Source organism: Cervus canadensis, chromosome 23 (assembly GCF_019320065.1).
Source record: "Cervus canadensis isolate Bull #8, Minnesota chromosome 23, ASM1932006v1, whole genome shotgun sequence".
In the NCBI taxonomy this organism is placed as follows: Eukaryota; Metazoa; Chordata; class Mammalia; order Artiodactyla; family Cervidae; genus Cervus; species Cervus canadensis.
The window spans coordinates 16,016,362-16,087,162 of NC_057408.1; the positions used below are offsets into that span (position 1 = coordinate 16,016,362).

The 70,801-nt window shown below is 48.1% G+C and overlaps 1 protein-coding gene and 1 non-coding gene across 2 annotated transcripts; both read left to right on the forward strand.

Moving 5' to 3' along the window:
* The first annotated feature begins 7,257 nt into the window (after nt 1-7,257).
* On the forward strand, nt 7,258-52,190 carry ZCCHC2 (zinc finger CCHC-type containing 2). The gene is made up of 14 exons (XM_043443945.1): nt 7,258-8,318; nt 22,371-22,482; nt 24,990-25,066; nt 27,304-27,375; nt 29,520-29,632; nt 31,566-31,660; nt 34,211-34,294; nt 35,819-35,876; nt 38,741-38,876; nt 39,956-40,020; nt 40,410-40,504; nt 44,629-44,757; nt 47,748-49,058; nt 50,131-52,190. Exons 1-14 carry the CDS (start codon nt 7,374-7,376, stop codon nt 50,196-50,198), a joined length of 3,360 nt encoding a protein of 1,119 aa, XP_043299880.1. The 5' UTR covers nt 7,258-7,373; the 3' UTR covers nt 50,199-52,190.
* On the forward strand, nt 30,639-30,745 carry LOC122425942. The gene has a single exon (XR_006265084.1). It is a non-coding gene; the product is annotated as a U6 spliceosomal RNA (small nuclear RNA).
* Nucleotides 52,191-70,801: the final 18,611 nt, after the last annotated feature.

Below are 70,801 nucleotides of genomic sequence, written 5' to 3' on the forward strand. Positions count from 1 at the left end.
TGTTCAAGTCACCATATCTAGGCCAGAATCCAAGAAATCGATCATGTTTGTTTGCTTAAAATTGATAAGATTCAGGGGGAGTGACCCCTTTAACTAAGCTTACAAGGCACTGGTAAACCAGAACGTCGCTCTATTTACTTTAATGTGGGGTACTCCCTTCTTGGCACTGAGTTCTGTATCTCCATTCTCCAGGGTATCCTGTTTCCCAGCACTAAATCAATGGGAAACTGAATTGTTAATCAAAATCACCGTGTGAAAATCGCTTATCAGAATTACAGTGAGAGAACCGCTTGGTCTCAGAGACTTTTTGTGAGGATGGGGGAAAGGCCCAAAGAGTCTCAAAGGCCCAAAGATACTCCAGCACAGAGTATCTTTCTATTGATGGAAAAGTCATATCTACTGGGTACGATGGCTACTGATATTGAAAGTTCTGCACCAGCTTTAACAAACACATGTGCTAAGTACTATGTCACTCAGTTGTGTCTGACTCTTTGAGACCCCATGGACTGTAGCCCACCAGGCTCCTCTGTCCATGGGATTCTCCAGGCAAGAAGACTGGGGTGGGCTGCCATTTCCTCCTCCAGGGGGTCTTCCCCACCCAGGGGTCAAACCCGAGTCTCTTACGTCTCCTGCATTGGCAGGCAGGTTCTTTACCACTACCACCACCTGGGAAGCCCATTTCCCCTATTTTGAGATCACGAGCAGTTCTCTTAAGTCACGTTTGACAGAAGGCAGATGATACAACATAATTAACTAATTAAGATTATTTAATCATAATACACTCCACACTGAAAGCCATCCTCCTCGTGCTTCCTCCTGACTCCATGTCGTTCGGTTCCAGTGTGATTGCTTTGCACTCTCCTTCAGGAATATTTGTCTGAGGATGACCTTACTTGCCTTTGGCTGTGCCCCAGGTTTCCTTCAGAACACATTGATAGACTGACTCTGAGGACGCCTCATGACTCTGCAAGCCATTTCGAGTTGATTCTAACCAGCTTCAGTCTCCAATTTTTTGAAAGGTCAACATACTGAGGTAACAAATTCAGAAAACCCATTCTCTGCTAAGCTTCTGTGTTCCTTTTACAAATCTTATTATTCTATTTTAGATATAGTTTTTAAGGGAACTTTAATGTTTTGTCCCATTGACAAAACCAGTTAATTAGGCAACTTTAAGTGTGCTGAACTCCATTCATAAACTTAGCAAATTTTTTTTTGTTTACTCATCCTATGGATGTATACTTGCAATTGCTGTCTTTTTTTTTTCTGAATAAAGTAGGTGAAATTTTACAATGTTCACCTATATACCCTTCACCTAGATTTGTCTATTGTTGATATTTTGTCACATTTGCTTCATTTTTCTATATACAATTTTTTGTAAATTAAGTTGTAGATATCATGACATTTCCACCTTCAGTACTTTGGCATGAACTAATTGAAAATATTTTTCTATACAACTACAATGTCATTATCTCACCCCAGAAAGTTAGCATTGATACAGTAACCATATCTAATAAGAAGTTCATATTCAAATTTATCTAATTATTCCCAAAATGTCTTTTAGAGTTTTTTAAACCCATGATCCAATCATAGATCATGAATTGCATTTGGTTGCTAAGTCTATCTAGTTTTCTTTAGGATACAGCAGTACCCTGCCTGTGTTTGCTTTCATGACATTGATATTTTGGGTGATTCAGGCCAGTGTCTTCTATGAACAGTTAGTGTTAGTCATTCAGTCAAGTCAGACTCTGCAACCCCATGGACTGAAGCCCGCCAGGCTCCCTGTCCATAGAATTCTCCAGCTAAGAATACTACAGTGGGTAGCCATTCCCTTCTCCAGGGGGTCTTCCTGACCTAGGGCTCGAACCCCAGTCTTCTGCACTGGAGGCAGGTTCTTTACCCTCTGAGCCACCAGTGAAGCCTAGAGGTGTCCCCCAGTCCAGATTTTGTCTCATTTCCCCATGTTCGATTCAGTGTAGACACTTGGGGAAGAATACTGCAAATAGTGTGTACTTCCAATGACATCCATGACATGAGGAGCCATGTTAGACTGTCTCATTATTGGTGATGCTAATTGTGACCACAAGGTTAAGGTGGCATCCATCAGATTTATCAGTGGAAAAGTACCATTCCCCCCTTTTAATTAAGCAAGGTGTTATTTTGAGGACCTGTGAATGTTTTGCTTCCTAACAACTTTGCACCTAGTGGTGCAAATGCCTGGATCAATGATTGATTTTGGTGGTTGCAAAACAATACTGTCCATCTAGGGCTTCCCTGGTGGCTCAATGGTAAAGAACCCATCTGCCAATGCAGGAGACATGAATTCAATCCCTGAATCAGGAAGATCCCCTGGAGAATGAAAAGGCAACCCACTCCAGTATTCTTGCCTGGGAAATCCCTTGGACAGAGGAGCTTGGTGGGCTCACCAATAATACGATGTCACCCTATAAGAAGTCATAAATGCAGCAAATTCTATTCCAGAGAAAACTGCTGGAGCAGAGCTTATTTTTCTATCTAGCAAGTCAACCTTCCAAGAAATCAGTTCTACCTTTCCACAGGTCCCTAGAAGGCAGTGTTTGGTTTTTTCTTTTTTGGTGGGGCTCGGGGAGGGACTTCTCTCATAGCTCAGGTGGTAAAGAATCCGCCTGCAATGCAGGAGACCCCAGTTCGATTCCTGGGCTGTGACGATCCGGTGGAAAAAGGATAGGCTACCCACTCCAGTATGCTTAGGCTTCCCTTGTGGCTCAGCTGGTAAAGAATCCACCTGTAATGTGAGAGACCTGGGTTTGATCCCTGGGTTGGGAAGATCCCCTGGAGAAGGGAAAGGCTACCCACTCCAGTATTCTGGCCTGGAGAATCCCATGGACTATAGTCCATGGGGTCAGAAAGAGTCAGACACGACTGAGTGACTCTCACTTGACTTTACTGGGGGCAGGACAGCCCTTGCCTTTTTGAGCAATTGGGCAAGGGTCTGTTTGCCAAGTTACCAAAGAACCACACGAGTGCCCCAGGTCATCCAGTTCCTTAATCTCTAACACAAATCAGCAGGCTGAAGAGTTTCCAAACCAAGCCACTTTAGAATCAAATTTATTTCTGGACAGGCCCCAAAGATGGTTGGATTTCAGGGTTTCTTCAAAAGTTTTGATGTACAAGTGGGAGAACTTAGGCCACCCCAGTCGATCTAAGGTCCTAAGAAGCTGACAAGTGGAACGGTAACTCCAGGGAGACTCCAAATTCTACCCAATGCTGGTCTTCCAGAAAAGGTGTCACACACCCTGTGTTGGGCATGGACTTCCAGCTGTCATAGCATCAACGCTGAGGATTTCTTTTTATCTCAAATCTGTCATATTGGGTATTTTTTATAAACCTTACCAAAAACTTATCCTTTTAAATATGCACTCATTTTTCCCCTTAAGTCAAGTGTCAATGATTTACCTGTGTCGCTTGCAAGACCTATAGACCAGTTTAACTGTCATCTCTAAAGACAACTTAATATTTAATCTCTTAAAATAAATGCATGATGTAACAAAAGGAAAACATGTGGCCTAACTAAATAAAAATTGTTTTTGAGGTGCCTTAAAGCCATGACAACTTATGTGATCAAAACAACAGATTGTGAGTATAGTGACATGGGACTCATGTTGGGTGGCTTCCCCAGCATCCATGCTTCCCTTCTTTCCAACAGCCCTGGGCTTCTTTTGGGCAATCTGCATGGTTCTGAAAAAGCTGCCTCCACTTCTCTGGCTCCAGGACTGATCAGGAACAGACATGTAACCTAAGCCAGTTCAGTTAGAAGAACTCTCAGGACTAGCCTGGTGATGTTGGGACGCAGATGTTTTCTCTTCCCTGCTAGAGGTGAAAGGGGTTCAGGTGACCCCAGGAGCTGTGAGTGGTTACTTTTGGTTCCTGGAGCATTATCCATTCATTGTTTACTCAACAAACATTTAGTAACCACTACTGTGTGCCAGATGTGACAGAAAACTGAATAAGACATGGTCTTATTAACTGATGTTAAGGTATTTATACTGTAGGGGAGGAAACAGGAAGGTATAAAGGGCTGGGGGCAAAGAAGCCAGAATTCACAGAAACAGAGAACAGATTCTTGGTATGGATCAAGTTCGCTGTTGCAGGACACCATCTGAGGTAGAAGTGGCTGTACCTAGGCATTCTTTATGTGGGGTTGATGTCATTGTCAGTCTGTCTTGAACCATCCAGTTAACTGTGGTTTTAGTGAAATTTCTTGCAGTAACCCAATTGCAAAAGCATTGCAAAATTTCCTCAATCTTCAACCACTGGCTGGTGTCTTAATCCAAAGTATAACCTTAACTAGAAACCAGTTTTCTGGGTACATATAAATATTTGGACAATAATGTCAGTAACATCATCTTTCATTGTTAATGAGGCAAATAAATCAGAGCATTTTTTTTCTTTTTTTTTTTTTGGCCGAGCAGTGGCATGTGGGATCCTAGTTCCCCAAACAGGGATTGAACCCATGCCTGCTGCAGCAGACGCTCAGTGTCTTAACCACTGGACTGCCACAGGGGTCCCAAAACAAAGTATATTGAATATTCATTAAATATCATCTAGGGACAAGACGCAATAGCACTTTGTGTCCTTAAAGATGTCTTTTACAGGATATATTCCTCTGAAAGATCTGGATACATACACATAACCACTATTACCATAGTAATATTATTTGGCCCATCTAAATGATTATATATTTAAATATGTATATAATTATATATAAAACGCTAGAGAATCTAGAGCAAGCGTTCCCAATAGTCAGGCCCTGGTGGGAGGAATACCTACCCAGGATGTCATATCAGAATTATCTGGATAGTTTTTTTTTTCCAATAAATACACCTACACCTCATCCTGGGATTTCCATCTGGGCTCCTCTCTGTTGTAATACATCACTATTTTTTTAATAAACTACTTCATTATTTTTTAAAACTTTATTTTTGGCTGCTCTGAGTCTTCGTTGCTGTGCCTGAGCTTTCTCTCCTTGCACTCGCAGGGGTTACTCTGTAGTTACCGTAGGTGGGCTTCTCGTTGTGGGGGAGGGGTGCCTCTCTCGCTACGGAGCTTTGGCCAAGTGCATGGGCTCAGTAGTTTCGGCTGGACGGCTTAACTGCCGTCCAGATTCAGACCAAGGGTTGAATCTGTGTCCCCTGCATTGACAGGTGGATTCTTAACCACTGGACCCCCAGGGAAGTCCCTAGTACCTCACTCTTCACTGAAGATGTATTCTCACCATAGGGTGGGAAAAAACACTGAGGCCTGGTCTAACCAGAGGCAGTGTGCAGAGAGAGAGCTCTGAAACAATGTACAGGGGCCTAAGTAGCGAACTGTCCAGCCAATGGATGATAACCAACATCATTTAATCACTGTGCATGTCACCGCATTTTCTAACATGGGCCAAAGATAGAACAAAAGTAATCATTACCGAATATAAATCTGAACTCAGACCCAAATTTATGGATCAAGTATTGGGAGTTCATACCAAATGGCTTCTTGTTGCCAAGGAAAATGTAAAGACCATATACCTGGATCACATGTAAAAATCATCTCCAAGGATCTAGACAGGTGACTCACTATGGACCTGTGAATATCTAGCAAGGTTATTATTGGTTGCCTAAAGCATGTCACCCTAAGCTTCACAAATAAGACAGAAAATTCCATGACATCTGAAGTTGACAGCAAAGGGGCAAGGATTGTGAATGTTCCTGCAGTTTTCTCCTGATCATGATTTTAGATCACACCTAAAGAACACAAGGAAATAGCAAAGTTCAGAAAGAATGGCTTTTATATATTTGACATAGTCTCAAGTGTGTTGAAAACAACTGTCTCCCCATTTTATCGCTGAAGCTGATTCAGGCTTCAGTTCAACCTTTTATTGAATTATAAATTAGCTTCTTAGGGCATAAAATTGTAAAGTAAAGAGGGCTCAGCATATGCTCTACCAACAGATGTTCAAATATTTTCAGGAAGAGTTTCGGGAAAAGTGATTCTTTTTTTTACATCCTGCCACTACACAGCTGTAGTAGGACTTCCTAATTTAAAACCTGAAGGGGTTTTTTTGTTTTTTTTGTTTTTTTTTAGTCCCACCTTTTAAAAATTAACCCTCAAAAGATCCAGCTGGGTGTTAAAATTATAGACTTTTTTTTTTTTTTTAAAGCAACAAACAGCGAGAGAGGTCTTCCAACCTTAAAAACGTAACAAAAACTTTTTTAAAAAAGTCAGTTCCTCAAGTCACAGAGAATTCGCAGGGGCACAGGAATTCAAAATGCTAGCGTCAGGCACAGAAACGTCATGTAGCTAATAGGACAGGCCCCCGAAGATGGTGGCTCCGCGGGGCTTTGGTAATTGTCGCGGCAATAATTCCCGAGGACCGTTACAGACCGTTGAGCCCGGGGCCGTGGGGCTGCCCGGGTCGGGAGGGCCCTGCGCCCGGGTGCTCGCCCGGGACTCAGGCGCCCGCCCGCGGCGCAGACCAGACACTGGGTGGCGGAGCCGGCGCGGCAGGGCCCGCGCGCTGACCTCCGAAACCCGCGGAGGTCGGGCCGGCGCGCCCCCTCCGGCGGGAGATCGGCTCCGGGACGCGTCCCGAGAGGCCGCGACGGGAGCCCGGCGGCGCCAGGGACGGCGGCCCGCCCGCGGCGGTGGCGCGGGGTCGGGAGTCAGAAGCCGCGCCGGAGCCCGGAGAAGGTGCGACCCCCGACGGCCCCTGCGCCGTGGGCCGCACGCGCCTCTCGCATGCCTGGCCGACCCGCGCGGTCGCTCCATCGCCGGCCCCGAGCCCGGGTCTACGCCAGACGCCGGGACCGCGCGGGAGCCGCCGGCAGGGAAGGCGGCCGCAGGGCCGTTGGGCGTGGCCTCCCGGAGGGGGCGTGCCCCGGGGGCGGGGAGACTCACGCAACCAGCCGTTCCGGCTGCTGATTGGCTAAGGCGTCTGCGCGGAGCCCGCAAGCGTCTCCGCCCGCCCGGCCGCTCCTCCTCTTGTCGCCGCCGCCCGGTCAGCACCGGCTCGCGAAGGGACCGCTCAGGCGCCGCCGGCCCGGCCCAACGCGGACGACCAGAGAGAGGGAGGCGGACGGAGGACACGCTCGTTAGCTCGCTCCCGACCGCGCCCGGGTTCCCAGAGGCGTCGCAGAGCCCGCGGGGAGGAGCCGCCGCGGGCACGCCCCGCCCCCGGCCCGGGAAGACACCGCCCGCGGCCCCCCGCGCCGGCCGAGACCCGCCCCCGGCCCGGCCCGGCCCCGGCGGCATGGAGGGGCCCTGCTCCTGACGGCCGCCCGCCGCCGCCGCGGCCCCCGTCCCGCCCCCGGCCCCGCCCTCCCGCCCCCGCTCGCATGTCCGCGCCGCCGTAGCCGAGGATGCTGAGGATGAAGCTGCCGCTGAAGCCGACGCACTCCGCGGAGCCGCCGCCCGAGGCTGAGGAGCCTGAGGCAGACGCGCGGCCGGGCGCGAAGGCGCCTCCGCGCCGCCGCCGCGACTGCCGCCCCCCGCCGCCGCTGCCGCCGCCTTCGGGCGCGCCGCGGGGACCCCCGCCGCCACCGCCGCCGCCGTCCCGGGGGCTCGGGCCGCCTGTTGCTGGCGGGGCGGCGGCGGGGGCGGGCATGCCGGGCGGCGGCGCGGGGCCCGCGGCGGCGGCGCTGCGCGAGCAGGAGCGGGTGTACGAGTGGTTCGGGATGGTGCTGGGCTCGGCGCAGCGCCTAGAGTTCATGTGCGGGCTGCTGGACCTGTGCAACCCGCTGGAGCTGCGCTTCCTCGGCTCGTGCCTGGAGGACCTGGCGCGCAAGGACTACCACTACCTGCGCGACTCGGAGGCCAAGGCTAACGGCCTCTCGGACCCGGGCCCGCTGGCCGACTTCCGAGAGCCCGCCGTGCGCTCGCGCCTCATAGTCTACCTGGCGCTGCTGGGCTCGGAGAACCGCGAGGCCGCCGGCCGCCTGCACCGCCTCCTGCCCCAGGTGGACGCGGTGCTCCGGAGCCTGCGCGCGGCCCGGGGCGAGGGCTCGCGGGGCGGCGCGGAGGACGAGCGCGGCGAGGAGGACGGCGGCGGCGAGGAGGACGACGCCGAGAAGGACGGCTCCGGCCCGGAAGGCGGCGGCGCCGCGCCCCGGCCGGGCGGCGGGCTGGGGCTCAGGGCCCAGGAGGAACTGCTGCTGCTCTTTACCATGGCCTCGCTGCACCCGGCCTTCTCCTTCCACCAGCGCGTCACCCTGAGGGAGCACCTGGAGAGGCTCCGCGCCGCGCTCCCCGGGGGCCCCGAGGACGTAGAGGCGGCGCCGGGCCACTTGGCTGGCGCCCGGGCCCAGGTAAGGCGCGCCGGCCTCTCCGCGCGCGCGCAGCGGTCCCCGCGGCCTCCGCTCCCCGACGACCCCCGGCCGGGCCGACCCCTACCCCGGTCCCGGGACTGATGTGCGTTCGGCCGGGCCGCTCAGTCCCACTCCACACACACACACACACACACACACACACACACACACACACACACACACGAGCACCCGCCATAACAGAATGCTCTGGAAGTCTCGTCCCGCTGCGGTTGCCCCGGAAGCCCGGAGCTCAGCCCGGCCCTCGGACGCGGGCTCTCGGGACCTTTCGGCCCCGACACCTCCGTCGGGGCTGCGGAGCCCGGGCCGGCCGCCGCCCCGCCGCCTGGCGCTCCGCCCGCGCGTCCCGAGGCCCAGCTCGCCCCCCGGGGGAGGCGGCCCCAGACGCGCTCCCGGCGCGCTCCGCGGTGGCCTGAGGTAAAGCGGGTCGTTGGTTCTTTTGGCTCCTGCTCAGAGAACTTGATGTTCTCAGAAAAAAAGTCAGAGGTGTGAAATGACTCAAATCAGTTAGGTCGTCGGGCAGGTTGGGTAGGGAAACGTCCCCTCGGGCGGTTCTGGTGCCCTTTGCCCCCGGCCAGTCCGGCTTCTAACGGGTTTGAGTCGTGTCTACACGTTTGGGTCCGGCGATGTTTGTGGGGCCTTTACTGAAGGCATAAATGGTTTCTAAAAAGTTACTGAACGCCAAAATGTAGTAGATGAGATTAAAGGCAAGTCCCTTGTCACAAACATGAAAGAAAATTTTATAAAGCCACGAAAGCAATTTAATAATCTGGGCCCAATATAAAGCCCTTGAGTGTGACAGTTTAGTGGAGCAAGTTGCTTTTATTTAGAGTAAAGACTGTACAGTAAGTTTATTTTCGTGGTTCACGATTATTTAAAAAGTATTTATTTGGATGCCATGTTTTTCAGCTTTAGGAGATCTCCAGGATGATATATTGGAAAGTGAGATTTTTTTCACTCCTTACTTGAAAGTTCTTTCAGCTTATATATCTGCTGTCATTCAGACTAAAACTGGGCATTATATCTCGCCAATGGCGGTGTGGACTCAATACCCATAGAATCAAAGGAACCTAGGAGGTGGAAAGGATTTAGTGATAATCTAGGCTGAGCCCCTCCTTTTAAAAAGGAGGCGTCAGTGAAGTGACTAACCCACTTTAGGACATACTTTATCAAACTGGGACGTATTAATGCTAGTATCCAGAATTTTGGCGAGCATGAAATATTCCAGTGTCTCATACAACTGTGTATACTGCACTCTTCAGCCTACTAATTCCAAAAAAAATCCTATGTGCCCATTATTAAGTCTAAAGAAGCAAGCCTGAACTTTGAAGCAGTACTTACATATCTTACCCCCAAAATTCCTGTATATATTGTAAAGATAACTTTAGCGTGTAGATATAAGGAAAATGTCTCATAGTGGAGCAGTTTATATTATTGCATTCTTATTCCAACAAGGGTAACCGACTTCTGGTTTTAACTGCAGTGTTTTTTCTCCCTTTAAATTTTGCTTATAATGCGAGTGTTGTAAGGGGACGAGACAAGGACAGAGATGCGTTCAGAGCGCAGCAGTAAAATTTTTATGTCGACCGCGGCGTGTGGCCTTTCAGTGAGTGCCGGGAAGAGTGGACAGTGAGGCTGGGCATGCTGCCACGAGTTGGAGCGCATCGTTACTTCTCAGACGGTGCCTGTGTCGTGGCCGTCCGCGGGAGCGGGGTAGATCACAGGGCACACGCCTTCAGGTGACACTGAACGCCATTTGTGGATGTCGGTGGCCTGGCGAGCGTTTCCTCTCCCGTGGTTGAGGGTTGCTGTGACAGATCACCCCGTCTTACTTGGCTGTTGCTGCCCCGCACTTATCAGCGCGACTCGGAGCCCCTCAGCCGTGGCCGCCTCTGGCCCTGAGGACGTGCCCGCGGGTGTTCTGCTGCTAGGCCGCCCCGAGAGGCGGCTCGAGGGGGTCTCTGCACTTCAGCCCTTCCGCTCGCGGTCTTGGCCGCGGTTGCCTGAGGAGGGAGGGCCTACCCCGGAGTCCGCAGGGAGGCGCCGGGGCTCGCGACCGAGAGCAGCGCGCGCACGCGCCGCCGAGGACCGGCGGACGGCGGGGAGGGGAGGGGGGTGTCCGGGGGCCCCGCCCCTCCCCCGCCCTGCAAGATGGCGGCCGCGCGCCTCCCACGTGACCGGCGCTGGCCCCGCCCCCGGAGGTGCGCTGCGCCGCCTTGCGGGGGCACGGGGTTTCTCTTTGGCGTCGGCTGGGCGAGGTGGGGACCGGGTCGGCCAAGAGCCCTGGGGAGGGTTTGCTCTGGGACAGGCGGAGGCGGGTTTCGTGGCAGCCGCCTTTTGTCCGGAAGTAACCTTTTAGGCCTATCCTTGTAACTTTTTAATTGCCCAGGAATAATTCTATTTCTCTACTGTCTAAAATGTCATCCATACTATCAATAAATGGATGAAGTAGAACTAATTTTCTTTTTTCTCTTAGAGTAAGAGCATACTAGCCCAGAATAGTGTTCCTGGCTCTTCCAGGATTTGTATCCAATTCATAATATGCTGCAGTTTCTTGTTAAATTTTTAAAACTAATGACATTTACTGGTAGAACTTGTATTTCAGTGCGAATTTTAATTCTAGTCGTATGCTTTAAAGCTGACCCAGGCTCAGCAACTGTTTGTTTAGTGGCATAAGGTCGTTACGATGTCAGTAAAAGTGACAAGTCCACAAACACTACTAGAGTGTAGGTCATTTTAGAAAAATGGAGATTTAACAAGCATACTTTTATTTTTAAAAGAAACATTTCTAGAGTTTTCCTACATGATTTGGATGTTTTCAGAGTAAATGTTACATAGGATTACAACTTAAATGTTGGCCTTGCTTTTAGAAGACTTGTGGGTGAAGTTCATGTTCAAAATGTTGGCCTTGCTTTTAAGAGACTTGTGGGTTAAGTTCATGCTCGTCACAGCTGCAGTGAATTGCCAGCCACTGGCATAAAATTCAACAACTGGCCCAGTTTGCAGTAGTGAAAATTACTCACTAACGATGTTCTAGGAAATTTGTGTGATTGATGCGGGTCAGGTGTTAATGAAATGAGGTACTGCATGTGTAGCAAGCTGAAAAAAACTGGTATTAAAATGGGCCCAATATTTATTATTAGGAACACAAGGTATAAATGGTATGTTAGCAATAGCAACAAAAAAGAATGTTTTTAAATTAGGTACTTAATGATCAAGTTTTTGTTTTTTTGGCTGTGCTGGGTTTTCGTTGCTGCGCAGGCTTTCTGTAGTCGCAGTGAGCAGGGGCCGCCCTAGTGGTGCGTGGGCTTCTCATTGCGGTGGCTCTTTTGTGGCAGAGCGCGCGCTCTGGGCTCAAGGGCTCAGCGGTTGTGCACACCGGCTTAGTTGCTCCCTGCCCGTAGGATCTTCCCGGACCACGGATGGAACCCATGTCCCCTGCATTGGCAGTCAGATCCTTCCAGGGAAGTCCGTGATCAAGTATTTTTAAAAGGTACTAGTCTTGTTACTGTTTCATTGAAAAGATGAAAGACAGGCAAGGTTCCTATCTCTGCATACTTATTACAGACCCTCTGTTTATGAAAATGGATCCTCTAGTTCTGGAGGTTTAGCCCCCAGTTAGTGACACAAAGATGAAAAGAGTTAAAATTACTATGGTAATAGTCGTTAGTGCTTAATGTTGTTGGTATGGCCATGTTTCTCTGGAGATTGTTTTCAGTATCCTCAAAAGTTAGTTGTTTGGCAAATAGTGATAATGTTTGAATTAAAGATAGAAACTGAACATTTATGTTAGTAGTATTATAGCAGATAGCATTTAGTGTTATTTAAGCTCACACACCAAAAAAAAAAAGTGACCATGTGTCCTTTACTTTAAAAAAAAAATCGTTGAAGATACTTAAAAGGAAAACTTGGCAAAATTGTTTTTTTGTTATACTTTTATATATATGCTTTTTTATATATAACAAGTATACTTTGTTATACTTGTTATACTTGGCAAAATTGTTATACTTTTTCATAGTATAGGCTAATTAGATACATTGTACTTGACAAAACAAGTACCTCAACTAATTTTAATAATACAGATAACATGTTGATAGTGTTAGGACCTAAAAAAGAAAACTCTTTTGGGAAGAGTTTTAGCATAAGTGCTCCTATCCTGGATGACGTGGATGTGTCTGGCAATCAGAATCCTAGTGAGAGCCTTGAACTGAAATGAGACTGGGGAGGTTAGTGTGCAGATGTCAGTTGTTGCTGTATTAGGCCCTAAAAAGATGCCTTCCAAAAATGACATTTGAAAAGAACAACTCCACTGCTTACAGTAATAAAACCTTTATTTAATTTGTTGTCCACTGCTGGGAGCTTTTACAGTGACTCGGGTCCCTGGAGCAGTGGGCACTGTCTGAGAAGGCTTTTTTCACTCTTATCGGAGGGATAATAATAGTACTTACGTTAGATTGCAAGGGTTAAATGAGTGAGTACTTGTGGAATGATGTACATGATTTTCAATAAGTGTTAGCAGTTATTAATGAAAGTTAAACCTCCTTGGGAAGGTGCTGAAGAGACCCGACTGTGGCACCTGCAAACTGAGAGCAGGGAGTAGAGCTAGTCGTGACTTTTACAGGAGATTTTAGGTTGGTTTGGCTGCATCGAGGAATCAAAACAGTTCAGTTAATAAATGCCTTCTGGGAGAGGCTTTTAGAAGATCTCAGTTAAGCAGTAATTATTTTCACAGCAAATGGCAGCTATTGGGTATCCTCCCCCAGTTACTTAATTTTTCTCTGCAGTGGTTTTCTGAGGCAAGGAGAATCGGGAAACTTTCACTCATACTGTAAGTTAATATACCATTAACTTCTCTCCAAATTAGCTAATGTAATATACATATATTTTTTAAAATTTATCTTTTGTGGGGATTTTTTTGTGGGATGGGGCAAGAATTGTGGTGTTCACTTCAGTCACTCAGTCGTGTCCAACTCTTGGGCGACCCCATGGACAGCAGCACACTAGGCTTCCCTGTCCATCACCAACTTCCAGAGCTTGCGCAAACTCACGTCCATCAATTTGGTGATGCTGTCCAACCATCTCATCCTCTGTCGTCCTCTTCTCTTCCTGCCTTCAATCTTTCCCAGCATCAAGGTCTTTTCCAGTGAGTCGGTTCTTTGCATCAGGTGGCCAAAGTATTAGAGTTTCAGCTTCAGCATCAGTCCTTCCAATGAATATTCAGGACTAATTTCCTTTAGGATGAACTGGTTGAATCTCCTTGCAGTCCAAGGGACTCTCAAGAGTCTTCTCCAACACCACAGTTCAAAAGCATCAATTCTTTGTCACTCAGGACTGAGCGGTTAACTCTTCGAAGATATTTTGCAGTTCTGTTAAGTTGTATAATTTTTTCATTTATTTCAGAGTACAGACTGGAATCCATAAATAATTTAACTTTTTTATACTTTTTTAAAGAACCTATACATTGGCTGATTTTTAAACCTAATGTTTTTGATCTTCCTGAGTAATAGCGTAATTTTTTCTTTTTTTTTTTAAAGAAAAGCAAATAAAGCCTGCACTACCCTCAAAGCAGACTGAGCTTCGCTTTTATCAACTCTCCCTCCCATTGTGGAGGACCATGCCATCACAGGGCTCCTGTCCCTCACAGAGAGTGCTCTGTTGCACAGGCTGCCTTCGTCCGGGCTGGTGAACGGTCACTCCAGAAGGGCAGTGCCTCGTCGGGTGTTTGTTTCAGGTGCTACAGCTGCTGGGCGCTCAGCAGTCCTCGTTGTGTTCTTCCTGTGCTCCAGAGAACACTTGGTTTAATGCCCTTTGAAATGTCTCAGTTCATTAGGCATGTTTAATGCTCATTCAAGAAATAATTTGAGATCACTTTGGCAAGTTGTTTGGTCTTTCCAAGTTTCAGACTGCTTTGAATAGAAGAGGGATCCCCTCACCGTTTATTGCAAAGAACTGCTGTGAAGGTGAACATGGCAACGTACATGGAAACAGATGATAAACACACGTGAGATGGGTCAGCTCGTCTGTGGGTGGTTCCAGGGGTGATTGTGAAGTTTGGTTGTAGTGGATGAACAGAAATACAGAAGCTTGAAGAGAAAACAGGGGTTGGGTTGCATAGGGTCTTGAAGGTCAGATGAAAGAAACTGGTTTGCAGTGAGAGCAGGTGAGAGTTTGTATGTCTTCCTGAAACGTTAATTGCCCTTTACATTCATATGTGTGATAAGAATGCATCACTGATTTGTTAAAAAATAAAAATAAAAAACAGACATCTTCCAAACTCATCCAGTTTTCTCAGTGATTCCATTACATTTCTGGTCACTCTGATTGGCTTGGTAACCTTAATCCCTTTCCTTCGTAAGCTGAATCTACCCTTTTCTCCTTCTTGTTGACAGCATTCTCTTTGAGGACTTGATCTCCACTTCCCTTTCAGCCTCCCCACCTCTTACCTGCTGGATACCACTGCCAGACCCATCTTCCTAAAGCAGTGTTTCATCATACCACGTGACCAGTGGAGCCTGGTCTCCAGTAGGTCTTGGGACTCACACACCATCTCCCGCTTCTCCTGCTCACTGTGGTTTTGTTCAAGGCTGACTCATGCTGTCACCTCTTGCGTGGTGGTGTTTCGAATTGTCCCTGTGGTAATCTTGTAAGTCTTTGCTGCCTCTGCCTTCCAGTAGCCTGTATATTCTCTGTTACAATTTTGGTACTTATCCTGTGATTTTTTTTTTCTGTGTTTTTTTTTTTTTTAATCCCTTTTTTTTATTATTATTATTATTTTTTTTTTCCAGTGGGTTTTGTCATACATTGATATGAATCAGCCATGGATTTACATGTATTCCCAATCCCGATCCCCCCTCCCACCTCCCTCTCCACCCGATTCCTCTGGGTCTTCCCAGTGCACCAGGCCGGAGCACTTGTCTCATGCATCCCACCTGGGCTGGTGATCTGTTTCACCATAGATAGTATACATGCTGTTCTTTTGAAATATCCCACCCTCACATTCTCCCATTTTTCTGTGTTTTAAAAAAAAAAAAAATTTACTTTGAATTATTTTTAACTTAAGATCCAGGAGGGAAGGTCAATCTTACAAGTTGCACAAAGGCTCATGTATCACATTTCATTTTTTTTTGGTCAGCATTGCATATATCATAAGTGCTTAGTCAAAATTTCCTATCCTTAGAATATTGCAAATAGTGCTCTGAAAAATACCATTATGACTGATTACTGTAAGACAGAGTGCATCAGGCGGTGATTTTTTTCCTTTGTTTGATAAATTATCAGTTACTTTGTTATTTGCAGCCATGCAGTATATGTGCACAGTATAGATAGGCACAGTTGTTTTGGAAATAATACAAGGAATTGTTTGTTTAGATAGCATGGAACAGTATAGATTTGAACTGAAGCTTCAATGAGTGAATGCTGAATAGTTGTGCTTATTAATTATTCTTTCAAAATCAGGCCATGCGTACTTTACTCCTTAAGTTAACTAATAAGCTTTTGTGTATGGGGGTGGTGCACGTTGGTGCAAACCTATGGGTGATGTTTTGATAGGATGAGAAAAGTCACAAATGACAGGTTGTCTTCTTCTTTGGGTTGTTGTAGTTATTGCTGTCTGGTGTTGCTCTCCAGTCTGTGGTTCGCTTTCGGGTAGGGAGCCTGATGGGAAACTGAAGTGTGGCACTTTGCTTATGGGGCTTCCAGGGTGGTACTCTGGTCAGGAATCCGCCTGTCCGTGCCGGAGACACGGGAGACAGGTTCCATCCCTGGTCGGGCATGGCAGCCCACTCCAGTGTTCTTGCCTGGAGAATCCCATGCACAGAGGAGCCTGGCAGGCTGCAGTCAGTGGAGTCACAGAGTCAGACATGACAGAGCACACACGTGATCTTGCTTATGATCTGAAAGTTAAGAACTTTTGGTCACTCAGGTGAACAATTTTATAACCTAAGATGTATGGAGCTTTTATGTTTCTTGTTAGGAATGTTTAAATTGGGATAGTTAGAAACATAATGTTTCCTTGGTATAATTGATTTTTGTTTTGGGTATCAAATGATTTTAAGTTGTCCAGTGGTCCTGGGAGGAACACCGTGGTCGTGTGTGAGCCAAAGTGCTGTCGTGTTTGGAGAAGACGTCCTCAGGGAAGAGGCCATCTGCTGATGGGTCGGGGGGGTGGTTTGGAGAAGGTGCCTTTTGTACTTGGTGGAGGTAAACACAAGGCCTGATTCAGTGTTTCCTGACACTAATCATCATTGAGCTTTCTGTCACTTTTCTGTCAAGGATCCTTCCTCAGCTTTATGAGCGTTTTGGTGGAGAACACTTCTCCCCTGGGGATGAAGGCTGTGGTTCAGTTAGGAGTCCCTGCAGTGCTGTTGGCTGTCGGGGTCCTGAGCCCAGGCTCACCTCCCAGCAAGACCTGCTGGTGTCCCCTGTGGGGAGGGGATGTGAAGGAAGGGGCAGTTGACATACACGGGCTGGAAGGCGGGGCACAGCCTTACTCGACCCTTTGGGTCTCATGCTCACGGATGTGTGTTCCTCAACTCACCCAGAAACGTTCTGACAAAGTGGGGATCTAAATGTCTGGGAGCTGCCAGCCCAGGGATGGAGCAGTTCCGGATTCAACCTCCTTGTTGTTCAGACTCTTAGGTTGTGTCCGACTCTGCAACCCCACGGACTGTAGCCCTCCAGGCACCTCTGTCCATGGGATTTCCCAGGCAAGAACACGGGAGTGGGTTGCCATTTCCTCCTCCAGGGGGTCTTCCCCACCCAGGGGTCAAACTTGCATCTCCTATCTTGGCAGGCGGGTTCTTTACCACTGTGCCCAGAAACACACAGGGTGCTTCATGAGGGAAACCTCAGGCTGTTTCTGGGTAAACTGCTGCCTTGCTTCTTTCCTTCTCCGCTCCCTGCCTCCCTGGTCAGATTCCACATCAGCGTTCTTTCTGCTAGTTCTTCCCTGAAGAACTGCAAGTTCAGTTCTCTAAAAAAGACAATGGCATCGACAGTTTTAATGTTTGGTGTTTGTTTTTTGTAATAAATTCAGAGTTCCCCCAAACACACACAAACTTGCAGTGAATCAAGTTTCCCCCTCCATCCTATTCGACCACCCACCTCCAGCCACGCCTACTGTGGTCACACAAGTGGCGTCCTCAGCTCACCCGGGTCGTAGTGGGAAGAACTGGGGGTCGGGTCTGGGCTGTGGGCTGCGGTGGCCGGCTGTGGACACGAGGTCAGTGCGTAGCTTAGCCCCTGCCCCACTCTCAGCAGCTAGGTCGCGTTTACCCACACTTTTAACAGTGAATCTGCCACACTTGTCTTGCTGAGTCATCTTTTTCACACGTTTCTAGTTAAACAGTGAGTTACATAGGAAGTGAGTCCAGGGTCATAGCAGAAATCATGGCATACTGTTTCTGAGCTGCTGGCTCACTGGTCTCCCTCCTTTCTGCCCTGCTGGGTCGGTTTTGTTCTTTGCGGCATAACTTTAATACATTTGGCGTCCACGTTTCTCTTCCACTAGAACTTACCCTTCATCAGATGCGCTAGGTTGATTCAGGGCGCTCCTTTGGGTTGGGTTACACTGTTTTCACTGAGGAAAGATGAGACAGATGTCTGCCTTTCCCCCACATCCTCTCAATTGAAGAGACAGACAGTAAGTAGTTCTTAACTTTGCCTCAGCTTCTTCCCTCTTCTACCAAAATAGATGAAATTTGACATCTCAGTAGTGTTTCTAATAGTGAATCATTTTCTGACATTCAAAAAAAGACTTTCTATGAATCTTGCTTAGATGATAGCATATACTTGAGGTACAACCCTGGTTATTTAAAGAGAATTTACCATGTAGAACTGTATCAGATTACCTCCAAACTTAGTGACTTAAAGCAACAACCATTTTTTTCTTAGTTTCATGTCTCATAATTCTGTGGGCCAGGAATTCAGACAGGGAGCTGACAGCAAGAGCGACTTGTGTCTGCTGCAGACTGTCCGGACACACAGCTGGCGGCTGCCGGCCTCCCCTGCCTCGCCTCTCTCTGTGTGTCTCTGGGGAACCACCGCTCCTGGAGGCCTGGGGTCCCGGAGCAAGTGTTCCCAGAGGCCCAGCGGCAAGGCTTCTACGACCCATCTCAGCCACTCCAGAACAGCTCTCCACCCCATCCTCCTGGTTAGGCCTGTCTCTGAAGGCGGTCCAGATCCACGGGCTGGGGACTTATACTCACGTTTCAGCAGGAGGAGTAGGCACAGTATTTTGGGCTATGTTTACCACAAAAACTTCATAGGGTTTTGTTGTCATATACTGAGGTTAAATTCTCAGTCTGATTTGATGAGTGTAAAAATTTGACATTCGTAAGTTTAATATAAAAAAAAAATCTGCTTTTTTTTTTTTTTTTGCCTTTTTTCTTAGAATGTCTTGGTATTTTAAGATGTGCAGTCTGCATCAAAGGACAAGAGAAAATGTATAGAACATTGGTAGATGTGCTGGAATAAAGTCTATCAGGTTAGACCTTTGTTAAAGTAACCTGAGACCTGCGTGATCTTTGCTCTAATGATGTTGTTCTCAGAGAAGGGTCTTCTTGGAACTGCCCAGTCAACTTGACTGTTTCACAGACTTTCCTCACATTTAAGAGATCTCTAGTAATTGTAGTGGATCTGCATGTGTAAAAGTGAAGTCTGAGCAGTCTTTTAGAATAAGCAAGATATGTTACATGACACGTGGATTTGAGTTAACCAGGAGCACGCCACAGGTCAGAAGCAGCTTTCTGAACTCAGATGAGCTACCTCAGTAGGAAGGAGAGGGCACACACACAGCAGGGCTGTTTTTGTTCCTGCACATATTTTTGTCAGCTTAGGGTTTTTAAAATCTGTCATCTTCCCAGCAGAGAAAAATTCTCCCATTTTCCACTTGGTCCTGACCCTTTTCCTAAAATGCTGATTCTTGCGTGTCATCTGCGTTGCATTTGCATGGGAATCTGAACCCAGTAGAGCGCGCGGGCACTGTCCCTCCCTGCAGGATCCCGGTAGGCCGGTGGCTCTTAGGGTTTATGGTGCCTCTGCCTGCACACAGGAAAGCGAGGAGACGGGGGACCAACAGCGGCTCCTGCTGGGGTCTCTGTAGGCCTGAGAAAGAGATTCAATTTTGGTTAAATTAATAAAATTTAAAATTTTCTAGTTTTTAAAACCTAGTCTAAATGACTGTATAGCAGTGATATTTGCTGGGACTCAGTGTTGGGAGGAGGGGCAGAAAGTTTAATTAGTAGATATTTCATGAGTCAATGAACTTTGGTCCTTGGATAGGAATTCACATTCCATTTTTCTGCCTACGTTATTAAACTAGGAGGCTTTTGACTTAGTTGTCAAATTGTGTTCTTCAAAGTAACTTTAGACTTTAAAAATGATTCCATACAGCTATTTCAGTACAAAATTTATGGAGGCAATGTGATAGAACTATTCTTAATTTTTTTTATTCTGGTGAAATATATATGAGTCCTAAGTCGCTTCAGTCATGTCCAACTCTATGCAATCCTTTGGACTGTAGTCTGCCAGGCTTCTCTGTCCATGGATTCTCTGGGCAAGGATACTGGAGTGGTTGCCATGACCTCCCCAGGGGATCTTCCCCACCCAGGGTTCAAACCTAAGTCTCCTGCATCAGTAGGCAGGTTCTTTACCACTACATATAACAAAGTGTGCTGTTTTCACGTTTTTTGAGTGTACGGTTCAGTGGCATTCACATTGTTGTGCAACCACCACCACCATCTGTCTCTGGAACATTTCTTTTATCCCAAACTGAGACTGTATCCATTAAGCTGCTACTCCATCCCCAACTCTCTGAAGCCCCTGGTTAGAACCACCGTCCTGTCTCCACGAATTTGACTACTCTGCTGCTGCTGCTGCTAAGTCACTTCAGTCGTGTCCGACTCTGTGTGACCGCATAGACGGCAGCCCACCAGGCTCCGCCATCCCTGGGATTCTCCAGGCAAGAACACTGGAGTGGGTTGCCATTTGACTACTCTAGGGTACTGCATATAAGTGGAATCACACAGAATCTGCCCTTTTGTGCCTGGCTTATTTCACTTAGCATAATGCCCTCAAGATTCACCCATGTGTCAATTTTATGCCTTCCTAAGGCTGAGTAATACTCAGTTGTACGTATATCTTATTTTGTTTGTTCATCCATGGACTTTTGAATAGTCCACCTTTCAGCTGCAGTGAACACTGGAGTACTGATTACCTGCTTGGGTGTCTGCTTTCAGTTCTTCCGGGTATATGGCTAGGAGTGGAATTGCTGGATCATACGAAGATTTTGTTTTTCTTTTTTTTTTTAGTAACTTTTACGGTAGCTGCACTGTATACATTCCTACCAGCAAGGCACAAGGGCTCCAATTTCCCCCCGTATTCACCATTACTTGTTGTCTGTTTTTTGGATAGTAGCCTTTCTGATGGGTATGAAGTGGTATCTCATTGTAGTTGTGCTTTGCACTTCCCTAATGAAAACTGTTTTTTCTTATATAGTTTTGCATTCATTTATTTTTCATTTATTTTTAATGGTGTTATTTTTTATTTATGAGCCACATATGAACAATATGGAATATACTCTTAAGAAATGGTTGACCTGTTCAGCTAACCTTCCAGTTAACACAAGTATTTAAGAGGATTACAGTGCTTTATTTATATTGATTTTTGAAGTATTTATAGCAGATTTAGGCCAATGTGGTTGTATTACTTTGTAGTAAATGATTATATGGTTTGGGTTAGGAAATACATGATTCTGTTATTGTTAGAAGAATTCTTATGTCTGCGTTTTTGTTTTTTTTTCAATAATATTGAAAGTTGGTGAGTGCCATTCAAAAGTTGGGTGCTGACTTAAGAGGTTGATGTTCTCCTTCTTAAGTGTTTCTCTGTAGACAGTCTTTATTTCCTTGGGTTTTTAGAAGACAACACACCATGAGGCTAAAGCTTAGCTCCCAAGGCGATCTGTTATGATGCCCTATTCTAGGAATAGAGCCGTCAACCAACGGCGCACACTCACTGACAGGCCGGGAGGCGTGGTCAGACTACAGAGCAGAATATTTTAAATTAGAATTCTCGGAAAGTTTAAGGTCTTCTGTTTACTTCATTTTTTTATATAATTAAAAAATTAATGTATATTCTTTATTGCAGATTTGTAATATTATAATTAGCTCCTGTAACAGATAATTTTGGTCTGAATAGTGTTTTGAGATTCTGAACATGAAGGGGAGGATAAGGCATGAATTCTGATATAGATCTGTTATAAAGCTATTTTAATTTTTGGCTTACCCAGTGGGTTATAGTAACAATATATTGGGTTGGTCAAAAGGTTCGTTCATATTTTTCTATAACATCTTAACAGAAAAATTGAACTTTCTGGCCAACCCAATCCATGACGGTGTTTGAATTCTGAGAGCCATGTGTAAGATTGGCAAGCTCTTCATGACTCCAAGTAGCATTTCTAGGGATAAAACTTAGTCTAGTTCACTAATGGTAGAGCACCTAGTTGATATTAGATGGTTTAGTATTAACAGTAAACTCATTGTCCACACACATTCTTGTTTAGATTTGTGGACTGATGATAGCCTTAAAAATTTTTTTTCCTAACAAAGCATCTTGTTGGACTATCACTAAGACCAAGTAGTGAATAAAAAATTGCATAAAAACATAAAAAATACAGATGCCCTTACATCTGGGGACTGCCATAAAGGGTACCATCCTTTTATATGTGATCATGGTTCACTGGGTACGGGATTGACATCATTGGCGATTCTGAATAGTAGTATGCTCTGTGTGCCCCCCAAACTGGGACAACTAAATAATTTATAGAATATTGCCATTAAATGAAGATAAATATTGCCATCTCTTTTCCAAGTCTGGCACTGTGCCTTTCTGCTCTTAATGTGTAATCACCTATTTTATCTCTAAAATTGCTGTTGAAATTACTGCTGTTAAAAGTATCACTTTAATCTAGCTTATTTTTGTGGCATTCATTGTTCTTAGTCTCAGATGCAGACTAACCTGTGACCCCCCTCTCTCTAGAATGACTCGTCTCATGGTGATTATGTGCCAAGTCCCGAGGCCGGTTTAATAGAACAAGCCCCAATACCTCACGATGGACTTACTGTGGCACCTCACAGAACCCAGCGAGAAGGTATGTTGTATTTTTCCTAAACTTTAAACCATCTGTATGCAAGAAGATTGCAGAGTGCTTACTGACACTGGCTAACTCGCCCCCTTGCCCCTTTGTGGAGTACAGAGCTCTGTGGGTCCTGGGTGTGGCTCAGATACTGGTCCTCTGGCTTCCTTGAGTCTGCGTCTGGGCTCCGACTCCGCAGCCCCTGGCCCGCCCCAGCCCACGCTTATTGGTTCCGCCTTGTGGGCCCTTGTCTTAAATCTGGCTACATGCTTCTGGGGGGCAAAGACTTTAACCTCCCCCCAAAGTATCAGTACAGTGCTTTAGCTGTAGAATGTGCTCGAGGCCTACCGGAAAAGTTAATTTTACTGAAGTGCGCTGTCAGAGAGAAGAGATGGCTCACAGGCACATGCTTCCTGCTGCGATGCAGTTTTCAGGGCGTCTGGGTGACAGAGTGAAAAGACGTGGCCCCTGGCGAGAAGCGGGTGCCCACGTTCTCTTCCCTTACGTCTGGGGCCCGCTAACCTGCTGAGGGACAGTTTGGGAAGGGTGAGAGATGTGGTGGGCATCACACCCAGTTACAACAGCTTTGAATTGATGTCATTCTGTTTGCTTTTAGTTCCGATAATAATCCTTTTCATGTAATGCATTTTTCTTCACAGAGTAAAAACAGGTGTGAATGTTTTAAGGTTTAGAAAACATGTACATGACTGCTGCTTCTGTTCAGGATTACTGAATCCTGAACCATAATCTGGGATCCTGCCTGGTCTGCTTCAGCCGGGCTCAGTGAGCCTGCAGTCACCTGAAGCAGAGTTTGGGTTTACAGTGAAGATCCGTTGTGGTGTTTTTTTTTTTTAAGATAAAATAAAAAGACTACATCAAAATGATAATAACTAACTGTAAGGTGGTACTTATAGATGGTTTTTCCTATATCTTTAACTTTTAAACAAATGTCCACAGTCGTTGCTCTGCAGTTCTTTAATTTGAGAGTTGCAGGGCCTCCCATTATCAGCCATTCCTCACCCCGTGCCCTTTGCCTTCCTCATCTTGATTCTGATAGATCACAGCAGGTAGAAGTGAAATCAAGGCAAAGCCATAGCCACGTTCCTGTGCCCACACTGCCCTGTGGTCCCCTCTCTCAGCCTGTTTTCAGAAGTGGAGCTGCTTCATATTTCGGAACATTGATTAGTTCAGATCGTTTTTATTTAATAGCACCATCCTTCACATAATTGAATAGAGCAGCTTTTGGAAACAGCAGCGCCCCCCCACCCCCCCCACCCCCTGGCCTTGGACACGCGCAGCAGTTCTGAGCCACTGCAGGCTTCTCACCCCACCCGGCTTCTGTGGTGGGTTTGTCTCCATCCTCAACATTCTCATCCACCACGGGAAACTGGCCCAGAAGCAGGCCACCAAACACTAGACATTTGGAAAGTTAACACAGAATTCTGGTAATGGTGTCTCCTGGTGTCTGTTTACCAGCAGATTTCTGTAGTCTTATGATTCCTGCTTTCTCAGTGCCCACCTTCTGTGATCTATAGCAATCTTACTTCTTCCTGCACACTTCTGTTCCTTTGTATATTCTACTTCACCTGCTTTAACTTCTTCCTTTAAGGCAAAGTGAGTCCTTCCCTTTTCTTTCCCATCTCCTGTCCCCTGTGACTCCAGCTGTGACCTTGTGTTGAGTCACTTTCCTAACTTCTTCCCTGTGACCTTTATCATCTTCATTACGATTTCTTCTACTTATACCCTGAACAACAAAACTTTTTTTTCCTTAAGTCCTTATAGTATGCTTAGTAGACTGGCTCTTTTCACTTTGTAAAGAGATGTACTTGCTAAGGTGGTAACTTCTACTGAAGGATGTATGAAATGAGGACTTTTGAGATTTGCACTTTGGCTTACTTCATGAGTGAGCTGATCATCTTATCTAGTTAAGCCACCAGTGTAATTTATGACCACTATTGTATAATAAATTGTGAGATGTTTTACTACAGTGAACCATCATAATTCATTACAATGTTAAGTTTGTGTTACCATTGCATGATAATTAAGGGTCACACTTGAGGGAAACAGTTTTTAAATTTTGAATTGGAAAGAAGTCTTTATCACTTTCCTATTACTTTTGAAGAGTTCCCCACCCCATTTAAAAATTTTTTCTAGTTTATACCTAATCTGCCTAAATAACCAAAAGACTTTAAAGTGCTGTATTTGTGGTAATTTGAATTAACAGTTTTGAAAACTCCTCTAGACAAGCAATCTTCACTGCAGGCACCTCTTATTATTTATCTTTGGTGCTTAGCAGAGTGCTTGAAACAACTTTAGGCACTCAGCATACTTGTAGATGTAGAAAGAAATGACTTGGTGGAGCAGCACATTGCTGTGCTTCTGGGTTTTTGGTTTTATCCCATGACTGAGGCTAGCAGTAAAGATGGAGATAAATAGCTTAACCGTGTGGCTGTGTCAGGTTGAATAACTGAAATGTGTGTCTAGTCTCTGTAGAACAAGTCAGCATGTTTTCTTTCTTTCAGCTGTACACATTGAGAAGATAATGTTGAAAGGAGTCCAGAGAAAAAGGGCTGACAAATATTGGGAGTACACCTTCAAAGTAAGCTACTCTCACCCAAAAAAGATACCTCACACTGTGTTCAATGATCTTTTGGAAGGAATGAAAATCGATCTTTGGAAAAACTAAACGGCAGGTTTGCTAACTTGAGAACAGCGGTACACGTCTGTTTGTCTGAATTAAGGGAATGTGCTGTCTTCAGTATATGCTGCATGGTGTGCCCAGTTTTTAAAAATGTGTCACATGAAGATTACTCTGACAGTTTTATTAAAAAGAAATAAGAGCCTTAGATTTAAGGCCTAAAAACATCTTCAGAAAGTGAAAGTGAAGAGTGAGCAGTATTTTGAATGTCAGGATGACAGGCGTCATCTTCTGTGGCGGTCTCTCCTTTGGCGTCTCTCCTCCTCTTCCTCTGAGGCTGCTGTTTCCGGGCCCTCGTGGCCTGGGGTGGTCTCTAGTTGCTCTGCTGTCCTCCTGTCGGCCCCACAGGATCTGACTGAGCGCAGAGCCCAGCGCTGTCGGTCCCCGTGGCTCCTCTTTGCCTGTGGCCTGTGCTGTGGACCCTCGTCCATGTCTGCCTCCTCCCTGCCAGCTGCACCGGCCAGCCCTGCTCTTCAGGCTGGGCCACCCGCGCTGGAGCTGCAGCGGGGAGGCCGTCTCTGTGCGCCTGCCCCTCACTTCCTTCTGGAGGAGCTGCCCGCCAGACGTCAGCGGTCCTGCCTCATGAAGTCGCTTCTGATCCTCCAGCAGAAGGTCTTCTCCTTCATCCCAGATGTACCGCCATCATCCCTTTCCCAGGTTCTTGTGCTTGGGTTACATGGTATTTCTTTCCAGAAGGCTGTCATCTCCGAGAGAGCAGGAATCATCATCCTCTGCATCTCACCGTGTCTGACTTGCCTAGTTTTGTTGAATAGGTTTTGGGACTGGCTTCTGCCTTCTGTAGAAGTATCCTCAATTTTCAAATTTTAAGTCCTCATCTCCACATCTCATCTACATTTTGTAACATTTGACGCCCGCCATTCTGCGCTCTTCACTCAGCTAGTCCAGCTCTCCTTTCGTTGCTGGAGCTCTTAGCTCGTTCCTTCCTTAAGGCCTTCATGTTCTCTGGCTCTGAACCATCTCTCTGCCCACAGACTTGGGTCCAAGATTGAGGCCCCCCCGCCCAGGTCACTCTTGGCACCTATCTCATGTGCAGCTCGCAGCCCCTGCTCCGTGCCCAGTGCGTCTGTGGAGCCCTGGTCACTGACGGAACTCTCTCTGCTCATGGGCTCTGGTCTGACTCCTGCCCTGGGCTCTGACCTCAGCCCACAGAGACTTTGCTGTCTTGTCCCCTCCGTATCCTCTCATAAGAAGAGTGTCTGACACAAGTAGCTGCTCTACGACCATTTGAATAATTAGAAGTCATTTAAAAGTTGTGCCCTGTTTATAAGGATATTTGTTTGAGGGTTGCTGGGTAAAATTTTGAGTGTATTGTTAAGTATTTGGTTAATTGTGGCGTGAGTAGTTGCTAAGGCTAATGTGTTACATAGTTCAAGTATTTATACTCAGCTCAGATAATTGTAAAGTAGAAATTATTAGTGGGCCACCATTGAGTCCACTGAATTAAAAGTATCCAAGAAGTAGGTGGGTGATCGATTTTAGTTCTGGCTCTTCTGCTTGCTTAGAGTTTGAGTCTGTCAGTTAGCCTTTTTGAGTTTTAGTTTCTCCATCTGCAAATGGAAGTAGTCATACCTGCCTCATCCACCTTAATGGGACTTTAAAGCATTAAGATAAACATAATGAAATCTTTCCCTAAACTATAAATTCCCATAAAAGTACAATACAGTACTACCAAAGAGGGGCAGTGAACCTGGTATTTCTCTTAAGAATGTGTATTTAATAAGTTTCAGGAGATAAAATTTTTCTTTTTCTTGGGCTTAGATCTGTACTGTCCAAGTGTCATTTTAGAGTCCTACAACTTCTCCAAAAGGAATGTAAGACATTCCCATTCTGAAAAATTACTAAAATGTAGTCACATTTATAGAAGACAGCTTGTTTTGAAAACCATGCAATTTGAAAGGAGTTACTAAAATTTTTAAGTAACATGTCAATATACAGTTAATTTTAACAATTTTGAAGAAATGATGATAATAGATTAACTTTATATTTCTAATTTGTTGATCTTGATAAAGTTTAAGTAAGGTGATCTGTTTTACACATGGCTTTTTTCCAGTCAGTTCTTGCCTGAGAAATAACTGTATAGTATGTGTTGTTGTTGTTGTTTTTTCTTTTTAATTCAGGTAAATTGGTCTGATCTTTCAGTCACAACAGTAACAAAAACCCACCAAGAACTACAGGAATTTCTACTGAAGGTAAAAATACAGATTTTATTGTGAAAATGATTTTGATTTAATAACACAGAACCCAAAGCCTTCAGCATCACAGTAAACACCAGGAGCATTAAGGCTGCGTGAGGCGGGGGCTACAGCCTTCATGAGCATGGGCTGTGTGTGTGTGTGTGTGTGTGTGTAGAGGGGCTACAGCCCCTCATGAGCATGGGCTGTGTGTGTGTGTGTAGAGGGGCTATAGCCCTTCATGAGCATGGGCTGTGTGTGTGTGTGTAGAGGGGCTACAGCCCTTCATGAGCATGGGCTGTGTGTGTGTGTGTGTGTGTGTAGAGGGGCTACAGCCCCTCATGAGCATGGGCTGTGTGTGTGTGTGTAGAGGGGCTATAGCCCTTCATGAGCATGGGCTGTGTGTGTGTGTGTAGAGCTTACAGCCTTCATGAGCATGGGCTGTGTGTATGTAGAGGGGCTACAGCCCTTCATGAGCTTGGGCTGTGTGTGTGTAGAGGGGCTACAGCCTTCATGAGCATGGGCTGTATGTGTGTAGCGGGGCTTACAGCCTTCATGAGCATGGGCTGTGTGTATGTAGAGGGGCTACAGCCCTTCATGAGCTTGGGCTGTGTGTGTGTAGAGGGGCTACAGCCTTCATGAGCATGGGCTGTATGTGTGTAGCGGGGCTTACAGCCTTCATGAGCATGGGCTATATGTGTGTAGAGGGGCTACAGCCCTTCATGAGCAGGGCTGTGGGAGTGTTGCATTACTCTAAGTGTGGACGTTCTTAGGTTGTATTGCTAATATAAGGAATTGAAGGCTTTCCACATTAAAAAAAAAGGGAACCTTATTATTCCTAGCTTTTTGCTGAGATGTATGTTGTTGGTGGCTGTGTGCCCAGCACCCAGCAAGGTCTCTCCTCTGGGTTCCCTCAGCTTTGACTGTTCTTTTTCTTGATAGATTTCATTTTTTAGTCATAGAACTTCTCTAAAAGTTAGATTTTTTTTTAAGTATATATATATATATATATATAAAATTATTAGTCCCAAATAGATAACTTATCCTTCAGAATCTCAGTAATTAATGATGCCCTATTTAGCCAACATTTGAATATAGTGTTTTTTCTGTAAGACCAGTGCCTTACCAAGTTATATGAAATAAGTGGCAACATAGTGTACTTCTAGGAATGAATTTCCTATTATAAAATATCCTTTCAAGTTTACCATATGTCTTTTTTTTCCCTGTTTACCTTCCTTTTAAAATCATCTGCAAAATGTAAGAGTAAAAACGGTCCCCTTTGCAACCTGGGCTCCCTAACACACTCCAACTTTTGCGGAGGCTGATGGGAGGCACTTAGAGTTTGCTGAAATGTGCAAGAGTGAGGTCGGCCCTTCCAGTCCCTTTTCCGTTTCAGTGGCCCTGGGGTCTACGCCCTGGCCCCCTCCCCTGCTGCTCGCGGGCAGCAGTGTCCGGCACCCATGTTGTTCCTCCTCCCCAGAAAGGCAGCTGCACGGAGGCCAGCTGTAGGTCTCTTCCTCAGTGCTGCTCCACAGCCAGACACAGTCGGAGTTTGAACTGTGCCTTGACTGCATGAATGAACGAATTTGTGAGAAGAGTTACAAAAACTAAATTGTCGTGAAGTTTTGTAGATGATTATCCATCAGGCCTCAATGTTTTTAAAGAAGAGCTTCTAGCACGCTGAGCTGGGGCTCCAGAGGTGGGGACTGTTTGTGTAAAACAGATGGTTTTGCCCCGTCGTTCCCACCCAGCTCTTCACTGGGAGTGTAGCTTTGGCAGTCTGACGGGTGAAACAGGAGGCACAGAAGTGGTAACTACCAAGACAGGTCACACTTTGCAGAATGCTATTTGAGCTCTGGGAAATGCTCCATTTAACTGAAGCGCCTCCCTGTGGGTGTCCGGCGCCTGGTGACCTGCAGCAGGGTGAGCGCTGCGGGGGGGCACCCCCTCCCGCCATGGGGCGCCCCTGGGGACCCCGCCACCCCGCTGAGCACGGCGGCTGCTCCAGGCTGTGGCCCTGTGTTGGGAAGGTTTAGAAGAGGAACGGCTTTGGGGTGATTTCTGAGCAGGATGCACTTACCTTCCTTTTATGCCCCTGGTTTGTGACCTGTTTGCCAGTGAGTGAGAGACGTGACGCTGGCCGTGCGGTTTTTCTTTCCTAGCTTCCCAAGGAGTTGTCCTCGGAGACTTTTGACAAGACCATCCTCCGAGCCCTGAATCAGGGCTCGCTGAAGAGGGAGGAGCGGCGGCACCCCGACCTGGAGCCCGTGCTGAGGTGAGGTCTGCGCGCGCGCTCCGGGGGTGAGGTCTGCACGGCTCAGCGTGCCTCAGGCAGCTCGTGGCCAGCCAGGGCTGAGGGCAGGGGCGACGTCTTTGCAGAAGTTATGTTACAGAAGTGACTTTTTCTTATACTTGCCTTTAAAAACACCCTTGACTGTTCCGTGTGGCAGGCTGTGGTCTCGGCACCGTGAGTCAGACTCGGGACCGATTCCCGGTCTGTGGTGTTAGCTTAGTGTCACTGTCACTCCTGCCGTTAAGAGATGCAGCAGTTGTAAAGGAGGGGGAAGACGAAAGAGGGAGGAAGTGAGTGTGTAAGTGAGGGAGGAAAGTGTGTAAAGAGGGAGGAAATGAGTGTGTGAGTGAGGCAGTGATGGACCAGCACAGGACTTGGTGTCCGCGTCCCCTCCCGCCTGCACTGGGGATTGAGAAGACGAAGGTGTGGTTATGGAAACGTGCCTTTGGGGTTGGATGACGGCAGTCATGTCAAAATGCAATCTTGTTTTTCTTACTTAATTGCATGAGTAGTTGATGGCCACTTTGTGTCCTGTTTGGGTGTAATTGCTCTCTCGGGGCCCTGCAGCAGTGAATCTGAGGAGCCTGTATGCTGATTACAAGCCTCTGTCTTGTACTGGATATCACTGTACTTCTGACCAATTAGTTGGTTTGTAAACATAACTGTATAAACAGAAGCTGTTGGATTTTAATCCCCATTCTTCGGTAGTGTGTTCAGACCTGGAAATTTAGGTGAGCTCCATACTTTGCATCTGTTTCTCTTCCATCTCTCCATTTCCCCCCTTGTCTTCCTGTTGCATGTTTACCTCCACGTTATGAGTTCCAAGAAGTTTTGTCTAATGCACAAGGAAGCTTCGGTCCATAAGGGTCATCTCTTGATATAATTGATGATTTTAGAACTAATTGGAATGGTAGGTCTGAAACCTTGGGGAGACATTAAGAACTAAATTTTTGAATGAGCACTTAAAAGTATTCAAAAGCAATGAAAAGTGCTCGCTTCGGCGGCACATATACTAAAATTGGAACGATACAGAGAAGATTAGCATGGCCCCTGCGCAAGGATGACACGCAAATTCGTGAAGCGTTCCATATTTTTTTTATAAAAAAATTAAAAAAAAAAAGCAATGAAAAGAGAGATTTGTATGTTGAGCGGGGTGACAGTTTAATGTGTGTGTACTATTTGAGTATCATAACCTTGAAGAATGTTGATATTTCCTAAGAGGAAATTGGAACTGAAAGGCCACATGCCTTGTTTAGAGTGACTCAGCTTGTAAGTGATTGAGCTGGTGTTCACATCCCAAGTAAACTTTCCATCAGACTGTGCTGTAACTCTGCCCCTTTTGTAGGGAAGACCTCCACTTGGAATCCCCTAATGACATTAATACAACAGGAGGAAAGCTGTTTTTAAAGATAACAGCTTAGACTCATGGTGTGATGCATACCAGGGTGACTCATCAGCCACACATGCCTTAGTCTGCAGTAGTCCTTGTAGCTAACCTGGCAGCGTCTTGAGTTTCCAGAACTGCATCGAAACTTCCCAGTCTCTGTATTTTTAGGGAGTGGGACGGTTCCTTCATGGTGCAGCCAAATGGTGAAAAGTAACACCTGTGAAGAAGGGTAAAGAACCTGCAGTTGTTTTTCTGAGCAGAAAGGTGATTGTTAATAACACGTGTTGGGTCAGAATTGAAACCTTATCACTAGATTATATAAAATTGAAAATAAGCCTATTTATTAGATTCTTGTAAATAAGTCTTTTATTCATTTTCTCCTGTGGGAAATACATTAGCAAACAAATATTCTCTTCTTTAGGAAAAGTTTTTTGCACCTGAATTAAACTGCCACGTGGTTTTACCATCTCACCTATCTTGTGGGTTTATTGCATGAAATTAACCAATCTCTTTTCTTTTTACATGCAGGCAGCTATTTTCAACTTCATCACAAGCTTTTCTACAGAGTCAGAAAGTACACAGCTTTTTTCAGTCCTTATCATCTGACCCTCTACACAGCCTCAGTAAGTGTCTCCACTCCTCCGTCGAAATCTGACATTTTTCTGGCCTGGATTTCTTGCTTTACCATGCCGTCTTGTATATGGGATTGTCGTTTTACTTAAGGTCAAGTAGCATACAAATTAGAAACATTGGTAGTTTTTAGTCAATTTTCACTGCAGTTTTAAGGAAAGTAACTTATAAAAGCTAATGTCACAAAACAGTAATGACCTGTATTTGAAAAACATCTGTAAAGGAGTGGAGATATACATAACTGATTCACTTTGCTGTACAGCGGAAACTAATCGCTAAACCAGCTGTGCTGTAATGAAAATTTTAAAAGAAAAAAATGCTAATATCACAAAACAGGGGCCAAGCATCTCAAACTCGTGGGCCTTCTGGATCCTCAGGCCCCTTGACAGACCTGACTCACAGGTTGCAGAGACACTCTAGTGCAGCCTGGATGATGGATAGCCTCTGATCTCTGCCCCATTCCCATAAGGACCTCCCCAGCCTCCAGGCCGGAAGCTCTGGCCTTATCCTCTTCACATTTCCCCTTTATGTCCAGTCATTTAAAGGCCAAGCCACAGCAGACAGGACATCTTCCTTCTTGCCCTTTTCACCAGCCCCACTGCCAGGCCTTATTTTCACACATAGACTGTACCAAGCCTCACTTCTCTCCAGTTCTAGTTTCTCACTCCATTGTAACCTGCCCCAGGATTATCTTGGGGATCAGTTTGTTAATCCTCTTGTTGTTGTTCAGTCATTAAGTTGTGTCCAACTCTGTGACACCATGGACTGCAGCACGCTAGGCTCCCCTGTTTTTCACTCTTTTCTGGAGTTTGCTCAAATTCATGTCTGTTGAGTCAGTGACGCTGTCTAACCATCTCATCCTCTGTCGCCCCCTTCTCCTCCTGCCTTCAATCTTTCCCAGCATCAGGGTCTTTTCCATGAGTCAGCTCTTCGAATCAGGTGGCCAGAGTATTGGAGCTTCCGTCCACCATTAAACATCTGCTGTGAGGCTCAGGCCCTCTCGTGAGCATCCTTGAGCCTCCTCTCCCCGGTTTAAAGGCTTGGCAGCCACTCAGTACACCTAACCATTTCCTATTCCAGGGTCTTGCTCTTTTGCACCCTTTTGTCACAGTCTGTTAAGATCACACCTGTTTTTTAGGACACAACTGAAATAACCACCTCACAAGGATATTTCCTAGCTTTCCTGTATGTTCCTGTGGTTTGGTTTTGCCCTCATGTTTCAGCATTGATCACAGTCTGCTTTGCATTTAGTTTTGTACACATCTATCTCAGCTGCCTTTTCTAACAAACACTTTGCCAGTAACATCAAAACAGTCAGTGCTTTCTTCCTGAACCAAGTGTGATTTTTTAAATGAACATCTATAAATAGCATCTGTTTAATTCTAAAGAAGCATTGAGGCCTGAAGTTAAACTTTTAATTCAGATTTTAGCCAGGCTGCCTAGGAAAATGTGCTCAAGTAAGTAGTACACACATAAATAAGAGAAAACTCATCTGGAGAGTTTGGCAGTTTGTAAATTACATAAGCAATGCTAAAGAGGCTGGTGGATTTTTAAGATCTCAAATTGTGTGAAATCAAAATACTGTATTAAAGGACCTGTTTTGAAATTGTGGAAAATCTCAAGTTATTTCACCAAAGAACATATTGTTGGCAAAGTTCATTTTGCACCCACTCCTAAGAAAGGGCTTCTCTAGTAGCTCAGACGGCAAAGCATTCGCCTGGAATGCAGGAGACCCAGGTTAGATCCCTGGGTTGGGAAGGTCCCCTGGAGAAGGAAATGACAACCACTCTAGGATTCTTGCCTGGAGAATTTCATGGACAGAGGAGCCTGGCGGGCTACAGTCCATGGGGTTGTACAGAGTCAGACATAACTAAGCGACTAACACACACACTTTTAAGAAATGACAGTTCCACACTCCTCCCACCTCCCTGCAATAGCAATATTCCACATTCTGACATCCGAGAAAACAGATGTTAGACACCCGAATGACTTAACACGTTAACCCCTGCAAGCCCACTGGTCTGTCTGGAACGGCGAAGCGACCCGCCTCGCACAGTGTGTCCCGAGGGCCCGGGCTGACCCGCGAGCGCCGACCACACGTCTGGAGGAAGAGCAGCAGCGGGAGGTGCCGAGCGTCGCCGCAGCAGCCTGATGTCACCACACTGCACTGTCGGTCATAAAAGGAGCACGAAACGGGGGGTTCTGAGACGGAGCCTCACGCAGCACAGATGTTCAGAAGCCCTAATCCAGCCCATCTCCTCACATTGCACCGGCGCACACGGGCAGGCAGATGTGAGCCCAGTTGCCCCAGTCCTGTGGCTTCTGTGGGGAGAGCTGGCTGCGTGGTTCAGGGTCCCCACTCCCGGCCCAAGGGTCTGTGCCGTGTCCCCTTGCTTGGTTGTTGCTTCCCTGACTACCGGAAATGTTCTCTTTACCATTAACTCTCAACTCTCATCTTCTGTGGGAGAAAAGTAATCATTGCACTTGCTTATCTCACTATAATAATTTCCTTAAAAGTTAATGACATTTAATACTTCCTGCAGATAACTTACAATCCTCTCTGAAGACCTCTAAGATATTAGAACACTTGAAAGAAGACAGCTCGGAAGCATCAAGTCAAGAAGAAGGTAAACATTGATTCGCTGGGATAAGTCATTCTGCCCAGTATTGTTGCAGGGGTAGGTAAACAGCCAGCCAGCACAGATCAAGGAACTGAGAGACAGACATGTGGGGACTTGGCGTGTGACAGGTGGCGTTTCAGAGAGGGGGGAAAGTGTGTATGATAAGTGGTACTGGCTGGCTTTCCAGTCGGGAAAAATTATATAATTAGATCCCTACTTCTGTCGTGCACAGAACATTTCAAGTGAATAGCACATTATATGTAGCATATATAAACTTAATGTAAAATATAAAACTTGAGTTTTTAAAGGTTAGTACTCTGGGACAAGAAGGCTTTCCAGACAAGACAGAGCAGCATGACCATAGGGGAGATCTTTCTGTTCTGAATTAAAGCTTAACATGTGACAGAAAGCCACACAGACATTTGCAGGGTATTTACAGGTAAATACTGCAACCAGACCATACAGTCTTCTAAAAAATCATGGAGAAAGTCAGTCCGGTCAACAACATAGGGAAAGATAAAAATAGGCAATTCACAGAAGAACCTTGAATGGTTCACTCCCCTGAGTAGTCCAGAAAATGCAAAGGAAAACAATGAGAAATGATTTCATACCCATCAGATTGGCAAACCGTTTTCAAGTTTGGGAATTATCAAGGATATGAAGTAAGGGGAATTCTCACCCACCGTCAATGGGAATTTAAATTGGTGCAAGTATTTTGGACAGAAATTCGATGCTGTCATGCAGTTGGAGGTGGTTGATGCCGCTCCCCAGCATTTCTGCTTCTGTGAACATTGTCACCCATGGGCTCAGGGGGCAGGACTCGGGGGCCGTCCCCGGGGGCCGTCCCGGCAGCCTGTGGAGGAACAGCAAAGCCCTGAATGTTATCCGAGCGTTTCAAATGTTAATAAAGTCATGAATAGATTGAGGCATGTTCACGCTAGGTGGCAGTTAAAATAAAGGATATTTATAGTATATTCAAACATGTAGCACCACTCTGTTTGTGAATGCACACATGGGTAGTTAAAAACATACACCAGATTATTTCAGCTAACCTCTGTAGGGGCAGGGACTGGAATGCAATGGAGGGAGGCATTTAATTGTTCCCAGGATGTTTCCTTTCTTAATAAAAAGAGGAAAATACAGAGATATACAGGAGGTGGGTACATGGGTGTTGGTTTTATTAATATGTATTTTTTTTTATATTTGAGACACTTCATTTGTTTTAGTGGCTAAAAAAAAAAGGCCTGAAATTCAATGTGTGGTTTTTCAGTTTAATGCTCATAGTCAACTTTTGTAGTTTCGGACAAATTTGATCTCCTATTAGGTGGAATGTGTTTGAGAGGATATTTAAGAAAGTTCAGTCACTGACTGTCTTGGGAAATTGTTTCTTTGAGGAATTTTCCGTGAGCTTGGAAGCGCTCTAAGTGGTCTGTCAACACTGTTATGGTCGTAAATCAGCTGTGGCCTCCTTTTGGATTTTGCAGAAGGGTGTGGTGCAATAAATTGTTTTTTTTTTTTCCTCCACTCTAGATGTGTTACAGCACACCGTAATCCACAAGAAACATGCTGGCAAAAGTCCCCTTGTGAAGTAGGTATCGCTCTCCTAAAACCTGAAGGACTTTGTGTTTTTGAATCAACGTCATGTTTACTTACCGATAGTTAGTTGCCATTCTGCCCTTTGCCTGTTTGCTCCTTACTTGTATCAGCTCTGGCTCTGCTTGCGTCCGGGTACTTGTATCAGCTCTAGCCCTCCTTGCGTTCGGTGCTTTTAGTCCTGCTCCTCTGCTGTGTTAGCCGCCACAGTTGTGCGCACTCGGGTTTTGGGTCCTTGCCACGGTTGCCTGGAGGTTTCGTTCTCCGTCCGCAGCTCAGGAAGGTCTGACCCCAGTTGTGCTTGGACCACTTCCACGTGAGGACCTTGCATCGCTGTCGCTTCACTTACCTCCTCCCAGCTTACAAACTATACCTGTCATGTACCTTAATTCTCTTTTAAACCTCATGAAGCCTTTTTTTCATTCATCATTTAAATACTACCATTCCATTCTTCTTCATTCCTTCCAGTATGTCTGAGCATCCTTCTAACTGAAGAACATTTGAGAAATTCCTGTCGTCATTGTCTGCCAGTGATGAGTTCACTTTGTTTTTCTCAAGAAGAAATGTCCGTCTCTCCTTCCTTTTTGAAAGACATTTCGCAGATAGGACATTGGACTGCAGGCGGGCAGTTACTTCCTGTCAGCACTCCAAGCGCCTGGATCACTGTCTCCAGGCCTGTGCCTTGGGTCCTTCACTTCATCTCCTCTTAGCCCGGTTTGATTTCTGCCATAAAGCACCTAAAATCGTCTGTGTGACTTCTGATCCCCTCCCACTGCCGCGGTCTCCCTAGACTCCCGCCCCGGGGCCATGCGGGTGCTCTGGGCCTGCTTGGCCCTGGAACCGGCCGGCTCAGAGCGGGAAGTTCGTTCACCCAGGGCTCCGCCCTCACTAGTGGGGGGCTCCAGCTCCTGCCCCTGGGGAGATAGCTATGGGGGTCCCAGGGGGCTTGAGCCTCTGCAGCTCGTGGCGGCCCCAGTGACAGCCCCTCAGGCTGGCTTCTCCCCTCCCGTCTGACTTGCCCCACTCCTTGCTCCTGCCTCCCAGATGCCCTGCCGTGTCACCCAGCTTCTGCTTCTAGGGGGAGCTCAAGACCGCAGGTATCTGTCGTCTCCACCTTGTTACTTTCCGAAAGTTAGGGTGCTTTTCCAAACCCGGACTGTGTGTGTGAATTTTCCCATTGTCTGGTTTTCAGCAGCTCCCTGTGATAAGTTTGCAGCTTTCTTTGAATGAGTTCCCTCTCTTGAAGCTGACGCTTGATGGTTTCGTTTGAGAGGAGCCCAGCCTCTCTCTCCCCATGCGCTGCTTCTGCCTGTGTTCTTGTTCCCCCTTCTGTGGCCCTGGGTGCTCACAGGTTGGACTGTTCACCACATCCCCTGTGCGCTATCAGACTTCTTTTGTTGCCACATTTTTTCCCTGTCCACGCTCCAGTCTGTTTTCTCATGACCAGATTTCCTCTTCACTAATTCTCTTCATCTGTTTCCATCCATTGAATTCCTAATTTATCTTAGTTCAGTTCAGTCGCTCAGTCGTGTCCGACTCTTTGTGACCCCATGAATTGCAGCACAGCAGGCCTCCCTGTCCATCACAAACTCCTAGAGTCTACTCAAAACTCATGCCTGTCGAGTCGGTGATGCCGTCCAGCCATCTCATCCTCTGTCGTCCCCTTCTCCTCCTGCCCCCAAACCCTCCCAGCATCACAGTCTTTTCCAACGAGTCAACTCTTCGCATCAGGTGGCCAAAGTATTAAGAGTTTCAGCTTCAGCATCAGTCCTTCCAATGAACACGCAGGACTGATCTCCTTTAGGATGGACTGGTTGGATCTCCTTGCAGTCCAAGGGACTCTCAAGAGTCTTCACCAACACCATAGTTCAAAAGCATCAATTTTTTGGCACTCAGCTTTCTTCACAGTTCAACTTTCACATCCATACATGACCACTGGAAAAACCATAGCCTTGACCAGATGGACCTTTGTTGGCAAAGTAATGTGTCTGCTTTTTAATATGCTATCTAGGTTGGTCATAACTTTCCTTCCAAGGAGTAAGTGTCTTTTTTAATTTCATGGCTGCAGTCACCACCTGCAGTGATTTTGGAGCCCAAAACCATAAAGTCTGACACTGTTTCCACTGTCTCCCCATCTATTTCCCATGAGGTGATGGGACCAGATGCCATGATCTTAGTTTTCTGAATGTTGAGCTTTAAGCCAGCTTTTTCACTCTCCTCTTTCACTTTCATCAAGAGGCTTTTTAGTTCCTCTTCACTCTCTGCCATAAGGGTGGTGTCATTTGCATATCTGAGGTTATTGATATTTCTCCCGGCAATCTTGATTCCTAACCCTAATTTATTTTACAGTTCTAGAATTTAAATTTGACTCCTTTTTCTGTTTTCCAGTATTCTTCCAAAATTCTGTCATCCTGTAGCTCCTGACCCGTGTTGAGCACTGTTAGTTTAGAGTCCTTGTCCAGTAATTCTCTGGATTCTCTTTGAGTCTGTTTCTGTGGCCTCTTCCTCTTGATTTCCAGTCACATTATGCTGTCCCTTCCCTTGCCTTAGATACACACAGTCCATAGCGATTTTCTCAAGATTGGGGTTAGTACCCCAGCTGTGAGCCACGTGGAATGAGTCCAGAGATAGACTGTGCCTTTGTCAAGCTCCTCAGAGACAGGAATTAATTAATAAATAGGTAAGAATGCTATGTACTGACTTACTTTCATAGTTTACTTTTTTCCTTAGAACTATTGCAAGGCATTCTATAAAAAACTAATGTACTGAAGAAGGGGTTGCCATCGCTTCTTCACTGTATGCTGAGTAGGTGGGATTTTTGAGGACGGAGCTTCATACATGAACTCTTTCTTTTGCTAGCACTGTCGGTGCGGGTTGTTCTCCGGGAGACCGGCTCCCCGTGCAGTATGCTGAGCAGAATGGAGTCGTGGACTGGAGGAAGCCAGCCTGTGCCACTGTTCAGCGCCAGGAGCAGTGTGTGGCCTTAGCTGACCAGGTACGGCGGTGGTCTCGTCCTCTTCCATGCCGATCAGGCGGTGCTGCTGCATGCACATCAAGTTTGTAAGCACTGTGAGGTCTGCTAGTGTATCTGGTAAGAAGAAATGAAGGAACGTTTGATTGCAAGACTTTGAAGTTAATTGATATACATGACCTAAGCTCCTCTGGGACCTGAAGAAGTGTATTTATATCAGTTTTATTACTCAGAAATACTAACAGATTTTATTGTGATGATGCCGGAAATGATTCAATAGGGATACACCGTTATGCCATGTTTCTTTATTTGAAAGAATTATTTACATTTTGGTCACTGTCTCACTGTGGAGATGTGAATTTTGAAAAGGCCCTTCCCTCGTGAGTTGCTGGGCCGGTTTCCCAGCACTCCCAAACGTGATCAGGAAGTACTCGCTTTTCAGGCGCTGGTGCAGTCAGAGCACCGACTGCTCCCCAGTGTGTCTAGGCGCCACGGCACCGCGAATACAGGGGCGATGCTTACTGGGAGCACTCTGGAGAGAACCACCTTCTCTAGAAAATGGATCTGTGTTCCTGGCGAATACTCGGGTCCAGATGTGAACCTTTATTGGGATTGTGATGTGTTTTATGAACTAAAGCACTAAAACATACTTTGAGAAATTGTGTCATTAAAGTCATACTTACTAATGGCCGATTTTCAGGTCCACTTGATTATAGTTTTTCTGCATCTACTTCAGTGCCTGCACCTTTTCTTCTTAGAGTTGACACAGTCGTGTGTTTACCGACCTGAACTTGATGAGAAGAAGAGTAAACCCGTAGCAAATGCCAGTTACTTGGTTCTGGTTTTTTAGTGACAAAAAGAAAACACATCCATTTTATTAATAAAAGCAAAATACAGAGTAGGTATTTTTCTCATGATTAAGTATTTGTCAGAAAATATGCAAATGTTAGTGGATCAAGTAGGTGACTTGAAAAAAGATTGAAAACAAAAATGTGTTAGAATATACAACTGGGATTGTGTCATTTTAATGTCTCAGAATAAGAGGGTACCTCCTTGAGTATGGCCGTGCTTTGGTCTAGTTACTGTTTTATTCTTTTCCGTAGCATTCAACTGAAAAGCGAAGTTTATCTTCAATAAGTAAGAAGAAAGGAAAGCCACAAATAGAAAAGTAGGTTTAATTTAATATTTCCAGTAATAGAAATTGGTCAGAGAAGACAACATTTGATAATAGACCTGTTTAGTTGATGTAGTATAAATAGTATCTTTCCCTTAGTTTTCTTTTTATTTTTACTCTGGACTTCTTTTTTTTAGTTCTAGATAGTCGACACGTGCACATAATAAAAATAAGGCTGTTGTCGTGTATCATGTTCAGTTTGGAGGGGCAGAGTCTCCAGGCCTGCCCACTGAAGAGGGGGATCTTGCATTCACATTATACCTTACTAAACATTCTTTTTTAATTATTAAAAAAAATTGAGGGGAATTTTATTAGTATTGTACTTAATGTGTTCTCTAGGGACTGTTAAAAAAGTGTTGGTAACATGTATACTTTTGGCTTAGGGAGAAAATTAAGAAAACTGACAATAGATTGAATAGTAGAATAAATGGTATTCGAATCTCTGCTCTTCCGCACACCCACGGTGGTTCTGTGAAAGGTAAGGGAGTTTTTCTTTCAATTACACGTCACCTAAACATATTTAGCAGGGTACCTATTAGAGTGGGTGTTGAGCTGTTGTGTCAAAGCCTCACACACATTTTCCCTGCATTGATGTGAGTAGTAATTTCTGAATTAACTCCATGAATACTTCAGACTTATTTAATGCAGGAAATTCGGTCTGGCCTCGGAGGTGAAAGGACCTCTGCCACAGCTACACTCTGCCCCCTTTTCCTCCCCCTGGCGGCAGCGGTCTCATCACGGGTTTCCTCTTCAGCCACTCCCTGCTCCAGAGCAGAGGCTGCAGGACCTGAGGGGTCTATCCAGCCTCGCAGAAGCCTGTACTCTTTGTGTAAAGTCATCTTAAAATCTTATTGACTCTTTCAAACTTTAATGACTATCCTTTGTGGAGCTTTATGGGAATCACAAACTGAAATCAAGATTGCCGGGAGAAATATCAGCAACCTCAGATAGATAGATATGCAGATGACACCACTCTTACGGCAGAAAGTGAAGAGGGACTAAAGAGCATCTAGATGAAAGTGAAAGAGGAGTGAAAAAGCTGGCTTGAAACTCAGCATTCAAAAACATGGGATCATGGCATCCTGTCCCATCACTTCATGGCAAACAGAAGGGGAAAAGTGGAGTCGGTGACAGGTTTTCTTTTCTTGGGCTCCAGAGTCACTGCAGACAGTGACTGCAGCCATGAAATTAAAAGACTCTTGCTCCTTGGAAGAAAAGCTGTGACAAACCTAGACAGCATATTAAAAACCAGAGACATCGCTTTACCAACAAAGGTCCGTCTGGTCAAGGCTGTGGTTTTTCCAGTGGTCGTGTGTGGGTGTGAGAGCTGGACCATAAGAAGGACCTTGAGAAGACTGAGCACTGCAGTATTGATGCTTTCAAACCGTGGTGTTAGAGAGGACTCTTGAGAGTCCCTGGGACTGCAGGGAGAGCAGAGAAACCTGGGGGGCCAACTCATTGGAGTAACTTTTCGTGTTCTAACACTGCAGTGTCTGAGATTCCCGTGGTGATGGCAGCTGAAAGAAGGGGGCGCTGCTGAAACCAGGGGGACAGGCGTTCTCGGTGGATGACTAGAAACAGCTCCTGCCGGGACTCCCCGTCTGTTTCCTCCTGGTTTGTTCTCTGCACTGCCTTCTAAACCACATGCTAAATCAGGTCATCTCGAGTCCAGACTCCTGGTCGCATATGCTGTGGGAACTGCATCCACAAAGTTGGTAACAGTTTCTTCCGCTTCAGCTTCGTATTGTCAGAGATGCTCGTGGACTTTGATCTCAGATGGTGTAGGTTTGCATCTTTACCACCCCCCAAGTTTCTTAAATTTGTACAAGAAGAATAATATCCACCTCACCAGATTGTAAGACTTACATGTGACAACATATGAAAAGCATTTGGCTTGCATCAAGTACCAAGGTGGTCAGTCATGTAATTCTTGCCTCTTCTAATAAGTTAGAAGAAAACATATGCTGTCTAGGTTAAGAACTTTTGGTAATCGATCAGACTCTTAATTCCTTTCTTTATTTTCAAATATTATGAAAGTACAACCTCAGGATTTTTAATTCAAGATTAACCTTACTCTGTCTTGTTCTCTCTATATGCCGCTGCTACATATGTGTATATATATATTTATGTATAGAGTAAAACTATAAATAAAAAATACTTTGTACAGCTATTGTCAGGTGTAGCTGAGATGTTTGCTGACCGCAGGTTAAAGGTAAAACCCTCTGTTTATTAATCCATTTGAAATACTGAGCAATTACCTTTAAGATTTTTTAACAGAACAAACACATTTAGTAAATGTAGATTTACTATTACTATTTAATATTTAATTACTATTTAATATTGAAGCTGAAAATATTGGGTCCTTTGGTTCATGGATTGTCCAGATTTTTAAATAACTCAGCTTGAGATAAGTGTTTGTAACTTAAAATTTAACTTCTATTTTGGGTCAAATACATTTATGTAGTTCAAAATTCTGAAGGTACAAAAGGGAACAAAATAAATCCCCCCCTGCCCACCTGTATGTTGTCTTCTCCCCGAAGCAGTCGGTGCCGTTCATCATCTGTGTTTTCACAATATTTGCTTTTAAAATTTCAAGCTTTAAATCTCTCTACTAAAGAGAAGTATGCCTTACCTCACTTACAGTATTAAGAACTTTATCCAATTGCATCACCCATATTTCTTCCACCCCGTTTTTCTGTTGGCTGATCGTGGCACCGAAAATTTGGGGTTGACCTCTCAACTTATTTTAGATTGTAATGATTTAAAGACCTTCATCTTTCTTTAATAACTCATTGTGGGTCTGTCATCTGATGTATCTAAATGGTTCTTAAGTCTGTCTAGCTTCCTTTTGTCCATAAATACTAATAACTAGATTTTTATTATTAGAATAGTGGCTTGTGTAAATTTTTTCCTCTTTGTCGTCTTAATAACATGGCACCCCGTCCCATCCTTTCATGGCAAATAGAAGGGGAAAAAGTGGAATCAGGGAAAACAATAAGTCAAAAAGTTTATCAGTTCAGTTCTGTCGCTCAGTTGTGTTTGACTCTTCGCAACCCCACAGACTGCAGCACGCCAGGCCTCCCTGTCCATCACCAGCTCCCAGAGTTTGCTCAAACTCATGTCCATCAAGTCGGTGATGCCATCCAACCATCTCATCCTGTCGTCCCCTTCTCCTCCCGCCTTCAACCTTTCCCAGCATCAGAGTCTTTTCTAATGAATCGGTCCTTTGCATCAGGTGGCCAAAGTATTAAGAGCTTCAGCTTCAGCATCAGTCCTTCCGAAGAGCATTCAGGACTGATTTCCTTTAGGATTGACTGGTTTGATCTCCTTTCAGTCCAAGAGACTCTCAAGAGTCTTCTCCAACACCACAGTTCAAAAGCATCAATTCTTCGGCACTCAGCTTGCTTTATAGTCCAACTCTCACATCCATACATGAATATCGGAAAAACCACAGCTTTGACTAGATGGACCTTTTTTGACAAAATAATGTCTCTGCTTTTTAATATGCTCTGTAGGTTGGTCATAGTTTTTCTTCCAAGGAGCAAGCATCTTTTAATTTCATGGCTGCAGTCACCATCTGCAGTGATTTTGGAGCCCAAGAAAATAATCTGTCACAGTTTCCATTGTTGCCATGAAGTGATGGACTGGATGCCATGATCTTAGTTTTTTGAATATTGAATTTTATATCTCTGTTTGTGGAATAGCCTTTGGCGTAGTTAATCATCCTCACCTTCTTCACCTTCTGAGTCCAGAGGATCACATTTCTTTTTTATTATAAAAATTCCAAAGATGCCACACAATTCTAAAGCACCTGGATTGTCAAAAATAGGAAATTATGTTCACTATAGATTTAGATTTATATATTTATTTCTTTGAAAATTGCAAATTAATCTATGAGTTAAGTGATTAAAATATTTACTAGCTGTATAATGTAAAGAAAATAATGCAATAAATTATTTCATACTGAGAAATAGATGCCTCACTTTTTTTTTTTTTTTTTAAACATTCAGAAGCTTACCCTGTGAAGTGTCAAAGGCTTCACAGCATGTTAGTGAGCTCACTCCACCCAAGTGGTTTGTTGGTGGAGGTGTTTTTGTTTTTTTTTTTCCAGTCCATCATTTATTTCTGCTTAGAACTCAGGGGCTACTCACTCTACTTCATGAGAAGCAATTTAATCTTTTCAAATATTCAGGCATGGAAATTTTAACTGAAAGGCATTTTTGGCAGTCAGTTGTATTCTTGAGTTTTGTTTTGTTTTTTTTTTTAAGAAAGAATTTTATAGTGTACTCAGAGGAGTTTTTGTTTGACTTAAGAAGTGGGTCAATGTGGTAATATTAGGCAGACCCTAAAAAGAACGTTAATTCTGATTTTTAAAGTCAATAAGATTGACTATTTTCTCTGCCTTTTTTTAAAGAATGTATTTGTCAATTATTTTCAGTTAAAATTGTGTTTCAGTAATGAATCTTTACCTAGGTCAATGGCCAGTTTTTATTAATTATAGAAAAACTGAAAAAAAATTTACAGCTGTAATTGCTGATGGTTCAGTTCAGAAATTTATTTAGCTGAACTATTCCATTTTTTAAAAAATCATGTACTTTTCAGATGTGAGTTTGGACATTGGATCTGGACATGACACATGTGGAGAGACGTCTTCAGAGAGTTACAGCTCTCCTTCTAGCCCCCGACATGATGGAAGAGAGAGTTTTGAAAGTGAAGAAGAAAAAGACAGAGGTTTGCTCTTTGGAAGGGTGTGGGGGAGGCAGAGGGAAATGTGTACTCTTAAAATATGTCAAACATAACTATGGTACTGAGAATGTCATTATTGACTTTAAATTTAATTGGTATAACAGGTGTCTTAAAGACCACTGACTTAGCAGTTTCTACTCATGTTGATTTTTTAAACCTGTTTCACTGCAAATGATATTAAAAGAGAAAGAGTCATAACAAAGGAGAGAGTCTGTGCAGAAAGATTGAAAACTGCATATTGTTAGATGCACATATATTTATTTTTATGTCCTCCTGATTGACCATTTTTATCATTATAAATATCCTTCTTTGTCTCTAATGACAGATTTTGTCTCAAAGTCTGTTTTATCTGATGATAATACTATAGCCACTTTAGCTCTCTTTTGGGTGTTTGCAGGTTACCTCTTTTTCCATCCTTTCATTTTAAATGTGTTTGTGTCTTTGATTCTAAAGTATGTTTCTTAAAGACACCTTATAGTTGGATTATGGGTTTTTTTAAGCCATTCTGCCCATCTCTGCCATTTGGCTGGCTTGTTTATGTATTTAAATTTACTGTAATTAATGATAAGGTAGGATTTATATCTGCCATTTTGTTTTCTGTAAGTACCGTATCTTCAAATCCTCCTTAAATGAAAACTCAGAGTCAGCCAGAAGTAAGAACTGAGAGCCACCTTAGGTCCTTACTGGACAGGCCTACAGCCCTGCATATGAGCATGGCCTTCTAGATTCCCAGGGATATATCTAAGCTTTTCAGAGCTTCCTGTGGACATCTCATTCTTTATAGAGTTTTTTGGTCAGACTCTTGTTAGTCCCAGCTGGTAATGCTGCCTCAGGCAGCCATGTTGTTAAACAGTTGCCGCTGATGGTGACTGTTGTTAAACAGTTGCCGCTGATGGTGACTGTTGTTAAACAGTTGCCCATGGGTGAGCAGCTGTTAAGATGGCAGACTCAAGCTGTCAGTCACTCAGTCGTGTCTGACTCTCTGCCTCTCGTGGACTGTAGCCCACCGGGATCCTCTGTCCATAGGATTTCCCAGGCAAGAGTGCTGGAGTGGGTTGCCATTTCCTTCTCCAGGGCATCTTCCTGACCCAGGGATTGGACTTGGGTCTCCTACACTGCAAGTGGCTTTGTTGGTGGTGGTGGTGGTGGTCATAATGGGGTTTTGTTAATAAGACATTACACTTTTCAAAGTCAGCTCAGACTTTGAAATATCTGAATCACTAGATGAGTCCTTCTAATGAATGCTCAGAAAACCATTTGAGATCAGTTAAAATCATTGGGCTATTTGCTATGACTTAAGATGATTTAAACAAAGCCCAGTTCATTTAGAAATTTAACTGATGATCTGAAAAATGTTAACAGCTTCTTTTGAACTTAAATATTATTTTTAAGTCTTACTTGTGTGAAGGTACAGATATAGATATAATGCCTTAAGTAAGTTACTGATTGAATCCTTTTTGTTTTGCAGAGTTTAACAAGGAACTCCTCAGTTATTAAGGGGAGTTTATATTAGAACCATTTATTCATATGTTGAATCTCTTCTAATAAAAATTATTTTTGAGTCAATAGTATTGTTGTTTACATTCTGTGTCACGAAATAGGTTGTATTTAACCTTTCTCCAGGAAGCATAGTATGATTTGTTTTTAGAATTGTTTCTAGAAGTTTTAGCCTCTTAGCTGAATATAGCTAGTTACTACCTTAATAAATATAAGCATTTTAAGTACATAAGGCAATTCTGCTTATATTTGTGAGCAAAAAGATGTTAAATAAGGCACTGCATTTAATTGGATGGTCCCCATACATAGTACTGCAGTTTCTGGGTTTATGATAAACAGTGTGAATTAAATCTTGTATTTTGCCCCCTTCACACCAAAAATTAAGAAACGCAGGGGAAGTCTATATTGAATTTATTTCTGTTTACAAGCATAAGAATGATACAGTAATAAAGAGAAATGTGATATAGTTTTGTATCTGCCACTTGGCTGTTTTGTTTTAGGAAAAAACAGCAGTGGTCTCGTATTTTTCTTGCCTCTTGTGTTCTAGCATTTGTTTTATGACTGTAATGGTCGCTTTACATTTTCTTTCTCCCACTGAAGTATTTAAAAGGAGGACTTTTCCACTCTAGGAAGACTGTCTTCCCTTCTCTATCTCTAGATGTTTAAATTAAATAATTTTGATTGAACTCCTTTAAATTATATAATTTATGAGAGACAAATGTGAAGACCTCAGGTTTGGCAGGCAGTACAACATATAAAACATATAAATCAAATGAATTGCCTAAAATTGATTAAAGGTAAAAGATCCCTGATACCTTATTAATAAGTCTGTGTTTATACTGTGCTTCAGTCAGGCTCCATTAACCTTTTATTTCTTACAAACAAATGTCCAAGGATTTTTTTAAGATTTAATTTTTTTAGAGCGGTTTTGGATTTACAGTGAAATTCAGAGAAAGACGCAGAAATTTCCTGTGTGGTCCCTCTTCTCACACGGTATCAACATCAGTCACTAGAATGGCACATTTGTTTACCAGGGATGCACCGACTTTGACCCAAAACTGACTTTGACACATGATGCGTCTAAGGGTGCACTCCTGGTGGTGTACCTTCAGTGGCCCTGGGCAGATGTGTAACGATAGGGATTCGCCGTTAGTACATCATAGTGTTTTCACTGCCCTGAAGACCTGTGCTCTGCCTCATCTCTCCCCCCCCGCCCCCCGCCCCACCCCTGGCAGCCATCAATCTTTTTATTGTCTCCTTAGTGTCTTGCCTTTTCCAGAATCTCCCTGTTTTTCAAATTAAAGTCCATAGAAAGCCAAAAATTAAAAGAATGTCAGCTCAGTAGTCAGGAAGCTGAGGGGGTACATTTATTGGTTTTAAAAGTCAGGGTATATTTTTAGGTATACTTCAATTTTATTTCTAGCAGGATGGACGGGAGATGATGCTTGTGTTAACATCTGTTTACATGTTTCTCTCAGACACAGACAGCAATTCCGAGGACTCTGGAAACCCCTCGACGACCAGGTTTACAAGTTATGGTTCTGTCGGTCAGACGGTCACGGTCAAGCCACCTGTTCAGATCGCTTCCTTAGGAAACGACAGCGCAAACCTTTTGGAAGATCCCTTAAGTTCAGCCAAGTATCAGCACATTTCTTTCATGCCAACTCTACACTGTGTCATGCACAATGGTGCCCAGAAGTCGGAGGTCGTGCTGCCTCCGCCCAAGTCTGCAGATGGCAAGACGATCGGGATGCTGGTCCCCGGGCCCGTGGCGCTCTCCGCCCTCCGGGAGCCCGCGGACCCCACACCTGTGGGCGCTCTCGGGCCGGCGGCGTCTGCCGGGGACTCGGAGAAGCCACTGGAGTTGCTGGCGGCCCCGCTGCCGCTGCCCTCCGGCTTCCTCCCACACGGCGGCGGCCCCGCGCTGCACCTCACCATCCAGAGGCTAAAGCTGCCGCCGGGCCCCCCTGAGAGCTGCGCCCTGAACCTGGCGCCGCCGCCCACCGCGGGCCTGGGCACGGGCTCCGCGAGCGCCGCCTTCGGCCCCGGCCCCGGGCCCTTCCCGGGCTCACCCGTCGGTGCCACGGACCCCGTCCCGAAGGCCGCCTCGCCAGCGGCGGGACTGTCTCCAATGGTGCCTCAGCTGGAGGGCGGCGCGGCGTCTGCGGCCCCGCCTGCCGGCGTGAAGGTGGTGGTCCCCGCGGCTGCGTCTGCCGCCTTCCCCGGGCCGGCCGCCACGAGCGCGCCGTCGGGCGCCCCGAGCCCCGCGCCCGCGCCCAGCGCGAGCCCCGCGCCCAGCACGGCGCAGGGCGACGGCGCCGCCTTCCTGGGCGCGGGCGCGCTGCTGGCTCCGGCCGGCGCCTGCGGCTCGTGCGGCCGGCGCTGCGGCTGTGGGGCCGGGCCGCCGCTCGGCGGCTACTACTACCCGGGGCCGGCGCCCGGGCCGCTGTACCGCGTCTCGCCCTTCTTCAGCCTGCCCTCCCTCTGCAACGGCAGCTACCTCAGCCAGGCGCCCCAGGGCGGCGGCGGCCAGCTCCCCTTCTTCCTGCCTCAGGCCCCGTACGCCAGCGGGCTGGTGCCCGACCCGGTGCTGGGCGGCCAGGCCGGCTACGGCGTGCAGCCGGTGGCGGGCTTCGGCCGGTTCTACCACGTGTACCCGCACAGCGTGGTGGCCGGCTCGGGCGGCGCGGCGCCCAAGAAGAGCGGGAGCGCGTCATGCTACAACTGTGGCGTGAGCGGACATTATGCGCAGGAGTGCAAGCAGTCGTCCATGGAGGCCAGCCCACAAGGTAATCACGAAAGCGCCCAGAGGACTTGTTTCTGAGGGGGCCGGGCGTGCGGCTCCGTGGGAGCAGCAGAAGCCGCAGTGTGTGTGTCCGCAGGCTGCGCTCCCAGCGACAGCTGAGAGGTGCAGGCGGCCAGACAGTGTAGACACAGGCCCCGCAGCGCAGGGCGGGTCAGAGGAGTCCAGTTGCCAGGGAAGGAGGAAACCGGAAAGGCACTTTTTAAGGGTATAATGGGAATTTGCAGAATCTCTTTGCTAGCAGCACTGTTTTAAAAGCAACAATCCCGTTTCATAGAGTAAGCAAAAGTTTTAAATACTGAAAATTAGGAAGTGGTAGTCACCTGACGGGAGAGCGATCCTTCCTTGTTTGGGTCTATCTGTGCACAGGCAGATGACCTCAGGCGTGCTCCCTTCTTTCCCAGCCGACCTTAGTTTCCAATGCTGTCACATTTTAAGGAACAGAACATTTAAGCACTGCGCTTTCTTGGTGGCTCAGAGGGTAAAGAATCTGCCTGCAGTGCAGGAGATCTGGGTTTGATCTCTGGGTCAGGAGGATCCTCTGGAGAAGGAAATGGCAACCCACTCCAGTGTTCTTGCCTGGAGAACCCCATGGACAGAGGAGCCTGTCAGGGTTCATTCCATAGTTTGGCAGAGTCAGACACGACTGAGCGACTAACACTTTCACTTGGGAGTAAGAAAATTAGAACTTTCTTTTGTTACCACCATAATAAATAAGTACAAGTAGGATACCAAATTCAGTGGAGGCCTCAAACTGTTATGTTTCAGCTCACAGGAAGCTTTTGTCACTTTGCCAGATCTCAACACAGGAAAAGAGTCTTGAATTGGGAGTGTCTGCTTGGAGTTTTTAAGGGAAAGTTGAGTTTGATAGCTTTAGGTTGAACTTAAAGCACAAACTTCATATTGCTCTTTTAAAAGTCATTTAAGGACTGTTCTAGGTCACGGCAGTGCAGAAGGCGCTGCCTGGACAGAGGAGCAGGCCCGTGTGATGTCTTGTAGTGTGTGATGCCTTACTTACCTTGTGCGCAGTGACTTAGCAGTTCTCTTTCCCCTTTTAGGCACTTACAGACTGAGATACGCACCTCCCCTCCCCCCTTCTAATGATACGTTGGATTCTGCAGACTGAAACAAGTAAAGCTTGCCTACTTAATACACTGAAGTGTGGGGAGTCATGGTTGGGGTGTGGTGGGAAAGGAAAGGTATTTTGTTTGTGTTTCTTTGTCTATACATTTCCTAGATTTCTATGCAGTTGAGATTTCTCATTTCTCTTGTACGGATGTCCAAACCAAAACAAGAATTCATTGCTTTTGAGCCTCTGGTCTCCTGGTTCAACAACAGGCTTATCTGTTTGATATGTGTAATTTAAACCTTCAAACTATCAAAAGGAAAATCTTGACGTGTGCTTTTTTTTTTTACACTGAATACTTGCTGTGTGCAATGTTTACTGAATCTTTGAAACTGTGTATTTGACCTTTTTTCATAACACTGGTGACGGTCATATGGTTTTGGGGAAAAAAAAACAAAAAACTTTGCTTCTTCCCCAGCTTACCTCACTTTGGCCCTAATCTCCGCATTTTCATCCCACCTCCGCTCGTGACAGTGGCTGCCGGAGCGGCTGGCACTGCACCGTCCACGCTCTAAGCCGCACGGCGTAGTGTCGTTCGGCGGTGAAATGTTTCACCTTCACGGTAAGGGAGAACCCAGTTCCCCAAGCAGTGTGTATATATGTAAAAACACCTCCACCTACACACACCAACGCAGCGCTTGTCCAAATAAAAATCGGAGTGGAAGAGAGAGGAAGAGCTAAAACCATATGAAACTGAGAAAATGTAACACACGAAGTGGACAAATAGCTTTTTCTTTAAAAACAGAAACTTTTTTACTCCATCATACGTTTCTAGCCTGTTGCTTCAGAGAGACATAAAGTGAACAAACTCGTGTGAGTGTGGTTCTCCTGTGTGTGTGTGTGTGTAACGAAAGCCAACAGCCAGTTTTACATGTGGTCTACCACAGTCTACCACTGTGTCACGTAAAAGACACTTAGTCAAGACTTCTTTTCCTTACGCCACCTGTCACAGTGTTCTGTTGTTTTAAATGTATACGGTTTATTGCGATCTGAACAGCAGCTCTGCATTTCTACAAAAGTCGGGTATTTGTTCCCTATCCTGTCTCTCGTAGCAAAGTCACTTTGATAACAGTTTACCACTATGCTTGATTATAATGTGAAAGACTGAATTGAATTCTGAGTGTGTTAAGATGGTGTTAATCATGTCAGTGTCCCGTCACTAAGTTTAATGCTGCTGTTTAAAACGACTGTTTGTTTTTAAAGCCGATCTATGTACTAAATTGCTTCCAGGTAATTTTTGATTTCCTAAAGTGCACTGAGGTTATCTGGAAGACGGGGTGTCGGTCTGGACCGCTGCCATCCACGCACCGAGCAGCCCCGGCGCTGAGCCGCAGGCGTGAGGGCTGGGGTTGGGTGTGCTGTGCCCCAGCCCCGGCTCAGAGCAGACGGCGGGTGTTTCTGCGGGGTCACGTTGGTGTGCAGCAGAGGAACTTAAATATCTGGCCTTGGTTCAGAAACCTAACAGATTGCCAGACAAAAGGAAACACTTGAAGTAAGAAGCTTCCTGTAAAGCTTCATAGGTAGAGTTTATATTTATAGCACCAATGTACATTTTGAAACCTTCTTTCAGGGGTGGGAGTAAAAGGGGAAGAAGGGGGGGGGTGAAGGGGTAGACGAAAGCTTTAATTTAAAAAGAAAGTTCAATGAAAGGAAATTATTTTGATTAAATATATTTTATTTGGTATTTTTGGACCATATATTAAATTAATTGTTAAGCTGCAGTTGAGTTGTGAAAGTGAGAGTTTTGATAAGCCCTGTATGGACCGCATTGTGAATCACTTGCCAGTTGTACTTTACGGAGCTTATTTTATGATTTAAAAGACTGTACTGTATATAGGAGGTATGTTACCTTCTCCTTATTTGTATGTTTACCATATACTTTGATATTTGAAATGTTATGTACTGGAAAGGCCACTTATATTTCTAGAAAAGATTGGATTTTATGCAACCTTTTTTCCTTGAATTAACAGCAATAAAAAAAATGAAAAATGGCTTCAGAATTGTGTTTTATTGCAAATGTAGCAGTGAAGAGAGGGGGACCTCATCCCTGGTGGGTTTGGATTTGTTGTTGTTTTTCCTTTTTAAAGAGTCAACCAGTTATTTCCCTGTAGTGTGGGCAGTGAATCCCCTAGTTATCTACCATCTGGGAATCCCGGCCACCGCAAGCCGTCTGCCTGACTGTACAGGTCGCCTGCGTGCGCGCTGCGAGCAGAGCCTCGCCCAGCCCCTCCGGTGGTCTGCAGGCCCCGCTCCCCCATTAGCCAGTGGGCAGGCGCCTCACGCAGCGCGCGGCAATTGCAGCCCCTCTGGAGGTAACGTCTCCGGGGTCGTCTAATGCCACCCTGCGCTCCTTCCGCGCGGGGTGCCCACTCTCAGCGTCACTGTCCTCTCCTCCGTTTTGCGTCCTCCTTCCCCAGCACGCAGTGTCTTCTTCCTTGGCTCAAGCTTTAGAGAAAGGGTGCCCTTTACCTCGGCTTCTGTGACTGCCTCTTCTCATCTGATGTCAAGCAGACATCTGGGTGGTTTTCACTGCTCTGCCATCGTAACAGGAGCATTTTTGCCCCAGGCTCCCGGTTTCCACGTGCAGGAGCGCCCTCGGGAGACACATCCAGGCATGCAGGTGCGGGGCTGTAGGCCGTCCTCCCAGACTGGCCGGCGGTTTTCCAAGTGGCTGGTGCTCAGTCCGTGTCCCGGCCGCTCCTGAGGCCCCGTGACGGTGCCCCGGGCGCCTTGGCGGGGGTGGACGTGTAGCGCCTGACTGCACGGGCGGGCACGGAGGGCCCAGCCAGGGCCGGGTACGCGCTGCGAGCACCTCCGGTGACAGGCGGTGTGTGTATGTGTGTGTGTGTGGGGGGGGGTGATGACACGGGCAACTGTCGTCGTGGGAAACGTCTTGAAAGAGTTACGGAATTTTTGGTTCAGTTAGTAAAACAGAGCCAGACTGCAGAATTGGGAGTTGTTGGTTGAAGGAAAAATTGGAAGTTGCCAGGTTTTAAATAGAGACAAAAAGAAAAAAAAATTGTTGAGATAGTTTTTGAAACTGTCGAATGGTTGAGAGAAAGCCTGCAAGTTGAGCCACCGGTTCCGGTGAGGGCAGGACAAGAGGGGGATGGCAGGGACAGACGGAAGGAACCCTGGGCTGCAGAGCTGAGTCTTCCCACGCGGATGATGAGCTTGTTTAAGTTAGGGCTTCGAGGATTAAATAATACATGGGCAGGGTCCAGCATCATGAAATAGCACCGAGGAGGCACACAGATGTTAGCAGAATTCTGCTTCAATGAACAGAATTGTCTGCCTGAAGGCAGTGGTTGGTTGCGGCGGTGAGGAGCTTAGGAAACGTAGTTCTTCCTTACGTTTAGCTTAGTTGTTTGAGCTCTCTCCATTGATAAAATAGTCTTTGTCCTCGAAAATTATTTGGGATTTCCCAGGTGGTCTAGTGGCTGACTCTGTGCTCCCAATGGAGGGGGCCTAGGTTCAATCCCTGGTCAGATCCCACATGGTATAACTAAGACCCAATGCAACCAAATAAGTAAAATATATATTAAAAACTATTTGGAGGCAACTCTGGGCTATAATATCCATGGGCTAAATAAGTCTTGTAGAACCAAAGTAGAATAAGGTCTTACAAGGCAAATCCACATTGTACTTTTTTTTTTAAGTGCTAAATACCTAAATTTTCTGAAGGTTCCCGAAAGATTAAAGCACAATGCAAAATAATCTCTCTCTCTTTTTTTAAACAGGTAGCATCTAGTACTCAGGAGCACCACCCATTAGAGCCTGGAAGACACCTTTCTTCAATTCTATGTACTGATTACAAAAGCATTCTAAGGTTAAGGCAGTGAAAGCAAATGGAGGCAAGACGTGGCAGTAGTTAACCCCATAACCCTTCCATCTCTTGTGTCGAAGGAATGAAGAAAAATACTGACACCCCACCTACTGCACCCACAAAAAGGATGCACTTATTTCTAGAGTAATGAATTGAGGTCTGTGGGGTGAAGGAAGAGGGGGTGCTCTGACTTCAAACATGGTTGCTGCATTTCTGGTCGTTTCCGTGGAGCTGGAGGAAAGTCTGCAGCGGGTCCTGTTTCTCGAATGAAGGGCCCTGGCTGGAGTCCAGGCTGAGAGAGAGTCCGGAGTCACCGCAGGTGAGGGTGCTTCCCTGCAGTGCCCGCGCTCTCCTGCAGAGGGCAGCACTGTCCTCCCGGAGCGTGCACGGTTTTAACACCTGAGGTCCATCTAATATCAGTATTTCAGTTTATCGCCACTTACGGATCACGTTGTGCCCATATGTGCAAAAGTAACTGCCGTATCTCCGGAGAAACTGACCTAGTTGTTTAATGCTGTCCTCTTTTGGAAACTTGGCCGCTTTGGAGCATGGGCACCCATAGCGTGACCTTTGTGTGTAGCCAACTGTCTGTCCACCTTGGAAGCAGGGTGGCTTTAGGCTTCCCCTTTCCTGCCCTGGAAAGCGGGGCCCATCACAGTGGAGATGAGAAAAAGCCGCCTGCCGTCACAGCTCCGCTACACTGACGGGCTGGCCTCGGCCTCCAGAGCTGCTAACCCCGAGGTCCTGGTTTGCTCCTTGAGACCTGGGAGTAGTGGTGAGGCGTGCGTGGGTTGAGGGGGGTCCTTCATTGCGCTTCTTTGTACTCTTGCAGCTCCAACGCGATCTGCTGGAAACTCTTCTCACCCGCCTCGCGGCGAAGAGATCGCTCGTTGGGCAGCAGCGCCACCTGGTGGGGAGAGGACACCGCCAGCGAGCGGCCGTCTTGCCCCTGGGCCTGACAGAAGGCGGGAGGCGTTTGGGGTGGTGACCTGAGCTCAGGGCCTTAAAGCATGCGGGCGGCTGTCCTCGGAAGTGGTGTGAGCGGCCTCCCCTCTCAGCCTCCGCAGTCTCAGTGGGGCATAGACATCTTAGCACCTACGGTGCCTCTCAGTCTCCCGTGCACTTTCCTCCGTGCTCCTTGCCCGAGGACTGCGGAGGGGGTGCGTCTCCTTCCCCCCCGTTTCTCAGGGGAGCTCGGGGGGCTTCAGGGCCGCAGACCCGCCGCCGGCAGTGACGGCCAGCCCCCAGGTTCAGAGGAGGCTCCCCCTGCCCGCCCATGGCCCACAGCGCCTCCCCGCTGAGCCCAAGGCCGCGGCCTTTGAAGCCACATAAAACGGTGGATACCCGTGGTCTTTGGAGCCGGGGGCCTCTGGACTCCTGCGGGAGCAGAGGGACGGCCCTGGTCGGCCAGAACGTCTCTTCGCTGAGTCTCTGTTGAAGGATTTGAAGATGCGGGGTGAGGGGAGGCGTGCAGAGCTGGATGCCTCAGGACTTCTTCTGGACGAGGCTTTAGGTGTTCTGTCTCTGATGAATTCAAGGAGCGACATTTCTCGCCTACACCCAAGGTTTTAAACAGGCGCCACTATCTGCTGAAACACCAAGTTTTGCCCTGCAGAGGTTTCTATGATCCCCCAGATGTCTTGGCAAGTCGAGCATTTAGTGACTCTTCATTTTAAGACTTTGGAACTTCAGAAACGCAGTGGCAGCGCAGACACAAGACACCTGACTGCTGACCTGGAAAAGCTCTGAGTCACATGTGGGCTGTCTGTCTGAGAGCACCCCCTTCGGCCCCGCCGCTCAGACACCCCAGGGCCGAAAGCGGCAGCAGCACCGGCAGCTTCCAGCAGACACGGCAGTGGCCACACCCACCGCGGAAGCCCCTGTGGATGCTAGGGCAGCCGCCAGCTCACCAGGGGCCTGGGGCTCCTCCGTGCTCGGGTATCAAGGGCTGGACTCGGGACGTGGTCACTCCCGTGTGCCTCGGACACCTTCATCAGATGAGCTTGTGCAAGAGACGAAGCCTTGTTCCAGCACCCACCTCCGATTCACACCACGATTCTCAGGCTCATCTACAGAGTGGGGATAACAGTCACTTTGTTAGAATAGTTAAAAGACTTGACTCCGGTGAAATGCATGAAGGACTCAATATCAGATACACAGCAGGTGCTCCGTAGGTTCATGAAGGTGGCGAACGCCTATTGGGGCGGACCCGTCACAGCCTCACGACGGCCCTTGGAGGTGGGCGCGCTGTCTCGGCTTACAGCTGGGGAAACTGAGGCACGAAAGCCCCCCACGCGTCCGAGGGCACAGAGCAGGTCAGCGGCCAGGCTGGGACTGGCCCCTGAGCCCGCCCAGTTCTCTGTGACGGGGTCCCGGGACGCCGCCGGCGGGGCGTGGACGTCCCGGGCGCCCCATGCAGGGCCCAGGCCGGCTCTGCTGTGAGCCCCGCCGTCTGGGACACCTGGCCCTCCTGGACCCTCATCTCTCTCACCCGAAAGCTGAGTGCTTGCTTGGAAGAAGGTGGTAGACACTGAGCTGAATGACCGCAGAATTCTGACTGGAAGCTTGCCTTTTCTCTTTAAGTGACTGATCAGGTTTCTGTAGTTCTCTTTGATTTAGCTGACAGCAGCCCTTTGGGGGCGGGCCAGGCGCACGGCGCCCAGCTGCGCCCGGTGCTGCCAGGGGGCACGCGGCGCCGGGAGAGGAGGAGGGGGGCGGCGTGCGGGGCCGGGAGAGGAGGAGAGGAGGAGGGGGCTGCGCGCGGGGCCGGGAGAGGAGGAGGGGGGCTGCGCGCGGGGCCGGCCGGGCGCCCGGGGCAGCGCTGAGCGGGCGGCGCCTCCTGTCGCCAGGGTTCTAGGCTCTTCTGTCCTTGTGCTGATAAGGTTCTCACCTGGGGGCCCTCCAGTCAAAGGCACGGAGCTCACGACCCGAGTCCTGCGCTGAAGGACACGGGGTCAGCCGTGGTCAGCAGCACGACCCACAGCCAACGAGGCTTTTACATCTTTCAGTGCTTGAGAAGAATACGTTTATCACGGCACACAAAAATCATCCAGAATTCGCGTTTCAGTGTTCACAAATCAAGTTTCTTGGAGTCCAGCCGCTCTCCTTTGTCTCGTGAAGGCTGCTTTCGCCAGAAAGTTGAGTAGTTATGACAGAGACCGCACGACTGTCAGAGACAGAGATGCTGTCTGTGTTTTTATGGAAAAAGCTTGCTGAGCCCAGATGCCTGTCAACCTTCTCTGAGGAAAGACGCACTCTCCGGTGCCTTTGAGGGCCTCTGTGTGAGTAGGAATCTCTCTCCTTTTTGCTGCAGCGTCATCTTAGCACAGCAAGAGGGCCTCTGGCGCGCAGGTTCCGTGGGCCACGCAGTGAACACCTCTCGGCTCGGAGCTCAGTGTCACGGGGTGCGTAGCCGTGGGGTCCCGGGGGTGGATGGATGAACTCCGCCTGCTGAGGACTGGGCAACAATTTGCAAAGGACACAACATTTCGGGGGGGTCGGGGAGGCGGGCAGAAAGGAAGAAGTGAGACATTCTTAGTGAAGAGGCAGAGGGCAGGCAGAGTCACGGAAGACGAGCTTCAGGGAACGCCCTGGGATGCGGGCAGGGGTGGGCGCCGGGCTGGCGCGGACTCCAGAGAGACAGACGCATCCTGAACCTCGCAGGAGCCAGGACCAGGGGCCGCCTGGAGGAGAAAAGTGGGTTCTTCTGCTCTTGCTGAGTCTGCGGTCTCTGAGTGACACCTGGTCCCCAAAGTGCGGCCTCGCCCCACCTGTGGCAGAACCACCCAAAGGCTCGACTGAAGGCACAGACGTCTCACCCCCCCACCCCCCCGTAACACCCCCCAGAGAACCGCAGCTCCCCGGGGTTCACTGGGTGGGGGCCAGGAGGACGCGGCGGACCCAACAAAGAGGGCTGAGGGGGAGGAGGGGGTACGGGAGGAGGTACCCTGGAGACGGAAGAGACACCGGGACTGAGATGGTCGTCACCATAACATGTAAGAGACCAGGAGTCGCGGCCGTGAGCTTGCCAGTCACGAGGTTCCTGGCGACTCTAAATGAGGGAGGAATGGTGGGGCGAGGCGGGGGCTGCGGGCAGAGCCGGAGGAAGATGGGAGACCCGGGATCGATCCCTGGGTCAGGAAGATGCCCTGGAGGAGGGCATGGAACCCACTCCAGTATTCTCACCTGGAGAATCCCACAGACAGAGGAGCCTAGTGGGCTACAGTCCATGGGGTTGCAGAGTCAGACACGACTACTATCTTTAAAGTATTGCTTAAATGAATGTAACTAGTGTTAAAAGACTATTTTTAATATTTCACATTTTTAACATATTTTAAAAATAGTTCAAGACTATTTTTAACACTAGTACTTATTTTTAAAGGCAGTATATATAATGTAGTACTTTGAATGCCAAGGCTGTCCCACTTGAAGTGGGGGCCCTGAGCAAGCTCCCTGACTGTAAACACAGGTTTACAAGAATGTCCGTCTCTTAGGGTTTTCATGAGGGTTAAAACGCTCCAGCGTGGCGCGAGGCATACAGGGAGCACTAACACGGTGTTCTAGTTCCTTTAAAAGTACTTTCTTATTCAGAACCTGCCCTCCTGTTTCAGGGCCTGCCAAAATTAGAGATGCCTCCCTTCCTTGAGTTATGACCGAGCTTTGTTTTCCTGTTTGTGTCAGCTGCTGCTTTTGCTTTACACCATTGCAGTCATCCTGTTCGTGCATTTTCTTTCTTTTTTTTATATAATTGGTGAGCCAGCGTCGATCCTTTACTATTAACTAAAGCCCACAGTCAGCGTCAGGGTTTACTCCTGGTCTGTGCATTCTGTGGGTTTTGACTGATGGATACCGACACATGTCCCCTGAAGATCCCAGGCTCCGTATTCTCACCCTCCCTCCCACCCCTGGCAGCCACTGATCTTTTTGCTATCTCTGAAGTTTCGCCTTTTCCAGATTGTTGTATAGTTGGAACCACACAGTATGTAGCCTTTTCAAATTGGCTTCTTTCACCCAGTAATATGCATGTAAGTTTCCTCCTGTCTTTTCATGGCTCAATAACTTTTTTTTGCCCCCCTGAATATTCCACTATCTGGATGTGCCAGTTTGTTTCTCCACTCACCTACCAAAGGACATCTTGGTTGCTTCTAGGTTTTGGCAATTATGAATAAAGCTGCTCAAACACCCGTGTGTGGGTTTTTGTGTGGATATAAGTTTTCATCTGAGTTGGGTAAATACCAAAGAGTGCAATTGCTGGATCATATGGTAAGATATGTTTAGTTGTGTAAGAATCTGCCAAACTGCCTTGCAGAGGGCCTGTCCCGCCTTCATCCCCGCCAGCAGTGAATGGGGCTTTCCGACGCTCCACAGCCTCACAGCGTTTGCTGTTGTCCTTGGGTTGGGTTGTAGCCACCACAGAAGTGCGCAACAGTACCTTATTTCGGGAATTTGCAGTTCTCCGATGACATGCTGTGGAGCATTTTTTTTCAGGTGTCTGTCTATCATCTGTTTTGGTAGGATGTCCAGATCTTCTGCTGATTTTTTAAATTGGGTTGCTTGTTTTCTTATTGTTGAATTCTAAGCGTTCTTTGTATATTTCAGATCCCCGTCCTTTTGTTTTGCAGACGTTTTCTCCTTGTCTTTTCATTCTTTCAATGCTTCATTCTTTTTTATTGCGATGAAATGGGGATGTGGAGACATGGAGGGACGGAGAGGAGCAGAGGCCCCTGTCTTCACCCTTAGTAGACGCAACGCCAGGCATCTCCAGTGGCGCCTGCTGTGTGTCTCGCAACCGTGTCAGAAAGGGGGTCCCCAGTGGTGGCCAGGCCCTCAACCCTGGGGGGGCTCATGTGGCAGCTGGTGTGGGACCAGGAGGCTCCCAAGCCCCTCCTCTGAAGGGACAGGCAGGCAGGCAGGTGAAGCCGCTTCAGCTGGGCCCAACTGTGTGAACACATGGACTTAGCCCCCCGTCCGTGGGGCTCCCCAGGCGAGGACACTGGCTGGGTCGCCATGCCCTCCTCCAGGGCATCTCCCTGTAGGGACAACCAGGTGCAGTTGGGCGGCTGGGACGTCACTGGCCCTTTGTGTCACTTGCCCAGAGGATAGAAACTGTGGGCCTACAATGACATCCCCTCGTAACTTCTTCAACCTTATTTGGAACACAGAGGCCTGTGCTCCTCCCCAGCGTATTTACAGAGACACACACGGCAGAGGAAGCAGGCTGTTTCCCACGGGGCCTCCAGCAAGGCTGCCTGCGCTCCTCCGGGACGACTCCTTCTGCAGGACACACACAGACCTCGTGGGGCCTCAGGGGAGCAAAAGACAATAGTGCTTCCCGGGATGGGAAGCGGTCACACCATAGGGACGGGAAGTTAGCTCCTCGGAGGGCTGGGCCTGCGGTTGTCAGAGCGTCCCTCCCACCCCACCCACCTCGGGAGAACTGGATGCGAAGTTAACGCTGCCAAATAGCTGAGGATTTCTCTGGAGTCCGGTGTCAAAACAGGCATATTTCTGGCTACAATGAAAGCCTGGCGAGGAGGAAGTGAACTGCCCTAGAGAGCGTGATCCCCGTAGAGATAAGCCATTGTGCCCAGCTCGTCCTGAATTCCAGTTTCCTCTTAAGCCAGATTTTCCACTTAATGGAAAGTGAAGGTGTGTTTACTCAGGCAAAGATGGTTGTAATTCTTGACCGAAAACAGTTGGCAGAGGCCCTTCACTTGGAGGGAAATCGGTGCAGTGCCACCTGGGAAGCCCCTGGGGGCCTCCAGCGTCCAGGACCCCTGCACTAAATGCCCAGCAGAAGGCCCAGAGGGTGCCCTTTACGCTTTCCAATGCAGAGCACCATCAAGCTAAAAGCAGGGCTTCCCAGGAGGCCCTAAAATAATCCGCCTGCTGGGGTGGGAGACGTAAGAGACGTGGGTTCGATTGCGGGGTCGACAAGATACCCTGGAGGAGGGCCTGGCCACCCGCACAAAGATTCCTGCCTGGAGAATCCCATGGACAACGGAGCCTGAAGGGCCACAGTCCATGGGGTCACAGAGTCGGACACGACTGAAGTGACATAGCACACAAGTTGAAAGCATTAACTTGAGAAGCCTAAAAAGCTGGATTTAGATCTTCACTCCCTCACCCAGTAGCCGTGTGACTTTGGATAAATATTTAAAATGGCTTCACTCTTATCTGCAAAGTGAGAATAACAACAATGGGGTTGTGCAGACCACCCACTGCCTGCACAGCTACTAGAAGCAAAGCGCTTGAAACACACGGAAACACACCAGAGGTCCTCAGAGAAGGAGGCCAGCTTCACAAAGTGTAGGAGGCACCCGCTCCAAGTGTTTCACATGAGGAAATAATGACTAGCTTTTATGGAGTCTCATCGCATAGCACAGGACTTCCCTGGTGGCTCAGAGGGTAAAGCGTCTGCCTTCAATGCAAGAGACCTGGGTTGGCTCCCTGGGTGGGGAAGATCCCCTAGAGAAGGAAATGGCAACCCACTCCAGTATTCTTGCCTGGAAAACCCCATGGATGGAGAAGCCTGGTGGGCTACAGTCCATGAAGTCACAAAGAGTCAGACACGACTGAGTGACTTCACTTTATCTCATAGCACACATATCCTAAGCTCGTCTATGTATTGTTAAGCCTTAAACAATCCCATGAAATAGGGTAATTGCGACACCTGTTTTACAGAGGGAGAATCGAAGGCAAGGACAGCCTAAGGAACGCACCCGCTCAGTAGCCAGGCTGGGGTCTGAACGCGGGACCACGGAGCCTGGATCGCTGTCTTCTCCGTGGGCCTCGGGCCCATAAGGCCCTGATGATAAACTGACAGAGGGATATGAAGTCCACTGACCAAGAAACGGCGAAGTCCATCAGCTCTTCACGACCACACGGTACGGACGGTCCTGACAAGCCTACGCGGCATCCTTGAGATGCTGAGTCCCATGTCCGGTCTGCAGCCAGAGGGTCACCAGGGTCACATCCGTCCGTCCCCCACAGGCTGATTTTAGACAGAGGGCACGGGGCAGAAGGGCCGCAGGGCCGGGCGGAGGCGGGGGCCCTCCTGGTGAACCCCCGGCCGCGTGGACACCCCTCTGCGCGTCTCCAAACCTGTTTAAGGGCCAAGAGAGCGGCTCAGGGTCTGCCCCCGCCCCCCGCCGCGCACCGCCCCCCGCCCCTCCGAAGGGGTGCCTTCCGGCCAGGCCTCGGGCTCAAGTCCCGACGACGCCCTCCCCCCAAGACCCTCCGCCCCAGAGGAGGCGGAGACCCCAGCCCGCGCCCCTCCCCCCGCCCGTCGGAGCATCCTTGGGTGCCGCCTGGACGACGGTGCGAAAGGGGCCCCTGGCTCGGTCCAGAACGAGCCCCCGTCCCTCCCGGGGTCCCCCCGGTCCCTCCCAGGGTCCCTGCCCCACAGCTGCAGCCGTCGGGCCGCAGGGTCAGAAGACTGTCCCTGAGGCCCCCGTTGTCCGCTTCTGCTCCAACCGACCGCACTCCCGACCCCACTGCCTCCGGTTTAGCGTCTCAGAGTTCGGTTCGTCCTGAATGGAGCAGGGAGAGACTTGCACCTGGGAGGACCTGGAAACCAAGCAGCGCGTGGGCGCAACGCTCCCGGGGAGAGCGCCGTGAGCGGCCGCGGTGAGGCGCTGTCCCCGGAGCGCCGTGAGCGGCCGCGGTGAGGCGCTGTCCCCGGAGCGCCGTGAGCGGCCGCGGTGAGGCGCTGTCCCCGGAGCGCCGTGAGCGGCCGCGGTGACGCGCTGTCCCCGGAGCGCCGTGAGCGGCCGCGGTGAGGCGCTGTCCCCAGGCGGCCGGTGCGTCTCCCTGAACCCCAGGGCGGTGCGTGCGTCCTGAGAGGCCTCTAGGAGCGGCCCTGATGAGGAGTTGTTTCGGGGCTTTACACCCTCGTGCTGCGTTCCCCTGGAGACAAGGAAGACGGTATATTCCAGGCCATTAACCTCCACAGAACAAGCGGATAGGAAAGGCAGGAAGCAACACTTTGAAGGCAAAAGCAAATGGCCTCATTTACTTTTAAAAATGATACCTGGAAAACATGAGTGTGTTCAAAAACAATATGTGTTTTTAAAGCGTGAACAGTTAGAAATCCCTGGTCCCGGAGCCCCAGTCTCCAGTCTCTCCAGCCGAGAGCAGTTGAGCTGACTTGGGGTCAAGCTCTGACCTGACCGGGGTCAGGCTCACCCCCGGCCCCCCAGGCCCTCCCACGGGGGAGGGTGGAGGCGGGCTCTGACTGTCCTCCTCCAGGGCACCCACTGCAGGCCTCCTGCTCCTGAGTCCCTCCACCTGGAACGCCACCTCCTTTAGTTTCCCTTCGTGGGGGGAAGGGTATCTAATTTTGTTTTTAAGGTATAACATTCATATACTAAATGGTACAAACCTTAAAGTGTGCCACTGGAGGAATTTTTACACATTTTTCTGCATATGTATTCACCCAGGCCAAGACGCAGGAGAAGCCTGCCGTGCCTGCCGAAGTCCTCACCCAAACCCGGGGTAAGTGCTGCTCTGACCGCCATCATCGCAGATTCCTTTTGTCAGGTCCTGTAAATGACCTAGGACTTCCCTTGGGGGGCTCAGTGGCAAAGATTCCACCTGCCAAGCAGGAGGCGTGGGTTCCATCCCTGGGTCAGGAAGATCCCCTGCAGGAGGGCATGGCAACCACTCCAGCATTCTTGGCGGAATAACCCCATGGACGGAGGAGCCTGGTGGGCTACAGTCTGTGGGGTTGCGCGGAGTTGGACCTGACTGAGCCACAGCAGTGAATGACCTAAGGTTCCTTGGTGTCTCCACCACTCTCTGTGGGAGCTCACTGCACCCTCCGGTCAGCTCGGGTGTCACCCCCTTTCCTGCTCCTTTCCATAGCATTGTGCTTTCCTTCCCTTTCCTTCAGAGTCCGTCATGATTTGCAGTTTGTTTCCTTGTTTCCTGTTTGCTCCCGCCTAGAAGGTAAGTGTCCTCTCCCATTCACCGCTGTCTCCTGAACCCCTAGCCCAGTGTCTAGCATATGTAGACAATCAAATATTTATTCAATAAATGAATACGTTTGTGAATGAAAGGAAGAAACGCCCCAGGTATCAATTTATATGGCCCTGAATCCAAAACTAATTTTAGTCGTCCAAGTCCCACTCATGAGGCCGCTGTACTTCTGGTTACAAAGACAATATTCACTGAATTCAAATGTGAAGATTTAGAAAGAAATATTGGAGTTGTTCCTGCTTCCTGCCTGGAAGCAAAAAGTGGGCTAATTCTCCCCTTCTGTAAGAGGATCGCTTTTTCACCAAGACTGGGCTCTTGCTTTGCAGTGTTGAATCAATGTTTTATAAAACAGCTCCATTTTGGCAACATAAAAAGACTCTCTCTACAGCGGTACACTCCACTGGAGCAGTCGAGGACTATGTTCTTAAAACTTCCTTCATATTTTGTCATGTTTTAAACATGAGCACATAATACTTTAAAAAAAATTTAATGGCGATAAAATACACAGAAGAGGAAATTTACTGTCTTAACCACAGCATCTTCACGTTGTGCAACCACCTCCAGAACTCATTTCAGCAAAACTGAAACCAGCCATTAAACAAGTCCCCCATCCCCTCTCCCTGCAGCCCCTGGCAGTCATGATTCTACTTTATGTCTCCATGAATTTGATTTCTCTGGGACCCTTATGTGAGTGGGCTGTGTAGTGCAGTATTTGTCCTAGCAACTGGCTTATTTCACTTAGCATAATGTCTTCAAGGTTCATTCATGTTATAGCATGTGTCAGAATTTCCTTCCTTGTACTGGCTTGATAATATTCCGTTGTATGTTAAACGACATTTCGTTTATCTGTTTATCCGTTCCTTCGTTGATGGATACTTGAGTTACTGCTTCCAGCCTTTGGCTATTGTAAATAGCTGTGAATAGTTGCTGTGAACAGGTGTATTGGATATATCTTTGAGATCCTGCTCTCAGTTCTTTTGGGTATTTAACTAGAAGTGGAATTGCTGGATCATATGGCAATTTAGTGTTTAATTTTTCGAGGACTGCCTTGCCATTTTCACAGCATCTGCATCATTTTACATTCCCAGAAGCAGTGCCCAGGCGTTCCAACTTCTCTTCATCCCTGCCAACACTTGATGTTTTCTGCTTTCTTTGACTATAGCCATCCTAATGGGTGTGAAACGGTATCTCATTGTGTTTCATTTGTGTTTTCCTAATGAAAATTGATGTCAAAAGCATCTTTTCATGTGCTTGTTGACCATTTGTGTTATCTTCTTTGGAGAGACGTCTAGTCAAGTCCTATGCCCGTTTTTTTATAAGCTTCTTTGTTGGTGGTGTTGAGTTCTGGGCACATATGTCTTAAAAGAATTTTATTTTATGAAAAAATAGGGAAATGCATACAGAAAGCCATTTAAGAGATTGTGGTCATTAGAAAGTTGGACTCTGAAATTGAGAACATTCAGTCACCGTAATTATTGAGCACTTAGTCAGGGGAAGCTAATGTTCTAACACAGAACCCTTAAAGTGACCTAGTGCAAAAAGAAGGTGCTCACTTACTGCAAGTCCCGGGTGGTCCGAGGCAGTCGGGAGTTACGGAGGAACCGTGTCTCCTGGGGACTCTTTGAGTCTCAGTCACCCAGGGGTCACGGCTGCCTGGGTCCTGCGGCCCTGACTTCCTGAACGGGTGGTTTCCGGGGTCTCCAAGGGACAGGATCAAAGGGAGGAGCACACCAGGGGGTCTTCCTCTGACCAGGCAGCCTCACCTTGTGACAGCCCCGCCCACTGCTAAGGGGGCTGGGAGACGCCCCCTTCCTGCGAGACTGACAGGAAACGGCCTGATCTCCGCCCGGAGCCTCCTTCAGTCACTGACGTCTCAGTCTTCCTCCCCTCCACACAGTCTCATCCCCTTCTCTCCAGAGACAGCTCACCTCCAGGATCTCCGCTCACATGTTCTTCTCCCTCAAGACTAGGCTCCAGTCTGACGCTCTTGTGACCACTGAGGTCTGCCTCCCGCTCCAACACCCAACATACAGAGCTGAAGTGGAGGTAACAGGTTCCCACTGGGTGTCCCGGGTGCAGTGGTCAAGAGCCCGCCTGCCGACCAGGAGACATAAGAGCCGTGGGTTCCATCCCTGGGTCAGGAAGATCCCCTGGAGGAGGGCATGCAACCCACTCCAGTATTCTCGCCTGGAGAATCCCAGGGACAGAGGAGCCTGGCGGGCTACAGTCCATGTGGTCTTCCATATGAGTGCATAGAGTCGGACATGACCACAGGACTGGCTCACCCTTTCCAGGGGCTGCGGGGCGCCCCCGGCTTTCTCTGTCTTTTATTTGATGCTGCAGAGACCCAGCCCGTGTGTCACTCACGACTCGCTCTCTGGAGAGGGAGCTCCATTTTCCTTCTCCCCCTCTCCTCCTATCCACCCCCCTTTCCACCTGAAGAAATGTGAAAGCCATCCATACAGTGAACACAGCAAAAGCCGCCCTTAATCTTATTAATGATAGCGAGAATTTGTTGTTCTGTTCCCCAGTCGTGCCGATCTTTGCAACCCCATGGACCTCACTGTCCCTCACATCTCCCTGTCCACTGAGTCAGTGATGCCATCTAGTCCTCTCATCCTCTGCCACCCTCTTCTCCTTTTGCCTTCAATCTTTCCCAGCATTGGGGTCTTTTCTAATGAGTAGAGTGAAGCAGGTATCTTAGCCATTAGGTGTTAAAATGTCCTTGAGCTGAAGGTGATGAGAAACCCGGGCTAGTGTTCCGAAGATAAGATCAAAGCCTGATTTCTAGGCAGCTGCTATGTCACCAGACGCCTAGCTCCCAAGTAGGACGGATCGTTTCCTGGTCCAAGAGGGTTCCTGCGGTGTGCTCTCATTACGCTTTCTTTCATAGCAAGAATCTTAAGTTATTAAATATATATATATTTAATTTTAAAAAGGGTTTATTTTAAGGCTGCCCGTGAGGAATGGGCATGGTGGCCTGGCCCCTCGCGGGGGTGGTCTTCGGGACGGCCAAAGGGCCTGCTCCCCGAGGGTCTCTCCCGCCCGCCCTGCTGGCGTCAGCTCCCCTCCACCAGCTGCCTGGGCTGCGGGCACGTCTGCAACGACAGGAGGCGCCCCCTCGCGCCCCCCACAGCGCCAACCGCCTCTCAGCTCACCTGCGCTTGTGCGAGTTTGCCGGGTCTGCCCGGGGCCAGGCCGCCTCTGTCCCCGAGGCGGGGCGCGCGTCTCCTGTGACACAACGGGGAAGGAGGCCCAGCTTCTCCCAAGAAAGGCGGGCGCTGGGGCCCCGCGACGCGCCTTCTAGCGCGGTTTCAGTGACTCCCTTCTCGTTGGTGACACGTCACGACACTCCTCCTTGAAAGCCCCGTCTCATCACTGCCACAGAAGCAGGCGGGCAGGGCCGTCTCAGGAGCCACCTGCTCACCAGAGTCCTTTCGGCCCTGCTTGTGTGGAGATCCCTTCGAGATCGATGTCGTCTTCCACTCCGTAACCGCGGAGTAAATAGTCCGTGCAACTGCAGCCGATACAGGCGGCGCAGAAGTGGGGTGATTGCGAGGGCAGCCCCTCCTCCCCTCGGCTCCCACACGCCCAGCGAGGCGGGCCAGCACTGCCGTCCTGACTCGTCCCCGGACGGTGCTGGGCCTGCAGACGCCATCCGAGGCTGGCAGGGCCCGTGCGGCCTCGCTTCACTGTCCTGCGGGACCAGGCGCTCTCAGTGACTCCAGGGCGTCCGTCTGCCGGAGGGTTGCGCCACCTCACACGTCGTCGCAGGGAGAGCTGCCTGGCTTCCCAGCTCGTTCGGGGGTCTCAGGATTAACTGAGGGGCCAAGACTCCCTGCGATGTTTGAGTGAGATGTACCCCTTTTATTTTATTGGGCTGGGCTTCCCTGGTGACTCAGATGGGAAAGAATCCACCTATAATGCAGGAGACCCGGGTTTGATTCCTGGATCCGGAAGAGTCCCTGGAGAAGGAAATGGCAACCCACTCCAGTATGCTTGCCTGGAGAATTCCATGGATGGAGGAGCCTGGTGGGCTACAGTCCAGGGGTTTACACACGACTGAGTGACTAACACACACACCCCTTTTTTTAAGGCCTTCCCTAGTGACTCAGATGGTAAAGAATCCTCCTGGAATGCAGGAGACCCGGCTTCCATCCCTGAGTCAGACAGATGCCCTGGAGGAGGGCATGGCAACCCACTCCAGTGTTCTTGTCTGGAGAATCCCATGGACGGAGAAGCCTGATGGGCTGCAGTTCGTGGGATCACAAAGGGTTGGACACAATAGAAGGTTGGGGATATTTTTAATCTCTTTTATATTTTAGATGATGAAAGTGTGATAACACATTTACAGGAGACTTGGAAAATACAGAACAAGGTTATATATAGTTCTAGTATATATTGCAATGGTTATTTTAAGTATATAAATTAAGATTTTTACCTGGAGTTTTAATATAAAACTCTCAAACATTAATAGAATGAATAGACAGAAAAGTAAGATATAGCAGACCTTGAAAAGCACTGTGAGCCAGTTCAGCATAATGAAGATTTATACAATTCTCACACAACAGCAGGATACACATTCTATTCAAGTTCCCATAGACTGTAGACCAGGAGACACTGGAGCATATCCAGGGTCGTCAAACAAGCTGAAAACGTTTCATGGTCTAAAGGTACGGAAAGCATGCAGCGTCTGGTCCCACTGTCTGTCCCTGGGATTATGTTGGGAATCGATGCCACGGACATTGGGAAAGAATCCACGTGTTCCCAGGCTGCCCGCAGTCCCCTCTGTGCCCGCCCTGGCACCTCTCAGCTCACAGAAGATTGGTTTTGCTCCTCCAGGTCTCTGGATCACCACCCCCTTGGGAGCCCAGTCGGGCCCCAGAGACCGCTATCCCGAGGCCTTCATGGCTCCCCAGGACCCTGGCCTGCCCTCCCCTTTTAGTGGCTCGGGGAGTGGCGGGGGGGCGGGTCATAAGACCTGGCAGTCGAAGTGCTTTTCCTCCTGGCTCTGACTCTGACCCCGCTGCAAGACTGTCAGCTGGACAGAGGTTGTGGGCCGGCCCACACCGTCATTATGTTCTGGGAGACACCACGTCACTTAAATAACTCAGTCCCGCGGGCAAGCTGCCAGGGGGTGCCAATTCCATCTGTGGTGCCACCCCCTCCCTCCCAAGGGCCCCTGGAGCCTATGCCCTGCTTCCCTAACCACGATCTCATCCGATCCTCACGCCACCTCCACACCACACTCTTAGGATTCTGCATCCTGTAAATGAGCAAACTGAGGCAGAGACCATTCAAGTGATTCATTCAGAGTAGCAGGGCAGGAATAAGAACTTAACGTCCTGGGTTCTAGCCCTATCTGGGCCTTTAGTTGGATGGGAGCAGCACTTACGATGTTAGCCAGGGGATGTGTCCACGAGGGGTGCTTCTCGGGAAGCAGGGGCGCCTGGTAGGTGTTAAGAGGTCACCCCACGCCTGTCCAGGTCTGCTGGCTGGTCCCGGCTTCCTTGGCATCTCGGGGAGAAACTCCCTCTGCCTCTGCCGTGCTCATAACACACATTGGCTCAGGAACGAACGACCCACGCCCGGGCCTGGCCTCCGCTTGTCCCCAGCACTGCGCATCCTCCCTGGGTTTCTCCGGAGATCAAACTCTTTCATCCCTTTCTCTAGCTTCCTTTGATGCCAGCCTTCGTGGCTGCAAGGCTGTGCTTGTTAGTTGCTATTCTAACGGCTCAGAGTTCATTTCAGTTCCTGCTTCCGTAGAAAGGATGGGTTTGGAGGGAGGCAGCCCAGCGGCTCCCCGCTTCCTCCCCTCCGTTTGTTCATGTCGGCGTCATCTCTTTTCGGCCTTCGTCGTCCTGTATATGGAAACAGGAACCTTATTTTGACGGCTGGCAGTGTCTTTGATCTTGGGAGACGTCATTCGGAAAAGCGGGGATGAGAGCGGATGGGCTGTGGCTGGTGCCCATGGTCGCCCTGGGGTGCCACCGTGGGGGCTGGAGGGGGGCTTGGGGTGGGGGTTGGGGGTGTGCCTTTGTCTGTGTTTCGTGTTTTCTCCAAATTCCCCAGGACGGATCTCATCGGGCCGCAGCAGCATGCTCCATCTGGACAGAACCAGGAGCCTCCTGAACCAGGGAACGAGCAGGGCACGGGCCATCCGCAGGCGGGTCCAGGAGACCTGGGCGGGGGGTGTCTTGGAGGAGAAAGGGGAGACGAGCAGGTGGGCGCGGGCTGCTGGTGCTGGGAGGGGCTGATTGCCCGGGTGGGCTTTGTCTTGGTCCATTTATAATAAAACTCCAGGGACCGGGTGGCTGGTAAACAGCAGAAATTTATTTCTCCCCATTCTGGAGGCTGGACGTCCAGGCTGGCCGGCTCCTGGTGAAGGCCCGGCCCGGGATGGAGGCCCCCCGCTGTGTCCTCAGGGTGGGAGGAGGGAGCCCTGTGAGGACACAGCTCTGGGGGCGCCCTCCTGTTCGCTGGGGGCCGCCCTCAGGACCCAGGCCTCCCCGAGGCCTGCCCCGCCAGCATCGCCTGGAGGGCTGGGGTACAGTGGGCGGGTCTCAGGAGGCCACGCCTTCCGTGAGCAGCCTGCTCTTTCTCCAGACCTGGGACTTCACCGCCCTTTGAGCTGACCGGCATCGCGGGCGACCCCAGCCTTGGCACCGGGAGAAGGGGGCCTTTGGGGGCCAAGGCCATCCTTGAGGCTGTGGTGGGGGCCCTCTGGGGCTAGGCTGCCCCCGCCAGTGAAGGGGAGAAGCAGAAAGCCTGCGTGCGCTGCGGGCGCCTGTCCACACTC

Bases quoted from the DNA above. Each gene is read 5' to 3' on its own strand.
- ZCCHC2 (XM_043443945.1), top strand. From the start codon at position 7,374: ATGCTGAGGATGAAGCTGCCGCTGAAGCCGACGCACTCCGCGGAGCCG. The intron at 8,319-22,370 runs GTAAGGCGCGCC...CCCTCTCTCTAG, and splicing joins TGGCTGGCGCCCGGGCCCAG to AATGACTCGTCTCATGGTGA. The intron at 40,021-40,409 runs GTAGGTTTAATT...CTTTTGGCTTAG, and splicing joins GGAAAGCCACAAATAGAAAA to GGAGAAAATTAAGAAAACTG.